Source organism: Piliocolobus tephrosceles, chromosome 2 (genome assembly GCF_002776525.5).
Source record: "Piliocolobus tephrosceles isolate RC106 chromosome 2, ASM277652v3, whole genome shotgun sequence".
Lineage (NCBI taxonomy): Eukaryota > Metazoa > Chordata > Mammalia > Primates > Cercopithecidae > Piliocolobus > Piliocolobus tephrosceles.
Window position 1 is genome coordinate 55,435,357 of NC_045435.1, and position 72,089 is coordinate 55,507,445.

Consider the following 72,089-nt stretch of genomic DNA (forward strand, 5'->3'; position numbering starts at 1 on the left):
GGCAGGTTCAACCCCCAATACAACAAGGACTAGTGGGGATTTATAGTCAGGCAGCAGAATGAGGGGGCGGTGAATAGAATATTACCACGAGAAGATATAAAGGGTAGAAAGACGCTTGTAAGACTGACTTACAGTATTCTTATTGGAGGCAGGCCAGGTTGATCAGATATCACTGGTGGGGGATTCACACTGAGCTGACTTAGTAACATTCTTACTACAACTGGAGTAGGCAGGCCTAAAACAGGGCCCAAGAATGAGGCTTAGTCAAAAAGAGGGCTCAGAAGATTCTGTTTACAGTTTGGTCAAGGACAGAGTTTTTGCTACAGCCAAGCAGTCATTTATCCCCCAGTTCTTATAAAGTCCCTCATGAAAACCAATCCTTTTGATTCTCCTTAAAATTCTGTCTACTGGGTTAAGCCCAGAACAAATGAGATGCTACACTTTTTATCCCCAAAACCCTCCCTCCAACCCAGGCCCTCAACAAACCTCTCTCTCCCTTTCAAACAAGACCAAAAACCTAAAGCAAAATGACTTCTCCAAGCCTGTCCATCAGTTCACCAACCAATCTAAATCTCATCTGGGACCCAAGAAAGGATATGAGAGAGAAAGAGAGAGAAAGAGGGAGAGAGAGAGAGAGAGAGAAATACACGCACACACAGAGCCTTTAGTTTCCAAAGCCAACTTCCCCTCAAATACCTTTCCCAGTGACAGTCCCACCACTTTCTACCTTATTCACAGTTTTACTTGGAATGTGACTGAGCATAAGGTACTTCAGACAATCAGTGATAGCATATTTTTTCTCTTTAGAGTTCTTCTTTTGTAGAATACAGTCTCACTGTTTTACAGCCTAGCTATGTAATTTCTGATTCTCATGTCCTACTATTTTATCGCATATTCACATGGATCTTCTGATAGAAGCCTCGCCACCACCCTATAAAATAAGGCACAAGAAGTACTATTTCAAACATACCTAGGGAAACTGAGGCTTAGAGAAGCTAAATAACTTGCCTGAGGCTACACAGCAAATCCATGTCTGAGTCTGAAGTAGACCTCATCTGTCTGCAGGGCACTTCCCTCCATCTACTACAACTCATGAAATCTCTCTTGATAGGATTGCTGGAAGTTACGGTCCAAAGGGCATTAAAATATCCTATTCTGCAATCGCTCTGAGTCTTATACTCTCATTTCTTTTCCCTTGCCTCTCTCTCTCTTTTTTTTTTTAATGGGATATTTAGATCTCCCACGCTAAGGAAAAGGAATCAGATGAACTTTCATTGAAAAAACTTAATTCTCAGTATTTCTAGCTAAAGCAGAAATGTGAAGGCAATCTTCCACATAGCTTTCGAGCAGTGTAAGTTCAAGAAGTTGCCACTATTTCCTTATAAATGTAACATGTTTACTATCAAGCATCATGACTTAAAAATAATCTATAACATTCAATCAAAAATAACTTCTCAAAAGTCTTATATCCTAAGTTGTATGTTGTCATATAATTTTTTCTTAATTCATTTTTAAGTTTTTATCTTAATCTACACCAGAAATTCTGGTAAAAATAAACAAACTCATTGCAAATGCAGTAAGTTGTGTATACTCTACACACATTTTCTGACATGTCTTAGCAATAACCTGTGACCCAGAGATATCATCATAAATTAAATACTAGACATAAGCATACTAAGAGTCATGATTTAAATATTTCTTTTTTGGTATCCAAGAAAATAACTTCCCTTTTCTAGCCTTCAGTCTTCTTTTTCTGTTCATAAAGGTGATTAGACTAAACCTTCTCAAGTGTTCAAAGCTGACAACCCAAGATTTACAATGTTGACATGGGCAGAGGATTGCATTTTCAATTTTAGCTCCGGATCAACTGCAAGAACAAACCAGCAATCCTGAGAGGACCCACAGACCCTACAAAGAAAGCAGACTGCTCCTGCAGGACCTAGGAGACACCCCAAATACGGTGAGTGCCCCAGCTGTGGAACTGGGAAAGGGAGACCCTCCTCTCCTGAACACATGCCCCCACTGGAGAAGCTGAAGTTCTGTTTACGGGAGCAGTTTCCGACTTTACCTGGAGCTGAGTCAAGTTAGAGAGCTGAAAAATACAGGGGTACAGGAAGCAGCAGCAAAGCCCCGGAAGCTTGCTGGGTCCCTGAGCAGCCCATTCCTGCCTGGCACCACAGGGATCCATCTGGAGGATGGCCAGAGGAGCGGGGGTAAAACTCCACAGAAAGAAGGAATTCTCTGACTGAACTTTGCAACAATATGAATGGGGCAAGAAGCCTCCTGGCCAGAACTTGGGGGAGGGTGTGAATCGGGTGTGCAGACCTCACAGGTGGAGGAAGAATTAAAGCCCTTTTCTCTCACAGCTAGGAGGTGGATAGCCTTGGGCAAATTTTCAAGCCCATCTCGCCCTCTGCCCTCTGCCTGGAAACAGACTCTGGGCTGTCAGAGGTTGGGGGCATGGTGGGAGTGAGATCGGCCCTTCAGTTTGTATGGGCGCTGGGTGAGGCCTGTGACCGCTGGCTTTCCCCCACTTCCCTGACAACCTGCATGTCTCAGCAGAGGCAGCCATAAACCTCCTAGGAACAAAACTCCGATGACCTGGGAATTTCACCCCTACTCCCCACAGCAGCTGCAGCAAGACCTGCCCAAGAAAAGTCTGAGCTCAGACACACCTAGCCCCATCCCCACCTGATGGTCCTTCCTTATCCACCCTGGTACCTGAAGATAAAGGCCATATAATCTTGGGAGTTCTAGGGCCCTCCCCACTGCAGGTCCCTCTCCACACTACTACAGCTGATGCTTTCTGGAAATCACCACCTCCTGGCAGGAGGCCAACCAGCACAAAAATGGAGCTTTAAACCACCAAAGCTAAGGATCCGAATGGAGTCCATTTCACCCCTCCCCCTCTCCCCCCACCAACCCCTCCAGAACAGGCACTAGTATCCACGGCTGAGAGATCTGTAGACGGTTCACATCACAGGACTCTGTGCAGACAATCCTCAGCACCAACCTGGAGCCGAGTAGCCTTGCTGGGTGGCTAGACCCAGAAGAGAAACAGCAATTGCTGCAGTTCCTCTCACAGGAAGCCACATCATAGGAAAAGGGGGAGAGTACTGTATCAAGTGAACACCCTGTGGGACAAAGGAATCTGAACAACAGTCTTTAGACCTAGACCTTCCTTCTAACAGAGCCTACCCAAATGAGAAGGAACCAGAAAACCAACCCCGGCAATATTGTGTCTGGAATTGGTGGGTTCTTGGTCTCACTGACATCAAGAATGAAGCTGCGGGCCCTCACGGTGGGTGTTACAGTTTTTAAAGATGGTGTGTCTGGAGTTTGTTCCTTCAGATGTTCAGATGTGTTTCGCGCTTCTTCCTTCTGATGGGTTCATGGTCTCGCTGACAGAAGAAAGCTGCTTTCCTTCGCGGTGAGCGTTACAACTCTTAAAGGTGGCGCATCTGGAGTTTTTTGTTTTTCTCGGTGGGTTCGTGATCTTGCTGGCTTCAGGAGTGAAGCTGCAGACCTTCGCGGTGAGTGTTACAGCTCATAAAGGCGGCGTGGACCCAAAGAGTGAGCGGCAGCAAGATTTATTGCAAAGAGCAAAAGAACAAAGCTTCCACAGTGTGGAAGGGGACCTGTGCCAGTTGCCCCTGGCTGGCTAGGGCAGCCTGCTTTTATTCCCTTATCTGGCCCCACCCACATCCTGCTGATTGGTCCATATTACAGAGAGCTGACTGGTCCATTTTACAGAGAGCTGACTGGACTGTTTTGACAGGGTGCTGATTGATGTTTACAATCCCTGAGCTAGACACAGAGTGCTAGACAGAAAAATTCTCCAAGTCCCCAATAGGTTAGCTAGATACAGAGTACCAATTGGTGTATTTACAAACCTTGAGCTAGACACAGAGTACTGATTGGTGTATTTACAAACCCTGAGCTAGACACAGAGTGCTGATTGGTGCGTTTACAATCCTTTAGCTAGACACAGAGTGCTAGACAGAAAAGTTCTCCAAGTCCCCACCAGGTTAGCTAGATACAAAGTACGGACTGGTGTATTTACAAACCTTGAGCTAGACACAGAGTACTGATTGGTGTATTTACAAACCCTGAGCTAGGCATAAAAGTTCTTCAAGTCCCCACTAGACTCAGGAGCCCAGCTGGCTTCACCTGGTGGATCCTGCACCCCAGCCACAGGTGGAGCTGCCTACCAGTCACAAGCCGCGCCTGCACTCCTCAGCCCTCGGGCAGTCGATGGGATTGGGTGCATGGAGCAGGGGACGGCACCAGGGAGGCTCGAGCCGCGTGGGAACCCACCAAGTGGGGGCTCAGACATAGCAAGCTGCAGGTCCTGACCCCTGCCCCATGGGGAGGCAGCTGAAGCTTGGTGAGAATTCGAGTGTGGTGCATGTGGGCCGGCAGTGTTGGGGGACCCAGCACAACCTCCGCAGCTGCTGGCCTGGGTGCTAAACCCCTCACTGCCCTGGGCCAGCAGCACCAGCCAGGCCATTACCAGTGCAGGGCCCACCGAGCCCATACCTGCACCCGTGGGAACTCATGCTGGCCTGTGAGCCCCGGTTCCCGCCTGCGCCTCTCCCTCCACACTTCCCCGCAAACAGAGGGAGCTGGCTCCTGCCTTGGCCAGCCCAGAGAGGGGCTCTCACAGTGCAGTGGCGGCTGAAGGGCTCCTCAAGCGCAGCCAGAGTGAGGTCAAGGAGGCACTGAGAGTGAGGGCTGCTAGCACATTGTCACCTCTCAATATGACAAAACAGGGTTCTTCAACACCCCCCACTCCTCCCCCCCCCCAAAAAAAATCACACCAGTTCACCAGCAACGGATCCAAACTAAGAAGAAATCCTGATTCTCCTGAAAAAGAATTCAGGAGGTTAGTTATTAAGCTAATCAGGGAGGGACCAGAGAAAGATGAAGCCCAATGCAAGGAAATACAAAAAAAATGATATAAGAAGCGAAGGGAGAAGCATTCATGGAAATAGATAGCTTAAAGAAAAAACAATAAAAAATTCGGGAGACTTTGGACACACTTTTAAAAATGCAAAATGCTCTGGAAAGTCTCAGCCATAGAATTGAACAAGTAAAGAAATTCAAAGCTCAAAGACTAGGTTTTCAAATTAACCCAATCCAACAAAGACAAAGAAAAACAGAATAAGAAAATATGAACAAAGCATCCAGGAAGTCTGGAATTATGTTAAACAACCAAACCTAAAAATAATTGGTGTACATGAGGAAGAACAGCATTCTAAAAGCCTGGAAAACATATTTAGGGGAATGATCAAGGAAAACTTCCCCAGCCTTGTGAGAGACCTAGACAGCCAAATACAAGAAGCACAAAGAACCCCTGGGAAATTCATCACAAAAAGATATTATCCTAGGCACATTGTCATCAGGAGAAACCCTACAAGCTAGAAGGGATTGGGGACCTATCTTCAGCCTCCTCAAACAAAACAATTATCAGCCAAAAATTTTGTATCCAACAAAACTAAGCATCATACATGAAGGAAAGATACATTCGTTTTCAGACAAACAAATGTTGAGATAATTTGTCATTACCAAATCGCCACTACAAGAACTGCTAAAAGGAGCTCTAAATCTTGAAACAAATCCTGGGAACACACCGAAACAGAACCTCTTTGAAGCATAAATCACACAGGAACTATACAACAAAAATACATGTTAAAAAGCAAAAACAAAAAACCAAAGTACATAGGCAACAAAAAGATGAATACAATGGTATATCACATTTCAATACTAATATTAAATATAAATGACCTAAATGCCCCACTTAAAAGATACAGAACCACAGAATGGATAAGAACTCACCAACAAACTATCTGCTGCCTTCAGGAGACTCACCTATTACATAAGGACTCACATAAACTGAAAGTAAAGGGGTCCATTCATGCAAATTGATGCCAAAAGTGAGCAGAGGTAGCTATTCTTATATCAGACAAAACAAACTTTAAAAAATCAGCAGTTAAAAGAGACAAAGAGGGACAGTATATATGGCAAAAGGCTTTGTCCCACAGGAAAATATCACAATCCTAAATATATATGTACCCGAACTCAAGCTCCCAAATTCATAAAACAATTACTAATAGATCTAAGAAATGAGATAGACAGCAACAAAATAATAGTGGGGGACTCAATACTCCCCTGAGAGGACTAGACAGGTCACCAAGACAGAAAGTCAACTAAGAAGAAATGGATTCAAACTATACCTTGAAACAAATGGACTTAACAGATATATATAGAACATTTCATCCAACAACTGCAGGGTACACATTCTATTCAACAGTGTATGGAACTTTCTCCAAGACAGACCATATGATAGGCCATAAAATGAGCCTCAGTAAATTTAAGAAAATTGAAATTTTACCAAGCACTGTCTCAGACCACAGTGGAGTAAAACTGGAAATCAACTCCAAAAGGAATCTTCAAAACCATGCAAATACATCGAAATTAAATAACCTGCTTCTGAATGAGCACTGGGTCAAAAATGAAATCAAGATGGAAATTTAAAAATTCTTCAAACTGAATGACAATAGTGACACAACCTATCAAAACCTCTGGGATACAGCAAAGGTGGTGCTAAGAGGAAAGTTCATCGCCCTAAACACTACATCAAAAAGTCTGAAAGAGCACAAACACACTCTAAGGTCACACCTTAAGGAACTAGTGAAACAAGAACAAACCAAACCCAAACCTAGAAGAAGAAAGGAAATAACCAAGATCAGAGCAGAACTGAATGAAATTGAAACAAACAATACAAAACATAAATAAAACAAAAAGCTGGTACTTTGAAAAGATAAATAAAACTGATAGACCATTAGCAAGAAAAACCAAGTAAAGAAGAGAGAAAATCCAAATAACTTCACTAAGAAACGAAACAGAAAATATTACAACAGCTGACACCATTGAAATACAAAAGACCATTCAAGGCTACTATGAATACTTTTATGCACATAAACTAGAAAACCTAGAAGACGTGGATAAATTTAACCCTCCTAGCTTTAACCAGGAAGGATTAGATACCCTGAACAGACCAATAACAAGCAGCGAGACTGAAATGGTAATTAAAAAATTACCAACAAAAAAAAGTCCAGGACCAGATGGATTCACAGCAGAATTCTACCAGACATTCAAAGAAGAATTGGTACCAATCTTTTGACACTATTCCACAAGACAGAGAAAGAAGGAACCCTGCCTAATTCATTCTATGAAGCCAGCATCACCCTAATACCAAAACCGGGGAAGGACATAACCAAAAAAGACAACTACAGACCAATATCCTTGATGAACAGAGATGCTAAAATCCTTGACAAAATACTAGCTAACCGAATCCAACAACATATCAAAAAGATAATCCACCATGATCAACTGAGTTTCATACCAGGGATACAGGGATGGTTTAACATATGTAAATCGATAAATGTAATACACCACATAAACAGAATTCAAAACAAAAATCACATAATTATCTCAATAGATACAGAAAAAGCCTTTGACAAAATCCAGCATCCCTTTATGATTAAAACTCTCAGCAAAGTCAGCATACAAGGACATAGCTTAATGTAATAAAACCCATCTATGACAAACCCATAGCCAACATAATACTGAATGGGAAAAAGTTGAAAGCATTCCCTCTGAGAACTGGAACAAGACAAAGATGCCTACTCTCACCACTTCTCTTCAACATAGTACTGGAAGTCCTAGCCAGAGCAATCAGAAAAGAGAAAGAAGAGTGCACCCAAATTGGTAAAGAGGGGGTCAAATTGTCACTGTTTGCTGAAGATATGATTGTTTATCTCGAAAACCCTGAGGACTCCTCCAGAAAGATCCTAGAACTGATAAAAGAATTCAGCAAAGTTTCTGGATACAAGATTAATGTACACAAATCAGTAGCTCTTCTATACACCAACAGTAACTGAGCAGAGAATCAAATCAAGAACTCAACTCCTTTTACAATAGTTGCAAACAATAAAATAAAATACTTTGGAATATACCTGACAAAGGAGTCAAAAGACCTCCACAAGGAAAACTACAAAACACTGCTGAAAGAAATCATAGATGACACTAACAAATGGAAACACATCCCATGCTCATGGATGAATAGAAGCAATATTGTGAAAATGACTATACTGCCAAAAGCAACCTAAAAATTCAACACAATCCCCATCAGAATACCACCATTATTCTTCACAGAATTAGAAAAAAACAATTCTAAAATCCATATAGAACCAAAAAACAGCCCACATAGCCAAAGCAAGAATAAGCAAAAAGAACAAATCTGGAGGCATCACACTACCTGATTTCAAACTATACTATAAGGCCATAGTCACCAAAACAACGTGGTACTGGTATAAAAATAAGCACACAGACCAATGGAACAGAATAGAGAACCCAGAAATAAACCCAAATAACTTACAGCCAACCAATCTTCAACAAAGGAAACAAAAACATAAAGTGGGGAAAGGACATCCTTTTCAACAAATGGTGCTGGGATAATTGCCTAGCCAAATGTAGGAGAGTGAAACTGGATCCTTGTCTCTCATCTTATACAAAAATCAACTCAAGATGGATTAAGGACTTAAACCTAAGACCTGAAACTATAAAAATTCTAGAAGATAACATTGGAAAAACCCTTCTAGACATTGGATTATGTAAGGATTTTATGACCAAGAACCCAAAAGTAAATGCAATAAAAACAAAGATAAATAGCTGCGACCTAATTAAACTAAAGAGCTTTTACATAGCAAAAGGAACAGTCAGCAGAATAGACAACCCACAGAGTGGGAGAAAATCTTCACAGTCTATACATCTGACAAAGGAGTAATATCCATAATCTACAACGAACTCAAATCAGTGAGAAAAACAAACAAACAATCCCATCAAAAAGTGGGCTAAGAACATGAGTAGACAATTTTCAAAAGAAGATATACAAATGGCCAATAAACATATGAAAAAGTGCTCAACATCACTAATGATCAGGAAAATGCAAATCAAAACCATAATGTGATACCACCTTACTCATGCAAGAATGACCATAATCAAAAATCAAAAAACAGTAGATGTTGGCATGGATGTGGTGAACAGCAAATGCTTCTACACTGCTGGTGGGAATGTAAACTAATACAGCCACTATGGAAAACAGCATGGAAGTTTCTTAAAGAATTAAAAGTAGAACTACCATTTGATCCAGCAATCCCACTGCTGGGTATCTACCCAGAGGAAAAGAAGTCATTATTTGAAAAAGACAGTTGCACACGCATGTTTATAGCAGCACAATTCACAATTGCAAAATTGTGGAACCAACCAAAATGCCCATCAATCAACTAGTGGATAAAGAAACTATAGATATAGATATAGATATAGATAGATCTATATCTATATCTAGACATAGATCGATATATATCTATATATCACCACATAAACAGAATTAAAAACAAAAATCTCATGATCATCTCAATAGATACTGAAAAAGCATTCAACAAAATCCAGCATCCCTTTATGATTAAAACTCTCAGCAAAATCAGTATACATGATATATATGCTGGAATACTATGCAGCCATAAAAAGGAATGAATGAACAGAATTTGCAGTAGCCTGGATGAGATTTGAGACCCTTATTCTAAGTATAACTCAGGAATGGAAAACCAAACATCCTATATTCTCACTGATATGTGGGAGCTAAGCTGTGAGGACACAAAGCCATAAGAATGATACAATGGACTTTGGGGAAAGAGTGCGGGGGGCGAGGGATAAAAGACTACAAACAGGGTGCAGTGTATACATGGGTGATGGGTGCACCAAAACCTTACAAATCACCACTAAAGAACTTACTCATGTAACCAAATACCACTTGTACCCCCGTAACTTAAGGGGGGGGGAAATGTTAATGTGGTCATTACTACAGCATCCACTAGGTGGCAGAAGAGGCAACTCGGCTGTAGTCATGGAAAAAGTGGCTAAAATCCTACTAGCACAAGGGTTCTAGAAAAGTAGTTAGAGGCTGGGCACAGCACTTTGGGAGGCCGAGGCAGGAGCATCACTGAGGTCAGGAGTTCGAGACCTGCCTGACCAACATGGAGAAACCCCGTCTCTACTAAAAATACAAAATTAGCCAGGTGTGGTGGTGTGCACCTGTAATCCCAGCTACTCCAGAGGCTGAGGCAGGAGAATCGCTTGAACCCAGGAGGCAGAGGTTGTGGTGAACCAAAATCGCACCATTGCACTCCAGCCTGGGCAACAGAGCGAAACTCCGTCTCAAAAAAAAAAAGAAAGAAAGAAAGAAAAGAAAAGTAATTAGAATATGATCCTATCATTTTGCAGATGAGAAAACTGAGGCCCAGAATAGTTATATTTCACTTTGTCCTTTCCTGAAACTGTGACACCAGGCAAGATACTTAAACTCCATAGTTTGTCAACTATAAAATAGGGCTGTCTGTCTAGTTGCAAGTTTATAATAAGGTGGTATACATAAAGCACTTAATGCCCAGCACACGGTAAATGCTTAATAAAATTTACCTATCACTATTTTACCTAAAAAACAGTTATTGGTAAAACTGAAAAGAAAAAGTGGACCTACTTTCTGAAATGTCAGAATTATAAGGGTGGTTAGATAACTGACAACCTGAAAAAGATTACCAGCTCACATTTTGTTACTTTGTATAGGTAGCTGTTCAATCTGAACTGCATGCTTTCTGACCTAAGTTGTTCCATTTCTTTCCTTCTTTATCTTCCTGTAAGGCACTAATACTTCTTGAGATAACTATTTTTGCAATTTATGTTTCAAATGTTTTTAACCAATATCTATGGATACCTACCTTAGATCTCAAGGGAGATGAGATAATGTGGCCCTAGGAATGAAACTAATGGCATTGCTCCCTAACATTAAATAGGAGTTTAGTGTCTACCAGGTATTGCACTAAGAGCTCTCTATTAACATATTTGATCCTTACAGCAAACCTTTGAAGTAGGCACTACTCCATTTAACAAATGGGGGACCTGGGGCCTAGAATCTCTATAGAAATTTAATATATTCCATCACATAATAGTGTGTCCAGTAACCTCAGAATAATTATCTCCTTAATAAAATATATGAAAGTTGATCACCTTCCCAAAAGATAAGACTTTCTAAAACAATTTCCCTTCCCCCAGTTAGGGAATTGGTATGATCTGAAATCACTTTGTAAGCCAACATCAAAAAGAATATGAACCAGCCTACCAATATCATACATAGTCCTGTCTCAAGCATTTTCACAGACTCTTTACTTATTCCTTTTCTTAATGGGATTGTTTATAATATTTATAAATATTGTAATTTTGTTATAATGCATTTGTCTTTTATATATAACTTATAAAAATTATAAATATTTATAGTATTTAATAAGGACCATCACTTTTCACCAGCTGATGTGTTTTCACATCACATTGTTGTTTTAGGAAATAAAAACATGAAAATAGACCACCTTCTCACAAATATTGAGATTTTCTTGCCCAATGCTCTTAATCCATGCTGTGTTTTCCCCCAAACCCCTCCACTAATTGCATCTTCATATAGCCCTTACATCAAACTAACAACTTCTTTTCTTAGCTCTCCAGCCTGGGACCAGCTTGCATTGATCTCTTTTTCTTGTCTTCCAAAAGAGCTTTACATGCCTTGAGAATAGGGATAACATATTATAATATTATGTTTTCCCCAGTCTTCCCAATACCCGAAAACTTCCTGATTGATTCTGATGAGACAGTAAAGGACCGAAATAGAAAATATTAGGAACCTAAATCATCTAGGGATCTTGTCTTGGCTCCGTAGCCAAAGACTATCACCTATCAACCCCTTCCTTGCTAAATGTTATTCAAAGAGACTTGGAACAAGTTGGTATAATTAATAAGCATAGCCAGTCTTCCTTCAATAGTAAAATACAAGTAAATATTTTGCTCAGGTCAACTGAACATTGAAGAAGCCTTACTATGTATCATAAAAAATGCTGCATGCTGGTCACACACAGGTAAGACAGGTTCTGCCTTCTGGATTTATATCCACACATTACGAGAATATAAAGGTTCACAAATCCCATCTGCTTTGTTCCTTGGCATCCTCATCCCTGTTGGTGACAAGGTCTTTTGGTATAATAACACATCAAAGTTATACTATGAAGGGACATAACCAATGGGTACCTACAGGTCAAACTGGGTCCCTTGTACATTTACAAGGAGCAAAACCATGAAAAGATTTTTGCAGACTTAAACACAAGGAAAGGGGTGTGACAAAGCTATGGGCCATAGCAAGGTAAAAATGAAGGAGCAATAGAGATCAAAGGAGAGGGACGTCCAGTTATCTATGGAAAACAGACTTGGTAGCAACTTAAAAAAATAGCTTATAAAAGGGTAAGGAAAACTGTATATCCTGAATCCCAGGTATATTGGTGATTGGCTGAAAATAAGAATGTGGGTTCTTCATGGTGACCAAGTGAGCCTGTCCACCATCCTGTCATTGTAAACTGTTAAGGTAGATAAATATCAATAATGGTAAATATGGACACAAAACATAGAAGTAATACTAAAGAGGGTGTTGGTAATGTGGCTCTAAGGACCAGATGATGGGGACTGACACAACCTAATACGAGATGGGAAGGAATTTATGTCCGGTTAATCCACATTGTCCTTTACTTGAGAGTTGTCACCGTAACATACAAAGGGCTTTGAAACTCACCACCAATACCTATAATTATCAATCACCGCAACCATCATCCTAAACACCTAAGGACAATGCAGCCTTTTCTGGAAAAGTTGCCTTTTCAAGCTCTCTTGCAAAGCCATGCACAAAAATAATAATAAATACAAGTGTGTAGCAGCCCCTCCATCTGATAATTTCTCAGCTGCCTCAGAACATTAAATTTCATCTTTCTTCTTGTCACTGTCACAAAACTGCATGTGAGGCTATGCTAATTCATCTTATAACATACTTTCTCAGGCATGTCATGGGGAATCTATTGTTTTTTCTCAAAAAGTAAACACTTGAGTATGCCTTTAATAGATTTTCCTCCAGAGGTTCAACTCCACAGAGTCAAATATAAAAACAGAAACAATTTAAAAATAAATCACTTGCCTTAGATTATGGGCTAAATACAATCAGCCCTAATGGTAAAATGCATATTTTTTCATTATAAAAGAAAATTATTCATTGATAAATCCAGCATTTTCTTCCTCAATATTCGGTTAGAATCACTGTTTAGCAGAACATAAACCAAAATACCACAAGTAACTATCTGCAGCAAGTGATTTCATGAGACAAGTAACTATCTGCAGCAAGTGATTTCATGAGACAAAAGCCACTGGCATATTAAAATTTCAGATCACTTCCTTTTCAGTCAACTTCTCTAGCACAATACTTCATGCTGTTGAAAAAAAGATGAGCAGTATCTTATACTTCCTATTAAATCCATGTTTCATCCTTTCTCATTGTCTTAGCTTGATGTCAAACCCACAGGGAAAGATCAATGAACATGGCCCAACCTGTGAGAAATAGGGGCAACTATGGCAAATCTTTCCATTGAACAGAAGATGGAGAATGTCTTAGCCATGATAATTATGGGACTTAAGTAAGAGCAAATATTTTTGCTAAGGCATTGTGGCATCCAGACATACACAAATTGTTCCTGCCAAGAAATATTCAGAACTAGACATTCAAATCGTATGTACATGACTATCCAAACTTTTCATAAAACATTTATTTTGAAAATACCCAGGTTAAAACATTATTGCATATTGCTAATATCATCATAAAGCTTATAAAATGAGGAGTGTTACAAAGTTATCTAAAAAGCATATTTAAGTGTTTCTGCTTTATTTTTTGGAATATGGAATAGATTCAATGCCCATGGCATCAACTTGGCAATTTATCCCACTGGCTACATTTCACCCAAGCCACAAAGTCCACATAGAGGACTTCTTCAGATGGTTTGCAAGGAGAGGAGGTTTATCTGACTCTCTCTCCTATTATATTGGTTACAGGGAACCAACTTTCTCACACTACTAGGCTGCTCTATCCATTCCCTCAGGGCCACTTAGGAAGTAAGTTCTGGGCCCCAAACTATGATGTTTCATTCATGTCCAAGAGTAGAGGGAAAACCAGCCAAGATGAGACAACAATCAAAGCAGAGAGTAAAGAAATTAAAGGCTGAGGAATCCCAGAAAGAATTGAAGGTTTGTATCTCAACATAAATGCATAAATGAGAAAAGTATCCTAAACAAATATTAAGCATATGGTGAATATTTTATATATATAGTATCATATTTTATATATGTACATAAAGCATAACTATATTATTTCATAATATACATGAAATTTGGGGGCATGTGCACAGAACAAAAGAACAAGATAGGATATTCAAAAGTAGAACCAAGTAAGTATGGGAATTTAATATATAGTAGGTATAGCATTTCAAATCAAGAAGAAAAATATTTATATTAAAAAATATTGTTCGAAAACCTTACTAGCAATCTAGAAAATAAAATAAGATTGAATTTCTACCTTAGAGCAAATAAAAACCTGAGAGATAAAAATAACTAAACAAAAAAGAAACCACAAATGTGTTAGAGGAAATTATGGTGAAATTTGTAAGACCAGAATGGAAAAGTTTCTTAAGTATGACACAGAGTCCAGAGGCATGCAAAGAAAGATCAAATACTTTATTTCAATTACGCAAAATTTTTAAATGTTTGCATATAAGCAAATCTAAACAAGATCGAAAGAAAAATGACAAAAACTATTTACAACTAATTACAGAAAGAGGACAAATTCATTTGCTATACAAGTCACAAAGTAAAACCAACAACAGATTGAAACGTGGGTAAATGGTATAAACAGCTGGTTTACAGAAAAATACAGCTGTTAAACACATAAAATTATTCTTTACCTTTTATTTAGACAAATAAACCTGTAACGAGATAACAAACCTGTTAGATGGAATACTAAGACAGAAAATGTGTTAAACACTAAGTTGATGGCAAGGCTGTAGAAAAGGACTTTTTGTTTTTTTTTTGAGACACGGTCTCACTCTAACATCCAGGCTGGAGTGCAGTGGCATGATGATGGCTCATTGTAGCCTCAACTTTCCAGGTTCAAGCAAACTCCCACCTCAGCCTCCTGAGCAGCTGGGACTACAGGTGCGTACCACCACACATGGTTAATTGTTATGTTGTTTGTGGAGACAAGGTCTCAATATGCTGCTCAGGATGGTCTAGCATATCTGAGCTCAAGCAATCTGCCTGCCTCGGCCTCCCAAAATGCTGGGATTATAGACATGAGCCAATGCCCTGGCCAGAAAAGCATATTTTTACGTGTGGCTCTTGGGAATGCAACTTGGTAGAACCTTCATGGATAGAAATTTGGAAACATCTCTCAAAATTGAAAACATATACTCACCCATCAAGGAATCTCATGTTTAGAAATGTGCCATAGACACACACACAAACATGTATTTATGAGGTCATATGTAAAAGATATTCATCACAGCAGTGTTTAATAACAGCAAAACCCTAAAAGCAATCTAAATGTTCATCAATGTAAACTAGCTAAATTATAATACATCTGTAAAGTTGAATAATTGGCAGCTGTTCAAAATAAGGAATAATCTTTATATCTACTAAAACTGGATATTCCCTGAGATACATAATTACATGTCAAGGACTAGGGCAAGACACTGTTTATAGTAGACAGAGTTGTGCTTTTCTAACCACATATTACTGAATATGCTCAGAATGTTTATAATTACAAATATGCAAGTGTTTAAAGTGTTATTTCTAGAGAAGAGAAAGAAGTTCAGAGTCAAGGTTTAGCTATAAATAATGCATATGTATTGCACATAATTTTGTGTTTTTCTGCAGTTTCTTAACATTCTATATTATATATATATATCATATAGGCAGTGGAAAAAGTTACAAGTATGTTAAAAGAGTTTATGAATTACAGGTAAAATACCAGCATGGATAAAAACATACTAAGCTAGCACTAATCGAAAGAAATTTGGACTAAGTTCATTGTAGACATAACAGAATTCTAACCAAGTAGACTTATCATAAAGTGGGCATTACATAAAGATAAAGGGCTCAATTCTCTAATAAGACATGATGATTTTTAATGTGTATGTCCCTAACAACAAAATATTAAAATACATGAGACAAAAACTGAGAGAACAAGTTGAAATAGATGAATCCACTAGTATAGCTGGAGATATCAACACCTCACTTTTAGTAATTGATAGATCCAGCAGATAAAGCCAGTAAGAATAAAAATGACCTGAACAATACTATTATTCAACCTGATCTAACTGACATTTGTAGAATACTACATTCAACAACAGCAGAATACACATTCTCCTCAGGTTCACATGAAATATTTACAAAAACAAATCATATTCTGGACCATAATACATATCTAAGCAAATTGAAAGGGACAGAAATTATACAAAGTGTGTTCTCAGTCCACAATGGCATTAAACTGGAAATCAATAACCGAGAGGTGGATAATCGCCAACTCTTTGGAGATTAAACACACTTCCAAATAACACATGGGTCAAAGAAGTCTCAAAAAATTAAAAATATTATTTAAAAATAAAAGTAAAACTCAAATTATTAAAATATGTGGGACACAGCAGATGTCCAGTAAATATCTTAACAATCAAAATTCCAAGATGAAAAAAAGAATGTGACACAAGAATCTAATATAATTACAAATGTATGAAATAACCCCACCAAATGGGGGGTGGAGGGATACGTTGATGACCTAAATCACTCTGGAAATAAGCAGCATCCGTAAAACTAGAGGCAAAAGAAACTATTCAAAAGCACTGTACTCTAGCTGATAAAGGCATTTCCTATATACATATGGGTTAAAAATTCTCACGTTACTAGAACTGTATAATGGAATTGAACAATTAAGCAATTGGATCTCCAATGTTGAGAGCCAGGTTTCTTGCTGAGGGAGTAAAAAATTATAGATATGCATGGAAAGAAGACAAGACTAATCCATATGGTAATGGACTACAGTTGCAGACATTAGCATGCACCCATATTTAGCTTAACATACATAAAGATACAGGAATATTTATAGATATGTGTGTATACATAAGTTAGTATACACATACTTATTTCTTTGCTCTATCAGCTAAGGAAGTCCAGAAGCATTGATACTTGAGTAGCAATGAGCATATATATGCCCAGTTCTGTGTTTCTAATATCATTCTGTGATAAAAGGAACCAAAGCTCCTTGGAGAAACGACGAATTCTACTACTGGGGCATAAAACATACAATAAGGAAGTACTGCAAAATAAAAGCACATTGATGTGGTTATGTCAAAGAGACACATGAGCCAGCTGAAAGAGCTCCTAGTGGCCAAAACTGGAGCAATTTCAGCAACAAAATAACGAAGCTAGTATTGGATGATAGCCCAAGGTGTAAAAAGCCCATGAGTCCTTATCAATATAAATGCTTGGTTGAATCAATAAATAAATTGGGGAGACAAGAAAAATCTCCCATGCAAAAGAATACCAAATTATTTATGTATATACTCTGCCCTCAAGGAAGTGGTACATAACTCCCCACTCATTATGGGCTGCATGTAGTAATTTCCTTCCACAGAGCACAATGCAGGAAGATGAAAAAAATGAGTAACTTTCCAATGGAGAAACCTGACAAACACTGCCTCACCCAGATGATTAAGGTCAACATCAACAGTGAAAATTCATGTTATCAGCATATACCTGCAATGGACTAAATGTTTATGGCTCCTCAAAATTCATATGTTGAATTTCTAACCCCCAAGATAATGGTACTAGGAAGTATAGTATTTGGAAAGAGATGAGGTCATGAAGGTAGCACTCTCATAAATGGGATTATTAGCCTTATAAAAGAGACCCCAGAGAGATCCCTTATCCCTTCCATCCTGTGAAGACACAGAACAAAGACATCTGTGAACCAGTAAGGAGGGCCTCGCCAGACACTGAATCTACTGGAAACTTGGTCTTGGACTTCCTACTCTCCAGTACTGTGAGAAATACATTTCTCTTGCTTATAAACAACACAGTCTGTGATAATTTGTTATAGTAGTCCAAATGAACTAAGGCAGAACCCTTGATCTTGTATAATAAACATGGTACAAGGTATATGGGAACTCTCATATTATCTTTGCATTTTTTTCCTATAAAGTCTAAAGCCATTCCAAAAAATAAAGGATATTTTTAAAAAGAAACTAAATAAAATACATACAACTTGAAAAATGACACCAAGGTAAAGACTTAAATGATAAAAAAAGTTCCATACACAATTACCATAGAGCTACAGAACTTCTGAGTAACGACAACAGAGTGACAACTAGTAACAGAATCTTCCTTCTCCAAAATGAGCAAAAAGTAGCACCCCCCCAAAAAAAACTTCCCCAGTAACAAATAACCAAGGAGAATGGAGTAATCTAAGGCCATGAAGTTAAATAAGTTGGAATCCAGGTAAATATAAAATTCCAGAGCAGAGCTAAGAAAGAAAGCAAAGCCAGTCCCTGTACTCATTGTCCTCTCAAATCCCATACAGAAGAGTTGAAAAAAAAAGTCCTAGAACTTTCACTAATATTCTCATATCAGGTGAAAAACAAACCACTACATAGGTACCTGTGTTGGGCCATCCTTGCATTGCTATAAATAAATAGCTGAGGCTGTGTAATTTATTTTGAAAAGAAGTTTAATTGTCTCATGGTTCTACAGGTTGTACAGGCAGCATGATGCTGGGATTTGCTCAGCTTCTGGCGAGGCCTCAGGAAGCTTACAATCATAGCAGAAGGCCAAGGGGAAGCAGGCATATCACAGGGTGAGAGCCGGAACAATAGGGAGGGGGAGGTGTTACACATTTTCAACAATCAGATCTTGCAAGAACTCACTATCATGAGGACAGTACCAAGCCATTCATGAGGGATCCAACCCCATCACCCAAACACCTCCCACCAGGCCCCACCTCCAACGTTGGGGATTACATTTCAACCTGAGATATGGAAGGAACAAACATCCAAACTATTATCAGTAACTTTATCTTTTTCCTATGCTAAGTAGAAGTAGAAATGGATGCTGGGGATGATACATCCTAAGAGAAGGAAAAGCTTCAATTCTTAATTGGAGGAATGCTCTGAAGGCTGAGAGCAATGCCTTCACCCTGCGGCATATTTTCTTAGTAAGTCTAGTAACCTCCAGTATAGGATATTTACCAGAATCTCAGAACCTAGAGTGGAAACTGAGCTAGAGCATCACCCTTGGCCCCCATACCATGCCCTCCAGTACCATTTCTCCAGAAACAGAACAAGAGTTAAAACATAACAAATGTAGTAGTCAAAACAATGGCCATGGAGCCACAGAACTGGGGAGGCAAACAAATCACCAATATCATGTTACAGAAAAGAGAAGGTTTGCAAGATCTAGAAACCCAGCAGGTCAACAGGGAAAGCCAGCACTCTAAAACTTAAAAAAAAAAAGAAGCTTTAAAAATTGTGTTTGTACATATGTATATATACGTATATACATATGCATCCACTTATCTACCTGAATGAATAAAATGGCACCTAACCCACAGGAGACCATATTCCAAAGTAGAAAACATTTTCCCAAGTGCTTTATACTGCAGGACAACATAATAAGGACTTGGACTCAATGAAAACAAGACTTCAAAGAGACATGTGATAGAATAAAAAGAAGAAGAAAATGCAAACTCAGAAAACAAATCGAAGACAAAAAGTCTTATCATTCCAGGACCAATAAATGAATTAGATAAACAAAAAGGATCTGAAATATATAACTGAAAAGTAAATGTTGATTAATAGGAAATGCTTAATAACAATAAATGCAGATCTGAAAGACTATAAAATTTAAAGAGTTAGAGAAAAGCAAGTACATAAGGAAAACTGACAGAATGCAACTTATTGGCTGGTTATAAGAATCCAAATTATTGATATTCCTAAAGGATCAATAAATATAACCCAAGAAGTAAAAAACAATAATGAAAATTTCCCTGAAAGACGGGGATGGAGACCTGACTCCAGAAAAAAAGAGTTCACACTTCATTATGCGGAAATTTGACACAAAATGTTCAACACAACTTTATCTTAGTTTAACATATTATACTCTAAGCATAAAGGAAAAATTCTTAAGTTATTCAAGAATAAATATATTTATATTTAAGTGAGGTTGGCATCACGATTTTTCAAAAGCAACATGGAAACAGGGGGAATTGTGGTTATATAACAGAATGTGAATATTCTACACCCAGAAAATGTAAAAATAGGCAACAAAAAGTCAAAGGCTAGAGAGAAGAGATCAAAGAATACCCTCACTTTTTTCATCACATAATATCTAAAAGGGAATTCTGTTATTAGTTCCAGCCACTTAGTGTTTTTCCAAAGTTCTTAGTCTTAGAAAGATTATTTTAGGAATAGATGAACCATCAGCTTACCAAGTACCAAGGTCTATCTATGAATTTGAGTGTGTACATGGTACAGATTAAGGGTTATCTCTAGCCTGTCCCATTGCTTTTAAGTAAAAGCATTTTCATCCAGAACACATACCTGAAACTGGACCATTTTTCAAAGAAAATTCGATATCATGTAAGTATATATTTATTTCCTTAAATTGTTTTCTTACTAGAATGAAGGATGGGAAATCTGGAAGGTCCAGTAGTAAATATTTTAGGCTTTACAATTATAACTACTCAACTCTGCTGCTGGAATGCAAAAGAAGTCATAGACAATAGGTAAATGAATGGGCGTAGTAGCTATGTTACAATAAAACTTTATTGTAACAAAAACAGGGAGCAGGCCGGATATGACCAAAGCGGGGTAATTTGTGCACTCGTGCTCTAGAGTCAAAATTTTATGCATGTCTTGCCAGACAAAAAAATTAAATTATGTATTTTCTAAAAACACTCTAACCTTTGCCTACATTTTGTGACAAATGTATATTGCTAAAATATGTGAATATTGTTGAAAACTCAGAAAAATAGAGAATCTTAAAAATTGAGAAAATCTTATTCCATCTCCCAGGCTAGAGTGCAGTGGCATGATCACAGCTTATTGCAGCCTTGACCTTCCCCATACACAGGTGATCCTCCCACCTCAGCCTCCTAAGTAGCTGGGGCTACAGTTATGTGTCACCAAGCCCAGCTAATTTTTGTAGTGACAGGGTTTCACAACATTGCCCAGGTTGGTCTCTAACTCCTGGGATCAATCAGTCTGCCCACCTCCACCTCCCAAAGTACTGGGATTAGAGGCGTGAGCCACTGCACCCAGCCAAGAATATTTTGAAAGGAGAATAAAAGTTATCTATAGTTCCACTATTAAAAAATAGAGGCTGGCCGGGCGCGGTGGCTCAAGCCTGTAATCCCAGCACTTTGGGAGGCCGAGACGGGCGGATCACGAGGTCAGGAGATCGAGACCATCCTGGCTAACACGGTGAAACCCCGTCTCTACTAAAAAAAATACAAAAAACTAGCCGGGCGAGGTGGTGGGCGCCTGTAGTCCCAGCTACTCGGGAGGCTGAGGCAGGAGAATGGCGTAAACCCGGGAGGCGGAGCTTGCAGTGAGCTGAGATCCGGCCACTGCACTCCAGCCCGGGAGAGAGAGCGAGACTGTCTCAAAAAAAAAAAAAAAAAAAAAAAAAAAAATAGAGGCTATTTAATATTAACACATTTCCTTCTTTTTACAAGTATTTTTTTCAGATGACACAGGATTAACAAGTTCATATCCTTATTTTTACACTTAACATTGTATCATAAAGAACTGTTACAAAATTAAAACTTGTGTAAACATGCTCTTTAAAAGGTGTGTAAAATTCCATCAGAGTTATTTCAAGATTGACTGATTTGTCTTTTTTACTTGGATCTTTGGATATTTCACTTTATCCCTAAAATGCAATCCTTAAATGATTATGTTTGTACTTAAATTATTTTTCGCATCTCTGGTAATTTGTTAGGATAGACCCACAGAAGTTAAACTACAGAGTGTGAACATTTACAAAATACTTTTTAAAATTCCTTTAAATTCGCATATACAGTATCTGAGATGTGCCCATGAAAAAAAAGGAGTTACATATTCTCAACTTAAAATTAGGAACCACTATCCCCCTCAAAAATAGAAATCTAGCTTATAAATTAGTCTTTAAAATACTCCATCCAGTACAAGCTATGTATCACTTGCTTAAAACAAAATAAGTTTAACTGTTGTTCTACACCAAAACATAAGACATTTATTTGCTTCAGAGTTGGAGCTACAGAGGTAAGCACCACAACAAAATATTAAAGCAGCGTAATTAATCATCATGGACATTTCGTTGTCAGTGAACATAAATCAAAAGGCAAGCACTTTTCCACCCTGAGTGATATGAAACCAACATAAACATGGCAAGAGGAATCAGATGCTTGTCAGTGGCTGATATTTTTCACTTCTCCCACAAGTAAGTAGTAGAATGTTGCACATGAATACTTTCTACCCTGTGATTTATTTTCTCAACCAGGTATTACTCAGAAATAGCAAAACTGCAGGAAAACCTTTCTTACAGCATCCTGGCATAAAAATGTCAAAAGATAAAAATAATCTAAATATCAATACGAATTGCCCAGGAACACATCAGGCTTACAATGATCATGGTATAGGTGGCCAATTCAATTGCTTAGCAACATTGTCTTTCTCAATTAGATGTGTAGAAGACCAAGTTTATCTTTGAAGTAGTTGAGTAAGGCTGAAACAGCAGAGAAACTGAATCTCATAGACCCAGATATGAATCCCATCTCTGCTCGTTATTGCTATGTGATTTGAGGCAATTTCCCTCTCCAACACTGTTTTCTTCATTGCAACATGGAGAAAATAATACCTGTCTCACAGGTTGTAGTTAAGAACAAGTAAAATAATGCACACAGAGTGACTACTGTGGGTCCTGCAAAATAAGTGAATCTCAATGTTGGCTGAATCAGAAGCTCTTCCTACATGCAAATGATGGAAAACTTTTATTATATCTCTCTCAATTATTTAGTATCTCTCTTAATGATAGCAAAAGTACACTTTACCTTTATATTTCACTGGCTTAAACAAGCTTAAACCTTATTCCAAATTATTAGCCTTCTAATTATGATGCTTCAGTAACCGTCTTTAATTCCACTGAACATAGAAGTTGATAAATAACTTTAAAGCCTCATAAGCAAATTCATGCTCCAGGACAGCCTTGATCAAGTGAATTGTCACATGGGCTGCCAAGCCTCACATTTTTCAACCTTGTGTTTTTATAAAACTCAGATATCATTTTCATGTACATATTTTATATGCACCGTTATTGTTTCTTTCACTTGTGTTACAGGAATGATTAAAATCCATATAAAATGAATATTAATAATCCCCTAGAATAAAGAACTCTTTAATATTTTAAATATTTTAAATAAATATCCACTTATTCAATAAGTGAATGAGACACATTGAATTCATCAGAATATGTTGTAAATATATTATGGAATTCTTAATAATGGACGTTGTTGACTGGAATTTAGTGCTTTTGTGGCAAAAAAAAAAAATCCACTCAGAACCTTTAAAGAAGATACTAAAATATATTCCTGACAGATAAGCAAGATGGTAGGGAATCTGTTAATGTCTCTCATGAGAATACACTTGTGGGTTTTATGAGCCAAAAATAGGGCAGGTGGTTGGCTAGGTGCGGTGGTGCACCTCTGTAATCCCAGCATTTTGGGAGGCCGAGGTGGGTGGATCACTTGAGGTCAGGAGTTTGAGACCACCCTAACTAACATTGTGAAACCCCATCTCTACTACATACAAAAAAATTAGCTAGGTGTGGTGGTGCATGCCTGTAGTCCCAGCTTTTCAGAAGTCTGAGTCAGAAGAATCGCTTGAACCCAGGAGGCAGAGGTTTCAGTGAGCCAAGATTGTGCCATCGCACTCCAGCCTGGGTGACAAGAGTGAAACTGTCTCAAAAAAAAAAAAAAAAAAAAAAATAGGGCAGGTGGTTACAGAATATTGAAGCAGAAGAGAGTTTCAACCTCTTTATAAATGCTAGTGTTTGGTATTGTAAAAGAATGCCTGTGTGAGTCCACTGTGACTTCCTTTCGTAATTGTAGGAGTGTCTACAAGCTCTTCTGGAAGCAGAACAAGCTCTACTGGAAGCAGAACCTGAGCCAGTGATTTGAGTGCAATGATCCTTTAAGAAAATGCTCTCAGAAGAAATCAGTATGGAAGTGTTGTCAGAAGGATAACAGAAAAGGGAGAAGCCAAGAAGGATCTGACTTCAGATCCTGCTGGGAGCTCTGCACTTTACAATTGAGCAGCAGCATATATTGTTTTCAGACAAAATGTCCCCAAAGAGCACAGATATTACTGGTGAGTGGAGGCTGTTTTATTATATCCAAAAATATCAAAAGTATGGGCCAAAATTGATTGTGCACATTTATTTATTCATTCAGCCAACATTTTTAGGACCTTCTTGAATTCCTACTTTAAGTAATACTTTTATTATTCTTATATTACAATCCCTCAGAGTCTGTCTCTATGGAGTCAACAAATCTGGGCTTTTGCACGAATATACCAGAAAGCCATTCTGCCATAGGTAGACTGCGGAGGAGGAAAGTCAGTGATAAAATATGCCTGACTCTAAAGGACAAGGAGGTTCCAATACACAAGGGCCATCCTCTGAAGGTCACAGGAACCTGCTTTTAGCAGAAAAATACGCAAAGGCTGGGAAAGGGGTGGGATAGGATCCAGATGGGCACCAACAGGGTCCTCTGCAATAGACATAGTTTCCATTCAAATCAGTGTGGAACAAATGCCCTAAAGTACTTGTATCTCAATCATCTCATTTGTAAATATACAAAAAACATAGAAACGGGAAATTATTTAGATCAGAAAAATGTGGTTGGCCCAATGATGGAGAAAGGTTTTCTTCATTATGTGAAGTTATTTTTTATCACGTTCTACAACCAAGTTCACCTATTCATTCAATATGTTCACTAAATACCTCTTATTATTAGGAATTTCAGTGATAATAAACTTATTTGAATGAAGCAACGGTATTAAATTGCTTTTCACTAATCAAACACTGTTCCATGGTTATAAGTGCATTCAAGTTTCACCAAATTTGCCACATCTTCGTTTGTTTGAGCTGATATAAGAGAATACCTGAGATGGGACTGATGCAGGCAAATGTCAAAACTGGGACATAGCTCAGAAGGGTTCCTGGCCTTAGACAGGAAAGAATTCAAGAGCAAGGCAACGGTGAAAGAAAGCAAGTTTATTAGAGCAATCATGTCTAGCAAAATGACTGTCCCACAGATAGAGCAGGATTATCCCAGAGGAGCAAAGAGTAGCAGTGGACAGCAAAGTAGTAGCTCCATAGGCAGAGCAGCCCAAAGCAGCAGCAGTCCCAAACAACAGTCAGAACAGGAGCAGGAGTCCCAACAGCCGCAGCAGGAATTTCTGGCTAGCTGTATTTACATCAGCTCTTAATTATAATCCAATTAAGGGGTGGGTGATTTGAAATTTTCTAGAAAAGAGGCAGGGAGTTCCTGGAACCATATAAGGTCATTTCCAGGTTGTTACCGTGGCATATTGACATTACATTTGTAAACTTTCATGGCACCTGTAGGAGTGTCTTTAATAATGAGCAGTGACGGCAACCAGAGGTCGCTGTCATTGCCATGTGCTGATTTCTGCCAGTTTCTTTACTCCATCCTGTTTTTGATTAACGGTGTTGTTTCTGGTGCTTGGAAAACAAGTCCTGCTTTTCTCCTACATCAAAACAATTTATAATAAAAGGAAATGTATTTCCTTACAGTTTTGGTAGCTGGGAAGTCTAAGGTTAGGGCACCAGAAGGTTCAGTGTCTGGAGAGACCATTCTCTTCTTCCTAGATGGGGCCTTTCCTGCTGCATTCTCCAGAGGGAAAAGTGGCTGGATCACCACATGGCAGAAGGACAACAAAAGGGCAAGAGAGGGCCAGACTCACTCATTTCTAAGGTATTAACCTCAACCAACAGGACAGAGACCATATGATCTGATCATCTCTTAAAGGTAACACCTCTTAATACTGTTACAATGGCAATTACATTTCAACATGAGTTTTAGAGGGGACAAACATCCAAACCATGCCACCACAAAGGGAATGGGGACTCATCTCAAAGCCATCCCCTCCATAGTCTCCATAGTGTACAACATAAAATGTATTTCCTACTGATAATGAATTAGTGGCTTTCAGTGACATCTTAACCTGTAGATGTGTCATTTCATTCATGAGAGAATAACTCATCAATAGGAATTTTGAAAGTGGAAAAATGGACTGTTCTAAAAACTCTCATAATATATTTGTGAAGATTATCTCTCTGGGCTCCTCCAAAGCCTTTACAGATCCCAAATATCTACAAGCCTCCTCTCTTCCTGCTGCAACACACCTCAACTCATGACCAGTTAGGGCTCAATTTACTATTTATCTAGTGGTTTCTGGTTAAATTAGAGAAACAACCTAGATACTCTGAAAAATGTTTTTATTTAGCAAGTGAAACAGAGCTCTCATCTATTGTCCACACCTTACAATTGAGCACTAGTATATATTGTTTCCATACATAATTTTGTCACATCCCTAAAGAGAGAGCACAGATATTCCTGGTGAGTGGAGGTTGATTTATTATATCCAAAATATCAAAAGTATGGACCAAAATTGATTGAGTACATTTACTTATTCATTCAGCCAATGTTTTTAGGACCTTCTTAAATTCCTACTTTAAGTAATGCTTTTATAACATTCGATATTACAATCCCTCATTTTATATATCCTCATTAGCAGACTTTTACCTGTCTTCCCTACCTCTAATCAATCATGTGTAATATTTCTAATATTCTGACAAACCCAAAGCTGTTTTTCAACACAAGTATAAGTTTATATTTTCTGTAGAGTTGGGTACAGGCAATGCTGCTTTGGATGTTTTGCAAATACTCTCAGTCCTTTAAAATATTAATAAAACTTTAAGTTCTCAAGTTTCTGTAAGAAGAAAATATGAAGTGAATTAGGGTGAACCTAAAATACTTCCTTTAGAAACTTAAACCCCACTTTGGGAGGCTGAGGTGGGCAAATCTCTTGACCCCAGAAGTTTGACACCAGCCAGGACTATATAGCAAAACCCTGTCTCTACAAAAAATACAAAAATTAGCTGGGTGTGATGGCACACACCTGTAGTCCCAGCTACTCGGGAGGCAGAAGTGGGAGAATCACCTGAGCCTGGAAAGTCAAGGCTGCAGTGAGTGTGATTGCACCACTGCACTCTAGCCTGGCTGACAAAGTGAGACCTTGCCTCAGAAAAAGAAAGAAAAAGAAAGAAAGGTTAAAAAAAAAAAAAAAAAAAGGAAAGGAAAGGAGAAAGGAGAAAGGAAAGGAGAGAAACTTCAACCAACAACTTTAGTATGGAGTGTAATGAGAACAGCAGGAAACTACAGGGATCAGGTTAAGCCATGGCATTGAGCCACACCTTGTCAATGTGTTTACAATACATTCCTATTATATAATATGTATGTTTCAGTGAAATGTAAACTTTTAATAAAATAGAGCAAAACATTTCTTAAAAAGTTAGGTAGCCAATATCTAGGGTATGCAATTTTCTAAATTATTGTAATTGAAGTTATTGTTAGGTTGTGACAGGGATGACTTCAAGAGTTCCCTAATTGCTCCTCAAGCATGCCAAGATTTCACCTGATAATGAAATGCTCCCATTAACCCATGTTCCTTTAAAATCCCAAGAGAAAACTGCTAGTTTCCAGGTTAGTGAAGATGCCAAAGGTTCTCCTTGCTCTGGGTTTCTGATTGGTGAACTGACACAGGCGAGAGAAGAGGTTTACATATAATTGTTAGTCCTAAATCAGGAGCTCTTCTGATAGGTGAGTCAGGGTACCAATACTTCATGACTCCCAAAGACATTCAGGAAGATTTCCAGGAGCAACAGAGACATTAACAGTGATATAATTATATTGTTTGCAAAGATGTATATTGGGTAATTCTATTTCTCTACTAATATAAGTTCAAAATATCTGGTTACTGAGGAAGCTAAGCACTGAGAAAAGTCATCTAGTTGCATATGATATCTAGCTCAGAGCAAATTACTGAGGAGTGATTGTGCTTGCCTCTGTGAACTTGCATGAACATGCATGACCAAAGATGTCCACATGTAAAGCCACCATATCACTAGCCTCCAACCCACACCCCATATGCCAGGTCCAAGATCCCATTACTGAGGCAGAGTTATCTAGGTATGATAAACTCAAAAATAAAATGAGAAAAAATGTAATTGAGAAGAAGCCCACTGATGATCCTCACTTTTCTATATTAAAATACTCTTTGCTGTGAAATAAAATGACCATATATTTAGAAAAAGATTTGAAAACAGAAATGATGGATGAGAAAGAGGAAGGGTAGGAAGGAACATAGCAGCCTCATAAAACAGGTAGAAATATTTCCTCATATATTTTAAAATTTTGTGTAGAATTGGTATTATTTACTCCTTAAATGTCTGATAGAATTAACCAGTGAGGCTAGCTGAACCTGGGGTTGTCTTTAAGTGAGGCATTTTTAATAAACTTTTATTTTAGCATAATTGTAGATTTACAGAACAGTTGCAAACATAGTCCACCATCCCCATTCACCTCTCACACAGTATCCTTGAATGTGAGTTTTTTCTACCTTGGCACAATTAATATTTCAGGCCAGATCATTCTTTGTTGTTGGGGACTGTCTTTTGCACTGCAGATCTTCGCTAGCATCCTAGGTTTCTACCTTAGATACTGGTAACACTGTTGCCTCAATGGTGACAGCCAAAAATGTCTTCAGATATTGGAGATGTTCCCCAGGGAAAAAAATTATTGCCTAGTGGAGAACTGTTGCACTAAAGTTAAGATCTTACATAACCATGTAAGAAATTAACACGGTGTGACCAGGTGTGGTGACCCACACCTGTAATCCCAGCACTTTGGGACGAGGCAGGCAGATCACGAAGTCAGAGGATCGAGACCATCCTGGCTAACATGGTGAAACCCCATCTCTACTAAAAACACAAAAATTAGCTGGGTATGGTGGCGGGCACCTGTAGTCCCAGCTACTCAGGAGGCTGAGGCAGGAGAATTGCTTGAACCCAGAAGGCAGAGGTTGCAGTGAGCTGAGATTGCATCACTGCACTCCAGCCTGGGCAACAAGTAAGACCCCGTCTCAAAAAAGAAAAGAAAAGAAAAGAAAAGAAAAGAAAACAGAAACTAACACTGGTACATTACTGATTACTGTTAACTAAAGTACAGTACAGACTATTCAGTCTTCACCAGTTTTTTATTACCATCCTTTTTCTGTCTGGGTATCCAATCCAGGATACCACATTGCATTTAATAATGGAATTAGTTTAATTACAAATCAAATTTATGTTATCAATATACGAATAATCAGCCTATTCTGAGGTCACTTTTGATGAACATGTCTCTCAAAGACTTGGTGCATTTCATCTAAGCTGTTACATTTATTGATATACAGTTTATTGGTCCTAATATTTATTATCCTCTATCTATAGAATGTGTGATGATATTCCTATGTTTATTCCTGATACTGATAATTTGCATTTTCTCTCATTTCTTGATCACTCTGGCGAGAGATTTGTCAATTTTATTGATCTTTTCAAGAATCAGCTTTAAATTTTATTAATATTTTCTCTATTGGTCTATTTTCTATGTTAATGATCTTTACTATTTTCTTTCTTCTACTTTGGGTTTAACTTGATCTTCTTCTCTTGAGATTCTTAAGGTGCAAACTTAAATTATTATTTGACATCTTTCTTCTTTTCTAATGTAATTTAACACCATAAACATATCTCTAAGCACTGATTTGGATCCATTCCATAAATTTTGGTATTCCTTGTTTTCATGTTCATTTAATCCAATTTTTGTTTTCTTTTATGATTCTTCTTTCACTCAGGGATTTCTTAGAAGTGACTGCCTAATTTTCAAATGTTTAGGGAAATTCCAAATATTTTTCTGTTAGTGATTTCTAATGTAATACTTTTTTAATAAGAGAAAATACTCCACAGTATTTTGCTCCTTAAATGTATTGTCTTATGGCCAAAGGTATGATTATCTTGGTGGCTGATATAATTTGTCCATGTCCTCATCCAAATCTCATCTTGAATTGTAGCTCCCATAACCCCCACATGTCATGGGAGGGACCCTGTGGGAGGTAACTGAATCATGGGGGCAAGCTTTTCCCATGCTGTTCTCATCATAATAGTGAATAAGTCTCTGAATAGTGAGTAAGTCATAATAATGAATAAACCAAGATCTAATGGTTTTATAAAGGGCAGTTCCCCTGCACATGCTCTCTTGTCTGCTGCCATGTAAGATGTGCCTTTGCTCCTCCCATGATTGTGAGTCATCCCCAGCCATGTAGAACTGTGAGTCCATTAAACCTCTTTTTCTTTATAAATTACCCAGCCTCAGGTATGTCTTTATTAGCAGCATGAGAATAGACTAATACAGTGGCTATTCTCTGTGCACTTTTAAAAATGTGCATTCCGCTCTTGTTGGATTGGATGTTCCATAAATGTCAATTTGGTCAAGTTGATCTATAATGTTGATCAAATTTTCAACATCCTTACAGATTTTTTCCTCTACATATTCTATCAGTTACAGAGAAAATAAGGTTAAAATTTTTATCTCTAACCATGGACTTGTCTATTTATTTTATTTTTTTTACTTCATGTATCTTGAGCTGTTATTTGGGGCATGTACATTCCAGATTATAGGTCTTTTTGAAGAAATGATCCTTTATCATTATGAAATGCCCACATCACCCCCTTAATATTTCTTGTTTTTAAGTCTATCTGCATAATATTTATATTGCTATTACAATTTCATTATTAGTTTTTCTATGGTATAGCATATTCCATTATTTTTATATATCTGTATGTCCAATTAAAGTGAGTTTTATGTATTCAGCATATAGTTGGGTCCTGCTTTTTTATCCTATGTGACAGGTTATTCATTTGCCTTCATGTTTCAAACATTGTTTTCTGGTTATAGAATTTTAGTTCTGTTTTCTTTTCAGTATCTTAAAAATATTGTTCCCTTGTCTTCTAATTTACACAATTTCTGGTGAGAAGTCTATAGTCATTCTTAATTTTGTTCCTCTGTATATATCTTTCCCTGATTGCTTTGAGGTTTTCTTTTTATCATTGATTTTTAAAAGATTGATTATTATGAGCCTCAGTGTGGATTTTGTATGTGTGTTCATGTTGCTAAAGTTTTGTTGAGCTTCTCGAATCTGTGGCTTTGCAGTGTTTAACACAGTATTGCTGAAAAGTTTTAAAATTTTTTGAAAATTCTTGAAGAATCTCAAAATTTTCTGCTCTAACTTCTTCAAATATTTTTTTTTCCATTTTCCCCTTTTGTGACTTTCATTGCACATTAGATTGTTCAGCTGCTTGATACTGTCCCACAGATCACTGAAGCTTTGGTCTTTTTTCAATCTTCTCTATGTGCTTCACTTTGTTAGTTTCTATTCCTGTGTTTTCAAGTTCATGCATTTTTTCTTCTGCAGTGTTTAACCCAGTGTTAATCCAGCAAAAGTTTTATTTCAGGTAGTGTATTTTTTTAATTCCTGAAGTTTCATTTGGTTTTTATATTTTCTCTCTCTCACCTCAACATGTCATGTTTTCCTTAGTCCTATTGATCATACTTATAATAGTTGTGATCTTTAGGGTGTGCTCTCTTCTTCCTTGTCTCTCTCTGTGCAACTATCTTCCATCCATTGCTCTGCATCTCAAATTCTAATTGCCTCAGCATCCCTAGACCCTGATCTCTGCCTCAGTGAGATCACCAGGCTTTGTTTCAGTTCTTCTTCCCCATGCCACAGTGGAGAAGGTACCTGTAGGAAGAAAGTTGAGGTAAACATAAGGTTCACCTGATTTGTTTGCATTCTCTCATGAATCACAGTCCTGTATTTCCTGCCATATTCAGAAACTATTGTTCTGTGTAAGTTATCTAGTTTTCTGCTTGTTTCTGACAGGAAGGCAAGTCCTGTAACAGAGACTCCTTTATGGACAGAACTGGAAGTCTGCACACAGCCTTTAGATGGAGTTATCTGCCTCCACTAATTTTGATGATGACCTAGCAAGTATGCTGGATACGGTACCAGGTATTTTCTCGCAATCACTTAGTTAGTTTTAATGGTTCTTTAAGTCTGTTTTTCTTCCCAAACGCAGAGGGGTCAAAGGTCATAAGGATCGTTTTGAACTATCCTTTTTAACAGTGGGTTAAACACTGCATGACAGATTTGAACCTAGGTTATCCTGACTCTTAACTGCTCCTCCACTTCAAAGAGTATCCTGTTTTTAGAGACTTTTGAATGAGTCCCCTGACATTCATTCTCTCATTCATTTCCCATTTTTGTGGGTTTTCAAGGTATCACTTAGCCTTTTTCTCTGCTTTGAGGAAACAGATATTAATATGCCCATCTAATAGATAGGTCAACTGAGGTCTACAGGGCTCTGTAATTGTTCTCAAGGTCTTACAATTAGTAAACAACAGGAGGAAGTAGAAAAACAAGATTAGCACTTAAATCTCTGAACACCTAGAATACCATTCCTTCCATTATAACTCACTGGAAAACAAAAGCTATTTAACTGCACACTTTTTAAAAAGAAACAACCATTAAAATAACAGATCCTTAATTTAAATTAACATCTTCAATCTACTCATCAGCTCAACCTCTCCAATATGATCTCCAGAAATGAGGTTTAAATGCACTGACAACCATATCCTTAAGGAACAGATTTCAGAGTCTGCTTTGTTTGAAATGACTGTCATGAGTTGAGTTGTAAAAACTAATTGGTTTATAATTTCATACATGTCAAAATCTGCTACACACTGTTTCCTAATTGCTGTTTTGTGTGTGCACACAGGTGTAAAATCAAATTGGTTGCTTGGGTAGCCCTCTGGCACTGCCTATAAGTCACAAGATAGTAAAATGCAATGACTGTTCCTAGCCTGCAGCTCAAGCTTTTCCAAGCCTCTCTGTCATCTAAAAGATTATGTCGAAGTCACAAAACCAACTGGGCCTCAGTTTCCTCAGCTGCAAAATGGCAGCTGGAGACAAATGACCTAAATAACTCTAAGCTTCCTTCCATTTCTGACATTTTAGAATATAATTTGTAAGTAAGTTTAGATGGAATTGTATCAACTAAGAACACCTATTAATTGGCATGTCCATGCCTATACAGTACAATGATAGCCACTGTCCCTTGTCCCCATTTTCCTGTAACATTTAGAATCATGTCCTAAAGGATATTGCTGTTGTGCTTTTCTGAATCACAATGCTATCTAGCGCCTTTTGTAAAAACTGTAGAATGCAGAGGCCATGAGAGAACTCTTATAAAACAGGAAATGGAAAAACTCAGGGAAATTACATGCTAACTGATCTTTCATTTGTTTAGTATAACTTTAATACTTTTTTTAAGTTCAGTCTATTATTTTGGTTTCTATAAGTCCTCTGATTTTTTTTTCTTCCAACTTTTATTGTAGTTGCAGGGGGTTCATGTGCAGGTTTGTTACATGGGTAAATTGCATATTGCTGGGGCTTAGTATGCAAATGACTTCATCGCCCAGGTAGTGACTATAGTACCTGATAGGTAGTTCTTCAATCCTTACCCTACCTCCAGCCTCCCTCCTCAAATAAGCCCCTGTTGTCTATTGCTTCCCCTTTGTGCCATGTGTAGTCAATGTTTAGGTCCCACTTACAAGCGAGAATGCGTGTTATTTGGTTTTCTGTTCCTGCATTAGTTCACTTAGGATAATGGCCTCCAGTTCCATCCATGTTGCTGCAAAGGACACGATTTCATTCTTTTTTATGATTGTGTAGTATTCCATGGTGTATATGTACCATATTTTCTTTATCCAGTCTACTGTTGAAGGGCATTTATGTTGATTCCATGTCTTTTGCTATTGTCACTAGTGCTGTGATGAACGTTCGGCATGCATGTGTCTTTATGGTAGAATGATTTATAATCCTTGGGTATTAATATATACCCAGTAATGGCATAGTTGCATTAAATGGTAGTTCTAAGGTTTTTGAGAAATTGTCACACTGCTTTCCACAATGATTGAACTAATTTACACTTCCACAAGCAGTGTATATGTGTTCGCTTTTCTCTGTAACCTCACCAGCATCTGTTATTTTTTAACTTTTTAAATAACAGTCATCCCAACTGGTGAGAGATGGTATCTCATTGTGATTTTCATTTGATTTCTCTAATGATTAGTGTTGAGCATTTTTTCCTGTGCTTGTTATCCATGTGTATGTCTTTTTTTTGAAAACTGTTCGTGTCCTTTGCCCACTTTTTAATGGAGTTGATTGCTTTTTGCATGTTAATTCGTTTCAGTTCCTTATAGATTCCAGATATTAGACTTTTGTCAGATGCATAGTTTGCAAATATCTTCTCCCATCCTAAAGGTTGTCTGTTTACTCTGTTGATAGTTTCTTTTGCTGTGTAGAGGTCCTTTAGTTTAATTAGGTCCCACTTGTCAATTTTTGTTTTTGTTACAAGTGCTTTTGGTATCTTCATCACGAAATGCTTGCTTGGGCCTATGTCCAGAATGGTATTTACTAGGTTATCTTCCAGGGTTTTATAGTTTTAGGTTTTACAATTGAGTATTTAATTTATATTGAGTTGATTTTTATACATGGTGTCAGGAATGAGTCCAGTTTCAATATTCCACATATGGCTCGTCAGTTATTCCCACACTATTTATTGAATAAAGAGTCATTTCTGCATTGCTTGTTTTCATCAGCTTTGTCAAACATCAGACAGCTGTAAATGTGTGGCTTCATTTCTGGGCTCCCTATTTGGCTCCATTGGTCTATGTGTCTGTTTTTGTACCAATACCATGCTGTTTTGGTTGCTGTAGCCTTGTAGTATAGTTTGAAGTCAGGTAGCATGATGCCTCCAGTTTTGTTCTTTTTGTTTAGAACTACTTTGACTACTCAGCCTTTTTGGGGTTTCATATGACTTTTAGGATAGTTTTTTTTTCTAATTTTGTGAAGAATGTCATTGGTAGTTTGATAAGAATAGCATTGAATCTATAAATTACTTTGGGCAGTATGGCCATTTTAACAATATTTATTTTTCCTATTCATGAGCATGGAATGTTTTTCCATTTGTTTGCATCATATCTGATTTCCTTCAGCAGTGTTTTGTAATTCTTGTTGTAGAGATGTTCTTAACCTACCCGGTTAGGTGTATTCCTGGGTATTTTATTCTTTTGGAGGCTATTGTGAAAGAGATTGTATTGATTTGGCTCTCAGCTTGGATGTTATTGGTGTATAGAAACGCTACCAATTTTCATATACTGATTTTGTACTCCAAAACTTTGCTGAAGTTGTTTATTAGACCCAGGAGTTCTCGGGCAAAAACTATGAGGTTTCTAGGTATTGAATCCTATTGTCTGCAAACACAGATAGTTTGACTTCCTCTCTTCCTCTTTGTACGCCTTTTATTTATTTCTCTTGCCTGATTACTCTGGCTAGGTCTTCCACCACTATGTTGAATAGGAACAGTGAGAATGGGCATTCTTGGCTTATTCTGATTTTCAAGGGGAATGCTTCCAGCTTTTTCCCATTCTGTATGATATTGGCTGCAGGTTTCTCGTAGATGGCTCTTACTATTTTGAAGTATGCTCCCCCACTTCCTACATTGTTGAGAGCTTTTAACAACGAGGTATATTAAATTTTATCAAAAGACTTTTCTACATCTATTGAGATGATCATGTGGTTTTTGGTTTTAGTTCTGCTTATGTGATAATTGCATGTGTTGGTTTGCATGTGTTGAATCAACCTGGTATCTCAGACAAAGCCTACTTGATCATGGTGAATTAGGTTTTTGATGTGCTGCTGGATTCATTTGGCTGGTATTTTGTTGAGATTTTTGCATCTATGGTCTTCAAGGGTATTGGCCTGACATTTACTTTTTCTGTTGTGCTTCTGCCCAGTTTTGATATTAGAATAATGCTGGCCTCATAAAGTGGGTCAAAGAGGAGTCACTCCTCCTCAATTTTTTGGAATAGTTTCAGTAGGAATGGTAGCAGCTCTTCTTTGTACATCTGGTAGAATTTGGCTGTGAATCCATCTGATCCTGAGCTTTTTCTGATTGGTAGGCATTTTATTACTGATTCAATTTTGGAACTCATTGTCGGTCTGTTCAGGGACTCAGTTTCTTCCTGGTTAAGCCTTGGGGGTGGTTATGGAACCAGGAATTTATCCATTCCTTATAGGTTTTCTAGCCTTTGTGCATATAGGTGCTCATATAGTCTCTGATGTTTTTTAGAATTCTGTGGAGTTAGTAGTAACATCTCCTTTTTCATTTATAATTGTGTTTATTTTGATCCTCTCTCTTTTTAAATTATGCCAGCTAGCTATATAACAATCGTATTTATTATTTCAAAGAAAAAACTCCTGAACACCTTGATCTTTTGTGTTTTTATTACATCTCAATTTCATTCAGTTCAGCTCTGATTTGGATTACTTCTTGTTTTCTGCTAGCTTTGAGGTTGCCTTGCTCTTGTTTTTCTAGTTTTCCTAGGTATGACATTAGGTAGTTAATTTGAGATCTTTCTAACTTTTTTATGTGGGCAATTATTGCTATAAAATTACCTCTTAATACTGCTTTAGCTGTGTCCCAGAAATTCTGGTATGTTGTATCTTTGTTCTCATTAGCTTAAAAGAATTTCTTGATTTCTGCCTTAATTTCATTTTTCACCCAAAATGCATGCAGTAGCAGATTGTTTAATTTCCATGTAATTGTATGGTTTTGAGCAATCCTCTCAGTGTTGATTTCTATTTTTATTTTGCTGTGGTCTGAAAGTGTGGTTGGTATAATTTCAGGTTTTTAAACATTTGCTGAGAATTGTTTTATGGCCATTTTTGTGGTCAGTTTTAGAGTATGTGCCATGTGCTTATGAGAAAAATGTATATTTTGTTGTTTTCAAGTGGAAAGTTCTGTAGATGTTCTTAGGTCCATTTGGTCAGGTGTCAAGTTCAGGTCCTGAAAATATTTTTTAGTTTTCTGTCTCAATGATCTGCCCAATACATTGGTGGTGTGTTGAAGTCTCCCACTATTAATGTGTTGTTAATCTAAGTCTCTTCGTAAGTCCCTTAGAACTAGTTTTATTAATCTGGGTGATCTTGTGTTGGGTGAATATATATTCAGGTTAGTTAGGTCTTCCTGTTGAATTGAACCCTTTATTATTGCAAAGTGCCCTTGTTTGTCTTTTTTGATCACTGTTGGTTTAAAGTCTGTTTTTTCTGAATTAGAATAGTAACTACTGGTTTTTTTTGTAATGTTTTCCATTAACTTGGTAGAATTTTATCCTTCCCTTTACTTTGAGCCTATGGCTGTCAGTGTATGTGAGATGGGTCTCTTGAATACAGCACACAGTTCAGTCTTGTTTTTTTATCCAACTTGCCACTCTGTGCCTTTTGAGGCATTTAGCCTGTTTACATTCAAGGCTAATACTGATATGAGCAGATTAGATTCTGTCATCATGTTGTTGGTTGGTTATTACACAGACTTGATGTATAGTTGTTTCATAGCGCCAATGGTCCATGTACTTAACGGTGTTTTTGTGGTGGCCAGTAATGGTCTTTCCTTTCCATATTTAGCTCTCCCTTAAGAACTTCTTGTACGGTCAGTCTGGTAGTAAAGAATTCCCTTAGCACTTGCTTGTCTGAAAAAGACCTTATTTCTCCTTTGCTTATGAAGCTGAGTTTGGCTGGGTATGAAATTCTTGCCTGAAATTTCTTTGAGAATGCTGAAAATAGGTCCCCAGTCTATTCTGGTTTGTAGGGCTTCTGCAGAAAAGTTCACTATTACCCTGATAGGGTTCCCTTTGTAGGTGACCTGGTCCTTCTCTCTTGCTATCTTTAACATTTTTTTCTTTCATTTCAACCTTGAATAATCTGATGACTACGTGTCTTGGGGATGGTCATCTTGTGTAGTATCTCACAGTGGTTCTCTGCATTCTCTGAGTTTGAATGTTGGCTTCTTTAGTGAGATTGAAGAAATTTTAATGGACAATATCCTCAAACATGTTTTCCAAATTGCTTGCTTTCTCTTCCTCTCTTTCGGGGATGCCAATATGTCATAAATTTGGAATCTTTACATAATCCTATAATTCTCAGAGTTTTTGTTCATCTTTATTCCTTTTTCTTTCTTTTTTTTTTTTTTTCTGAGTCGACTTGCAGAACTAGTCTTCAAGCTCTGAGCTTCATTCCTCAGTCTGGTCTATTCTTCTATTAATATTTCCAATTGTATTATGACTTTTTTTAGCACGTTTTTCAGCTTCATCAGGTCAGTTGGTTCTTTTTTAAAAAAAGGTTATTTTATCTTTTGACTCTTGTATAATTTTATTGTTTTCCTTGTATAGGGTTTCAACTTTCTCCTGAATCTCAATGATCTTCGTTTCCATGTAGATTCTGAATTCTATGTCTGTCATTTCCGCCATTTCAGTCTGGTTAAGAACCATTGTTCAGGAGCTAGTGTGGTCATCTGGAGGTAAGAACACATTCTGGCTTTTATTGTTGCCAGAGTTCTTGCCCTGGTTCTTTCTCATCTGTCTTGGCTGATGTTCCTTTAATATTTGAAGATCCTTGCCTTTGGATTGAGCTTTTTGCTTTTATATTCTCTGAGGTCCTCGAGGCTTTGACTGTGGTGTAAGTTGGATTTAGTCAGTTGGCTTCATTTTTGGATGATTTCAGAAGGCCAAGGCTCAGCCCAGCACTGCTGGGTTGCATGCTCTAATCCTTGGTAGCTGGGCCCAGACCTGCAGGTTTTTCCTCTGGTCCCTCAAAGTTAAGAACCTGCTGTGCTGGAGGGGCTGAGGTACTCCCAGTGAGCTGACAACAATACTCCTGCTGGGCGGGGCCGGGGGGAGGGTGCCATCATAAGCACTTCAACAGGGTGGTAGTGCCAGCAGCAAGTTGATGATGAGTACCTCTGATTATTCAGAAGTGCTAATATTCATTCAACTGACAGAGATATAAGTTAAAATAGTCATCTTTCATAATAATTCAATATTTTAAATTAAAGGGATGCTTTTAATAAAATAAAACTATTAATATCACCATCTAGCCTACAAATAAAAGAAATAAAGAGGTGTTAGAGTACCTATTATAGATGTTTCTCAAGATAGTAAATCTAAGAATTTCACCTCTGAAACCTGTAACTGTTACATGATTATGAATAAAAAGATCTGCATTCTTTTGACTACGTGGTTTTGTTGGAGCATACTGCAAAACAAAAATGTGCAGTGGAGCTGTAGTTTCTTTCACTCTATTTTATAAACCCATCCCCTTCAACTTAACTTCTTAGACAAAACATCTGGAAGGCAGAGGAAGAATAGGAGGGAGAAGAAGAGAAAGGGGAATAAATGTAGAAGAAAACCAGGCTGCTTCTGAGACCACTGGACCCTCATAAAACTTACAGAACATAATGAAGTCGAGCAAGTTCTAAGAACTGAAAAGACTCTGTCCAAGTAACAGTCTACTAGTAGGGATATCTCATGTCCACCTGTGGTACTGGTATAGCTAAGCAATAAATCACAAGTCATGAGAATGCTGGAACTTTTTAACTACATGTCAAAGGCACTAGACCAAATTAGCAGGGTTCTAGGAAATGAACTAGTCAATTCAATATCAACACCCTCTAACCAACTCTGAAGTTTGCTTCTGTTGTTTTTTAAATTTATTTTTGAGGGAGGAATGGGTAGTGAGTGCTGGCTGTGACCTGACTCACTGGTCCTGAAAAGAAAAGCAACCATTAGTCATAGTACATAATTTTTATCTTTCTTCTTGTATTGGACCATTTCTATTTTATAGCTAATTGCTTAGCTAGAGCAGTGAATTTCAACCCTAGCTGCCCATTAGAATCACCTAGAGAGCTTTAGAAAAATAGATGCCCAGGTCCTAGCTCAGTTCGATTAAATGAAAATCTCTAGAACTGGGACCTCCCCTAGTTATTTAATTTCCCTAGTTATTCACAAAAATTGAGGTAATAAGAGCCCCTATCTTATATGGTTGTAGAAAAGATTAAATGAAACATATGCAGGCGTAGCATACAGACTGCCTCAACAATAAGCTCTTGTAATAATTATTATAGCAAATATAAGAGGGAGGACTGTATTCATTACATCATTACATTCTTCAATAAGATCTCCATCTCAGGTGAGAGGGAACATTATGTTTATAGAGGTCATCAATTTTTTCTCTAAGAGTGAAATAAAAAAGGAAAACAATCCAAAAAGAAATTGGTTGAGCTTAAAACTGTGGACCTCAGTCATCCCTGGGAGAAAATGGATTACCATCATTAATGTCTGCTGTATCCAGCCCAGATGCAAGAGCCAGAAGCATCTTAATTACAATCAGCTTCACAAATTAATCTCCATAATTCTAATACTTCAGAAATTAACCTCTTGTCCTCAGAAGGTCAAGTTAAATGTCAGCCCCAGATGGAACCTAAAGGGGCTTTCAGATTTAAGATCAACAAAACATTTGGCCACACAGCTGTGCATTCTTCCCCCAAATTGCCATTGATCTTTCCAGAAGCATCACTCTAAAGACGTTCAAACAAATAACAGATCCGAGGTAGAATTCTTTTTTTCTCAGCTTTAGGTGTAATTCATCTGAAGATTCAAAATGAGTTGAATTTGTATTTCGCTAAGAGTCTCATTTTGGATAGGAAGATGATGAGAGGCAAAAGAACACATTACTTGGTTTCTGTAGCTCAGTGTGACAAGGGAGGATGTATCTGATCCTTGCTGATTATACTACACAGCTTTCTCACTGGCTTTGGGCCTAAAGATGAACACTACTTTCCTAATTTTGTAATTGGGGGCACAAATATATTTAGCCTCTCATTAGCAGTAAGAAAACATGGAGCCATAAAAAACAATATATAGCTCAAAAGGATGCAAATGTCCCTGTGTTTGTAAGTTAGTCAACACATCCCAAGCAGGTCCCCCAAAGTAGCTGTCAAGTAAGATTGTACCTAACAAGAGATGAACCAGTAAGAGTACTATGGTTTTAATAAGAAAGTTTGTTATTTGAGAGGAGCTTTAAAAAAAAAAAAAACACGGAATCTACTTTGTTACCTGGGTTAGAGTGCAGTATCGTGATACCGGCTCACTACAACATCTGCCTCTTGTGTTCAACTCATTCTTCTGCCTCAGCCTCCGTGTAGCTGGTATTACAGGCACCCACCACAATGCCTGGCTAGTTTTTGTATTTTTAGTAGAGATGGGGTTTCATCATGTTGGCCAGGCTGATCTTGAACTCCTGACCTCAGGCGATCCACTCACCTTGGCCTCCCAAAGTACTAGGATTACATGCATGAGCCACACCTGGCCTGAGATTAACTTTTTAATATACATAAATTTTATGTACAATCATTAAGGTGTTAATAATAAAAGGTAAATAGTGTTAATGAGCACAAGGAGGTAAATAGAGCCTCCTAGAAATAAAATTACTGTTAGAGTCAACAACAAAAAAAAAAAGCCTGTATCATGTTAAGCAACATTCAACCCAATGACAGGTCTGGGGCACTACCATGTAAGCATCTTATCAAACAGCTGAGCTTTTGAAAACAAATCCTAAAATAATCTCTTTTATTATCATCCTATTTTCAGTATTGAGAATTTTGCTGTATTGACTGGCAAAATAAAAATACATGGATTATTTCTCTCAAGATTATCAACCAAAAAACTATTGCAGTGTATAAGCTTGGATCTTTTTTTCTGGAAAAGTCATTTATAAATCTCTCATTTTTTTAATTTCTCCTTTCTGTAAAGTGGCAGGAGGAACTCTTCATTTCTGTAGTTCACCCTGCCCTGCCCCACAGGAAAAAAAAAAAAAAAAAAAGTAACTAAGGTAACTACTGAGTATAGGAGAAAGGGGAGATTTGTGTTCCATGATTGCCTGTGAAGTACCTACACCTTTATGTGGGGTATTTCGATCAATCTGCACAAAAATTTTCTTAGTAGGTTTTAATACCCACTTTCTAAAAATCACAATCTGAGGCCCAACAAAGTCAAGCCATTTGTTCATACAGAGAACACGGGTGAATCCAGGTCTTCTAAATTACTTCTCCCAAGCATGGAAGGAAATAACACAGAATTTAAGCTTTGACTTACCTTCAGCATGCCAAACCTCAGGTAGATGTAATTCCAAGAAAGGAATCCTCTGTCTGATCAGAAATGGCATGGATAACAACTGCAAGCAAATGGTTCTGAGACCGTATGTAGATCTGATAGGAAGACAGTTACATAATGGACCAACAATGCCTGCAAGTCACAGAGGTGTTACAGGCTGAATTGTTCCCACCTACTCCCACAGAAGAAAAGATATGTTGGAGTCCTAACCCTCATTACCTCAGAATGTGGCCTTATTTGGAGATAAGGTCTTTATAGAGGTAATGAAATTAAAATGAGTTCATCAAGGTGGGCCCTAATTCAGTATGACTGGTGTCCTTATCAAGAATGGCCATAATCAAAAAAATCATAGATATTGGCATGGATGTGGTGAACAGGGAACACTTCTGCACTGCTGGTGGGAATGTAAACTAGTACAACCACAATGGAAAACGGTGTGGAGATTCCTTAAGGAACTAAAAGTAGAACTATCATTTGACCCAGCAATCCCACTAACTGAGTATCCACCAAGAGGAAAAGTCATTATACAAAAAAGATACTTGCGCACTCATGTTTATAGCAGCACAATTTGTAATTGCAAAAATGTGGAACCAACCCAAATGCCTATCAATCAATGAGTGGATAAAGAAACTGTGAGATAGATAGATAGATAGATAAATGATGGAATACTACTAAGCCATTAAAATGAATGAATTAGTGGCATTTGTAGCAACCTGGATGGGATTGGGGACTATTATTCTAAGTGAAGTAACTCAAGAATGGAAAACCAAACATTGTTATGTTCTCATAAGTGGGAGCTAAGCTATGAGTATGCAAAGACATAAGAATGACGCAATGGACTTTGGGGACTCAGGGGGAAAGAGGGTGAGGGATAAAAGACTACAAATTGGGATCAGTGTATACTGCTCAGGTGATGGGTGCTCCAAAATCTCACAAATCGCCACTGAAGAACTTACTCATGTAGTCAAATACCACTTGTTTCCCAAAAAACTACGGAAATAAAAAAATTAAAAGAAAAAAAAGAGGAAAATTTGGACACAGAACCAGAAATGCATAGAGAGAGAACACCATGAAAAGGTTGTAGTTAAGCTGCTGCAAGTCAAGGAAATACCACAAGGTAGGACAAAGGCCTGGAACAGATCCTCCCTTAGTGCCTTCAGAGGGCAGGGCTCAGACTACACCTTGATCTCAGACGTCTGGCCTCAAGATTTGTCAGAGAGTAAAAGTGGATTATTCAAGCCTCCCAGTTTATGGTATTGGGTACTGTGTTACCACAGCTCTAGGAAACAAACACAAGGGGTAAGAATATGGCACCTTGAGAGCGATCTATTTACAATCCTCTATTAAGTGTGAGTTACCTCGTTCACTTCCGAATCTTTAGCCTGGTGCCTGATGTAAAAGGTACTCAATTTTTTAAACAATTTTTAAAAAATATTTAATTGAATAATCTGAGGAGAGTATAATGGGAGTTTTCCCACTGTTCATGTTATGTCAGATGATCCAGTCACACATTGCTCTTACAGGTATTCTTTGGGAAAAAGAAGAATTAATGCTCATGCAAAGAGGAAAAGCAAAAGATGGAGGATCCCAGCAAATGGAAAACAAATTGATACACTGAATGAGGAAACTCTTTTACAGTGTCTGGGGATAGTGTCATATCTCTAAGGAGTCCAGAGAAAAATTAAAGTGGAGAAGATTATCATTAGGCTTGACAGGATTTTTTTTTTTTTTTTTTTGGTTGAGACTCGACAAATAATATGTATAGGGTACTAATGGCACAACTGTAATTGATTCTGTTTGAATGTCATTGGATGAAGTTACCCCACTTGCAATAAAAGTCTGTCTCACTGCATTAGTGTATTTCTTAGTACCACACTATTTGCATGAAACATTTTCAGATAAATATTATATTTTAGCATTATTTTCATGGACCATAACTAATAAAAATTGTAAAATTAGCACACTGGTAGAGCTTAACCATCATGGAGGCAGGTTTATTAGTTCAGAAAGCTAAGGAATGTAAGTAATGTGGGGTGACCTCACAGCTTTTCAAAATCAAATGGGCATGTCTCACAGGCAGCTTGCAGATCTTCTCCCAGGAGATACTCATTCATGTCTACCCCAAGGTCTCAAAAGAAACTCATGTTGGTGGCTTGCATGGAAATGGAGAATCTTAAGGTGTAAGTACCCAGCGCAGCTTGTTTTGCTTACATTGCGTCATTAAATCACCATGAACACCCTACATAACACTTGCAACACTCTTTTTTTTTTTTTTTTTTTTTTTTTTTTGAGACAGAGTCTCGCTCTGTCACCCAGGCTGGAGTGCAGTGGCGCGATCTCGGCTCACTGCAAGCTCTGCCTCCCGGGTTCACGCCATTCTCCTGCCTCAGCCTCCCGAGTAGCTGGGACTGCAGGCTCCTGCCACCATGGCCAGTTAATCTTTTTATTTTTTTATTTTTTGTATTTTTAGTAGAGACGGGGTTTCACTGTGTTAGCCAGGATGATCTCAATCTCCTGACCCTGTGATCCACCCACCTCGGCCTCCCAAAGCAACACTTCTAAAGAAAGGAATTATTATTATTGCTATTTTATAATATAATATAATTGCTATTTTATAAGCTGGCACTCAAGTTGGTCAAGTAAGTTGCCCAGGTAAATTCAGCTATGAAGTAACAGGACCTGTATTTATATCTACATTCTCTGCCTCCTAGTATTCTACCTGTGACGATTCCTTCTAATATATACTGTCTCATTTCCTGCTCCCCAGTCTCCAATCTTCTTTACCATGACATGATTATTTTATTTAGGATATAAAGGGGAAACTGGAAGCCAGCATCTGTAGTTTTGGGAGTCATTTCTTCTCTCATTTACTCAGCATATTTGTACACAGAGAGTACTATCAACTGGCATTATTGTGATTAAAATGACAAATAAAAAAATAGATATAATCTTCGCTACATAAATTTATCTACAGCTACCATAACTCCCAGATTTTTGAAGGACAGTCTTGGTTTAAAGGACTGAGGCCACTAATTTTGTTTGGACCACTTATTTTTACTTGGGGTATAGAAAATGTACTTACTTTAATAGATAGTTGAAATTGAGGAATATATTAGGCATATTAGGACAACACAAAATTCCATTTTTTGTTTATTTGTTTTGTTTTTTTGTAGACAGAGTCTCACTCTGTCGCCCAGGCTGGAGCACAGCGATGCGATCTCAGCTCACTGCAACCTCTGCCTCCTGGGTTCAAGCAATTCTACCACTTCAGCTTCCCGAGTAGCTGTGACTACAAGCATCCACCACCACGCCTGGCTAATTTTTTGTGAAATCAAGACGGGATTTCACCATGTTAGCCAGGATGGTCTCAATCTCCTGACCCTGTGATCCGCCCACCTCGGCCTCCCCAAGTGCTGGAATTACATGCGTCAGCCATCATGCCTGGCCCCCAAATTCCTGTTTCTAAATAAAATTTAAGACTTGAGAAAAATAAAAAATACTCTTTAGGAATGACCAAAAAGCCTGTTTTAAGTTACCACAAATGTTAATGACAATTACGACAACTTAATTTTTAAATACGCACACACACACCAAACATAACAACAAAAAGGACAAAGGAGATTCAGCTCTACAAGGTACATCTCAAGATCTAATACGACAATTATCATAAGAAGAAGAACAGTTTACTGAGAATCTACAATGTACCAGGTACATTACATAAAATCAAATTTCATCATTGTTTCCATTTTGCAGATGAAGAACATGGACGTTCTAAGGGGCAAAGTAAATTCCCCAACATGGTTAGCAAGTGGTAGAGCCTGTATTTGGATGTAATTTGAATGCTTACAGCTGTCATCATTTTACTGAATAGTAAATCAGCACACATCTTAATTTGAATCTGACTTTCATACCCAGACTCCATGTGTGTTACAAATGAATCAAGCTTTATTGGCAGGCACTGGTCTCAAAGAGAAAAAAAAGGACAGAGGAAAGGCTTCGTCTTTGAAGAAGAAAAGTTTATTCATTTTAGCTAATGTCTACAAAGTACTTTACAAAAACATTTTCTAAATTACTACAATAATCTTGCAAGATGTGTAGATTGGCATGGCACTGTTGGTATCCCCAGATTTTAATTTCTCAGAAAGTACAGAAAAATTCAGAGAGACCAAGATCCCTTCCTAAAAATTAATTAGTTTGGAGAAACACAGAATTTGCCAATAATCCTATTTTTTTTCTCATGTTAAGATTGTCTTTGAAGTACTGAGACAGTTGTGTTTTGAAACTATCAGGTGGGTATGGGCATAAAGATGGGCATAAAGATAAAGGAAGGTAAATGTGACAGAATACATTGTCTATTAGGTACTTATTGTTAGTTTTCATCCTATTCAAAATATCAAAAGAGTCAAATTGCAGCAAGAAAGATAGAAATATTCCTAAATTTGGTTTCATTTTATGTCTTTTCACTAGCCTTAAAAAATCCAAATTCATGAATGTAAGACCCAGCGTGTTAAAGGATGAAGATACTATCTATATTTCCTTCCTCAGCAGGAAGTGTATTTTTTGGTGATTACATTAAATTTATAACATAACAGAGGCATTGTGATGTGTGTGATTTTTTTTTGGTGATTATATTAAATTTATAACATAACAGAGACAGCATGCAAACAGACTTGCAACTTATTTTTAATAAGTGCTAATACATTTATGGTATTTTTGCCAGACTCTCTTGCTACAAGCATTTGGCTTCCCAGATTATATCCATGAAAATTAATGATCTGTCACTGGTTTGCCTCCATCCTAATGAAGTAGTTACTCAGAGTGATTGAAGTCAGGTGTGGGAAACTTGCTTCTCCTGCAGATGATAAAGCAATTTCCTTATTCTTTACACAAATTTAATTAGGTGAAAGCAAAAAAAAAAAAAATTAATTACTGCCACAGAATGATTTTGCGTTTTTCAACAAGTGAAAAGGGTTTTGTTGGTGTTTGAAAGCTTTCTTCCCAGAAATGGCAATAAACAGAAGACATATCAAAAACTCAAATGCATTTGTTATTTCTTTGTTCTGTGAAAAGCAAAATACATGATTCATAAAGTGAACATCTTTATTGAGCAACTCATAATTCACAGGGCTAAGTGCTATGAAACAAATAAAATGGAGGGCTTGATAAAGAGTAACTGAGAATAGGAAGAAGAGGCTTGGGTTAAGTGGAGCCATCAGGAAAGTCCCTCTAAGGAGATGGCATTCAAATGGAGACCTGCATGCCATAAAGCACTGGCCAGGAGAGGGTATGGAGGAAGGCACGAGGAAGACCCAGTACAAAGACCCTGAGGCAGGAATAAATTTGTCACATTCAGCAAGGTTTCTCAAGTGTGACACTAGAAAGACTTGGGGCTGGGTAATTCATTGTTACTCCGCATTATGCTGTGCATCATGGCATGTTTAGCAGCATCCCTGGCCTCTACCCACTAAGTGCTGATGCCATCCCACTGCCTGTGCTTGTGCCAAGCGAAATATCTCCAGGTTTTGTCAAATGTCCCCTGCCCTTGTGGGGACAGCACCACCCCTGACTGAGAATTATTGCATTAGAGGAAAAGACATAGGCTGTGCAGCTGAAGAGCAATGAGCAATGGCAAGAATTAAAACTATGGCAAAAAATTAAAATTAAGCTAGAGTCCATCTCTCCCTACTAGCACCACTACAGGCCTCACAACCTCTGAGAGCCTTGTTCTCTGGCATACTGCCAAATGCACATTTTTAGTGCATTTTAGTTTGATAAAACACATTTTAGTTTGATAAAACAAGAACTAATTTGTCTCAGAGAATTAGGGAACACAGGTCTCTAGTGCCCGATGCCCACGTTCCCACCTGCACCACCCTGATGGGCCTATGATGCCCCTTTCTTCACTGCAAGTCATGTGACTGGACTCACCTCAGCCTGGCTTCACAGGCTCTGCCTCCCGTGCTATCCAGTCAACTAATGCCTTTGTCATACTCTGCAGAAGAGCAAAGACTGATTTTCTCAGAAACCCAGAGAGATGAGTGTTCTAAGATTTTAGAGAAATCTCATGAAAATGGAGATTATAAAACGTATCTCCTTGGTGTTAAGAAAGAAATGTCATGAGCAAATAAGGATTTCAGATTTTAATTCCCATTTTATGCATTTTTTCTCATTTATTTTGTTTCTTTACATTTAAAATGGGATTATTTTTACTAAATACCTGTTGAGTCATCAGATAAATGTAGGGGAAAATGAATGACAACATCATGCTCTTAAGTAAGCCTTTAAAAACCCTACACAAATTAGTGAAAGGGAGGCAGAGAAGCACGTAGTATTGAAATAGCAATGGATTACCCACAGAAAGTTAACTTTGCACCAGGATAAATTAAAAATGTGTAATTACAGAATATGCTGACTGGAAGCAGAGCTAAGCCTCACCTTTCCTTTGAGCCCCAAACCTAGGTGATGCTCTGTGAAGTCTGTGCTAGCAAAAAGATCATTCCAATCCTTTCCAGGGGGTTTGAATTAAATAGACACAACTTGTATTTAAAGAGTTCATAAATAGTGCTGTTTGGACATATTTACTTACTTTCTTCTATATCATATCTACTGAATCAAAGTTTTACAAGAAATTTTATAAGGGAAGGTAAGTGCAATTGCAGTCATTTAATCCTAAGTAGGAGAAAGCTGGTGGTCTTATTTTTATGTTTAACTTAATTAGCATTGATTATATGCCATGAAGCATTTTTCTAAGCTGCTTGTATGCCATGAAGCATATTCTAAGCATTTTTCTCATGTTGATACATTAAATCTGACAATAATCCCATGAGGCAGGAACTACTGTTTTCCCTGTTTTAAAGATAATAAACATGGGCACAGAGAGATTAAGTAACAAAGTTGTGCAGCTACTAAGTGAAGGATCCCATGTTAGGACTCAGGCAGAATCTATGAACCTACCACCCCAATAAGCTTCTCAGCAAAAATTCAGAAGGTGGAAACACAGGCTCATCTGCTTTTGTGTATTCATTTGGATCGAAGTAAGAAACCCGATTCTCCTAAGAATGAAAGAGCTTCAGGCATAGAAAATAGGAACTTAGGATACATGCAAGAAAAAAAATGCCAGCCCATTTGGGTTCAAAGATATCACATCAGACTACTTCCACATCTGTAGACTTCATTCCCTAAACATTTGAGAAAAAATAATAGGTTGCTAATCATCAACTGCCAATTTCTGATGAGAAATGGGGATGGGGTGGGTAGTGATCTGAGTGGTGCTGGAAAGGGAAGGGTTGACCTCATAGGAGACTTTCCATTCATTGGTTCACTTTCTGTCAGGCTCATGATTCCATCTTATGCAATCTGATATCAAATAGACAGACCTTGAAATCTTCCCTCTGTGCCCTGTTTCCCTGCTCACTTCACTCTCAAGATTGCTAGACCCATTTATATCTTTCATTTCCCTCACTTCTCTGAAACACAATAAAGGGATGTGATACACTCTGCAGATTAGTGCCTTGATAATGCTATTTCAGGTTTGGGAGGCATCAAATAGCAAAATACATGGTTCCATCACTGGTAACATATTTTCTAATCAAGCATTATAGGTGTCCTGTGGGCAGTACTGATGTCACAGTAGACATGAAAAGAAATAATGTTATTTGGATAGAATTTGAGTCAAAATAGCATACAAAATTTAAAAATGACAGAGCTATGCCTACATTTCCTTTTTCGAGTGTTTATGTAAAAAAATTAGCAGCTTTCATGAGTTCTGTAACCATCAATCCATTTTAAAACTCATAGATTATAATAGTTTTAAAAAACTTCACATTTTTTCTCTAGCACCTACCTGGACCAATCATTATACAACTTTTAGAAATATATAAATAAATGATTCTTTAATAATGCATTTATGCTTTGGCCAGAGAAGAAATGACTGAAGGTTATTAGGTGACATATTTGTCTCTGGATATAATGAGACCAGAACTTGTAGGTAGAGAGTTTTTTAAAACCTTATGATCTATGCATAAACTAAAAATAGGCTGGACTCCAAAGTTCAGGACTGGTTCAAGACAAATGCCATTATTCAATCAACAGACTTCATCAAATGTCTGCTTTGTTCCCGGAACTGTGCTGCACATTCCAGTATGTCACTTAATATTCATGATAATCAGATTAAACAAACATCACCAGCCCGTTTATTTTTAAACAGATTAGGAACTAAATCTCAGAGAGAGGAAGTTTCTGACCCAGGCCACAGCCCTCAACCGGAAATCACACACAGGTCTGCCTAGATCCCAAGTAGGAGCCCAATAAATGGTAGCTCTGGGGATGTTGGCCATGATGATGTGTTTCCATTTCAGTATTCCTATACAGCACATAGCTGTCATTAAAGGCTGTTGACTGAATGAGCCAAATTAAGTCAAATAAAACACAAATGAATTCATGTGAAGCACATGACAAAGTTCAATTGGACTCGTAGAAGAGGGGAAGCAACCTTGGCTTTTTAAAATTAGCCATATATGAGCCACTGAGCCAGGCAAAGCTGCTTAGTAGAGGGAAAGCCAACGTGGTTTATTCTGCCCAGAACTCTGTTGTTCCCCTTTGCCACCTAGGTAACTCATGTTAATCTTCAATCTTAGTTCCTCCCTTCCTCAAATTCTATCCTTGCTGACTAGATCAAATTCTCCTGTTACCTGCCCCCTTAGCACACTCTTCTATGTAGCGCTGGCCACAGTCAAGGTTCAGATTGGACTGCATGAGTATGTGGCTGACATCTCTGCCCCCTTGACACCATACACTGCTTCCTGGTGGCAGGGGCCATGCTGGATTTGGAATGCCATGGTGTCGCTATTGCCTGGACAGGTAAAGCAGGCACCCAAGAAATATTGACCGAATCGGAGAACAAAAGGTTCAATTCTCATGATGGCAACCAACAAGCAGAAAGCCATTTCCAGGGCTCTGATGCTCGTTTTAAGCAAACTTGGCTGCGCAGAATACAACACTAATGAGATCTCCCTGTGTGACGGACACAACAAGTTCTTGAGTCAGCATTGCATGGCAGCTGCGTCTCATTTCTCCTTTCACTTTGTGCCTAATTTCTTGGATGGGCAAATATTACCCTGGCATAAAAAGCAAGGTGAGCCGTCTAAGAGTTGCTGGGACACATTGTAATGAATATAACGAAAGCATTGTTTTTCACATGTTTGTTATCTGCCACTGAGAGGAAGCAGTTTCTAGGAGTACCAGGGACAATGCAGAAAGAGCCTGTGGAGAAGACTGACAACATATGCTCTCCCCAGAACACAGTGGGCAGGTGCACTTAAACGTCAGCCTCTTCCCAGCTGGAAGTAAAATGGATCTGATCAAGGTATTGGGATCAAAAGGGTTTCTGTAGTAAAGCTGCTCACAACAGCCCTGAATGGAAGAAATTGTGTTAGTGTCAATTCTATCACCAGCTTGCTCCTATTAAACAAAGCTGGTAAAGCTCCTAGAGACCACTTTCAATTTCTATTTTAACACTAGAAGCCTCTGTTTTCCCCAAGAACATGATATTAAACCTCCAAGCGCCATCTAGTCTGTTTCTTCACACCAGGTGTTCCTGCTGAATGCTGGGCTCCTTCTTTAGCCAAGAAGCAAGGAACCTGTGGAAGCAGGAACTGACCACAGGGAAAGCTTTTCGCTACGGTATCATTTGGCACAGCACTTTATCTTTTTATGATCTTCATGTCGTATTTCCATACTTGACTAAACTTCCTTGACACATCCTGCCCCCAGCCCCACTGAGGTGGTGTTTCTCAGATCCTAAGATACTGCTCCATCTTTCCCACCATTGTAACAACTGCCACACGGGATCAACTGCTTAGTTAACCCGTCTCTTGACAATCTGAGCTCCCCGAAGGCACACCAGGCTTTATGCATGCATTTCCAGGCTCTACATGGTTTTTGACTTCACAAAACCTGACCTTTGAGTCTCAGATTTGAATCCTGGCTATGCCGCTTATTCAGGCATCTTCAAACTTTTTCTGTAAAGGACCTCATACTCAATATTTTCAGCTTGGCAGTCTGTAAGGTCTCCGTCACAACTAAAGAACTCTACTGTTGCAGCACAAAAGCAATCAGTGAATATACACAAATTTATTGTGTTCCAATAAAACCTTATCCATGGAAATTTAAATTTCATATAATTTTCACATCATGAAATGTTACCTTCTTTATACTTTTTCCTCAACCATTTAAAAGTGTTAAAGAACCACTCCTAGTTCTCAAACATATGAAACAAAATGACTGACCAAACTGGGTCCATGGACAATAGTTTTTCAGTGCCTATAGTTATTAACTATGTGATTTTGGGCGTAGCTTAAACCTCTATGTAACTGTTTTATCATCTGTAAAGTGATAGCACCTCCCTGATAGAGTTTTTGCAAAGATTATATTAGGATATAATACAAACATTTAGAACATCGCCTTGCACATAATATGCACTTAATCAGCACTGTTGTTATACAGTATGCTTAATAACTTTTAAAATATGTTTCAGTTCATAGCCTGCTATCTCTTCATAATCCATCAGTCAAGTACTGAATGGTTAATTCTCTCTTAAACGTCTGGTTCCCTTTCATCATTCCCCTTGCTATTGCCTCAACATTACCATCAAAACCTTTCCATTGGTCCCCCTATGCCTTCATTTCCCCCTCTCTAATCCATCCTGTCAACATTGACCATTAGAATGAATACGCTAAAACCCGATTATAAGCACAGGATTCCTTTATCATAATCTCTCTTCATTATCTCCCCAAAATGAGCTCTGGGGATCATTAATTCCAAGAGTTGTTAAGAAAAAAAAAAAAAAGAGTTTGTCTTCTTTATGAAAGAGCTGTTTGTTTAAATAAGAATAGACAAAATGGGATAAAACAAAATTAAGCAGGCTACTCTCTTCACCTTAGTACTTATAAAATCCTTTAATATGCTAATGCAGATTGTAAATCTTCAAGAAATTCACAAAGGGAGGTAATTTCCCAAATACAAATGATCATAGTACTCTGTTCTCAAAGGGCGACTTCCAGGGTCCCTGTTTTTGGGGACAGGCTTTTTAAAATGCTGGTCCATCCAAATTCCTTAGCTTGGCATGATGATTACCCACGGTCTAACTCCTGTTTAGGGAGCAAGGACAAGGGGTTTTCCTTTAAGTTCTACTAGAGATGTGTTCATGCGTATATTGTGTACTCAGCACATTGCTGTGATATGTATGTACATATACAGTTCACCCTTGAACAACATGGGTTTGAACTGCCCGAGTCCACTTATATGGGGAATTTTCTTTTTAACCAAATGTGGATCATAAATATCAATAATCACAGGGTATAAAACCTGCATATACAGAGAGCAAATTGTTATATCCAAGGGTTCTGAAGGACTGACTGTAAGACTTCAGTATGGGCGAATATTGGTAGATGCAGGTGTCCTGGAGCCAATTCCTGTGTATACCGAGGAAGAATTGTATCTATTTCCCTCAAAACAATGACTGTGAGAGAATAGAAACTATGTTGTGTTAATGTTTTTAAAAGCTTTCAAATAAAGTCCTTCGTGTTCAAATCTGATTGTATGCCTCACAATCACCCTATGATGAAAACAGTAGGGACGGCATTACCTCCCTTTAATGGTCCAGGGCAGTGAGATTCAGCAAGTTAAATAACTTATTCTCAAGTCAAAAACTGAGTGTTAGAAACCAGATGCAACAGCTTCAAACTCCTAGCCCAGGTTCCTTTCCTTACCTACACAGCCTCACCTAACAAAGCATGCCCAACTACAGCCGCAGTCATGACTCACCTCTGATGAGTGTCCTTGATGTGGCACAGGAAAAACAGCAGAATCCAGAGGAACCCCAGTGTGTTGAGTGAGCTGATCCAGGTGGGTTCAAATACTCTCCCAGATGGTCCATCTACAAAACCTGGGATCAGAAGTCTGCTGTGGAAGCCAAATCGCAATTTTTACAGGAACCCACAGGGGAATCCTACCAATTCCTAACTTAGGCTTAACTTGTTCTCTCCTTGGCTAGCTTTCTCTGCACACTCTTTTCCTCCCCACAGCCTCCTAGTATTGAGTCTTTCTTTCTGCCTTTACCTTCTTAAACTGTCACCTCCTCCTCCTTCCTCATGTTAGGGTCTTTACAGCCTCTCCTCCAAACCACCAAGGCTAATCATATGGGGCTGGTAAACAGTAGGTAACAAAAGTGAACCACAGGCCCGTCACTAAGAGGATCATTTCCAATGGAATTGGGAAAACATTCTCAGCTCCTCACACGCCATCCAGCAGCTGGGATCGTGTGTGTGTGTGTGTGTGTGTGTGTGTGTGTTTTTACAGCCCTCTCTCCTATATCCTTATTTATGAACTGGTCCATCTTATAACCTTATAAGGTTCCCTTCACACCTTTCAAAAGGCTTTTCTCCCCATTCCTCTACTAGGTAAAAGCACATATTGGTTTGGATATTTATGTCTACTGACACTGAAAGTGAGGGAAACAAATTTCAAGATCTCTCAAAATCTCTGCCATGTTTATGGATGAAGATCAAGACATAGAAGAAAAAGGCACACTCAGTGGGATTCCATAGAGAATGTAAGGAAGGGACTATTTACAGGGGCAGGGGCAGGGGCAGGGGCAGGGTTGGGGAACTGAAAAGGAAAGATGAGTAATCTCAGTACCAGCAACAGCAGGCAGCCAGACATCATAACCACCTCTCTGGGCTGCAGGGGCAAGGAGACAAAACAGAGTTGTTGGAACTAAAGAAGAGGGATGCCCAGGTAGGACTCAATTTGATGAACTGCAGTCACTGCTGACCTGCAGCCCAGCCAGCACAGGAAAGGATCAGGGTAAGAAACACTCCAACTACTCCTCTTCTGCCTCCAGCTTCCTGTGGGTGCCTCTCATTCTCCAAACCCTCTTGGAAGTCACAGCTCTAGGAAGTCCAGGTGACACAGTCCATAGAAGCCAAAGTCCTGAACAGGACAGAGGTAGCAGAGAATGGATGGAGGACAGCAGAAGACAAACATAGAACAGCCAACATAAGCGTACGTTACAATGAGTCACACAAGAAAATACAAGCATCTCCCTGGTTTTATCCTAAGCAATTTTTATGCAGTGTTTGCAAAGATGGCTTGATTTATCATTTCTCTCTGGATAAAATGCCCTGCACTGCCTCCCCTCTCTGCACCTCCCATCCTCTGATGAGAGCAGTGAGGCTATCAGAAAGGATATCTATTGTTTTTCCCTTCCCAGTGTAGCTCCCTTTTCCCTTTAAGGAAAGACCTCTCCCATTCAGTCCATTGCATACCACTTATGCTTCATCCCCCAAATCAGAAGTGGGAATGTGACCCTGGCCTAGCCAAACAGTATGTTCCAGCACCCTGGCCACAGCAAGAGAGTCAGGAATAAGCTTACACTCAAATCGGCCCAGGAAATGGAATTCAAAGATTTTTGCTAGAGACCCTGAGAAAGGGAAAGTATGTTTCAATTGTTGCTGGCTTATGAAATTGTGAATCTGGAGTTTCCAGAAGACATTTTTCTGTCTTATGGAGAGAGCTTGCTGGTGACAAAAGTCAGCTTAAAGGAAGGCGGAGCTGAATCATAGAGACAGGGAAGGGAAGTGAGAGAGACAAACTCACAGACATGGACTGACTCCAAAACTTGAAGAAATTGCTTGAGCCCCTGAATCCAGCTGTGTCTGAAACAGTATTCCTGAACTTTCCTGTAGGTAATCCACTAAATTATTCTTTGGGGCTTAAGGCAATTAAAGTCATACCTTGATTACTTGAAATGAAAACCTCTAAATTAATACAGGTGGCATGCAACTAGGGGCCTCACAGCCGGACAAGGTTGCACAGTGAAATTTTGTAATAAAGACTCTCTTGAGAACTATGTAAGACTTGGCAAAGAACATGCACTAAACTTTGAGATAAGCTTAAGACATCATACTGCAGATGCTGCCACAATCTCCTGTTCTACAAGAGGACAATAAAGTGTCCTGTGCTAGCCAGCCTGGAAGGTCTCTGTATTCTCTTAAGATGCTGTAGAGCTTCAAGGAGATTTGACCAACTGTTTTAGTCAGAGTTCTCCAGAGAGACAGACCAGTAGTACATTTGGAGAGATATACGAAGAGGGATTTATTAGGGGAATTGGCTGAACAGATTATGGGGAAGTGGAGAAGTTCCCCATAGACAGGCTAGGTTTGCAAACTGTAGAACCAGGAAAGCCTACAGTATGGCTCAGTCCAAGTCCAAAGACCTCAGAACTAGGTGAGCTGATGGTGTAATTTTCTATCTGAGACTGTTAGTTTGAGTCCCAGAGTCCCAGAGTTCTCCAAAGGGTGGAGAACCAGGAGTTCTGACATTCAAGGGCAGGAAAACATTGGTGTCCAGTTCCAAGAAAGAGAGAGGAAGAATTCCCCTTCCTCCACCTTTTTGTTTCACTCAGGCTCCATGGTGATTAGATCATGTCTTCCCACATTGAGGGTGGATCTTCCCCGGTTCAGTCCCAACCTCCTCCAGAAATACCCTCACAGACACACCCGGAGCAGCCCATTCATCCCAGTTTAATGCCAAACTGTCTGGGTTTCCCTTTCAGCAGAATAGGGACAAGCTAAGTACCTACTGAAACATGGGAAATAAATACTGCTTTCCCAGCTCCCTGAGTATCTTTAATCCCGTCGAGTTGAAACCCAAAACCAACCATCACACCAAGGAAAACCACAGCAAAGATGCCAGAGTCCTAGTAAATTCTCCTAAACCTTGCCCCTTACTTATCCCTCTGGCTCCCCTTATCTTTACCTAAAGATGGACCGCACACTGAGTCCCATTTTCACCCCACAGTCTCCCTTGGCTACGCATCTCTCCTTTCCTAAATGTAAGATTAAGACTTTAAAAAATGGAGACCAGGCACAGTAGGTCATGCTTGTGATCCCAGCATTATGGGAGGCAGAGGCAGGTGGATCACGTGAGGCCAGGAGTTCACCAGCCTGACCAACATAGCAAAACCCTGTCTGTACTGAAAATGCCAAAAATTAGCCGGGTGTAGTGACACATACCTGTAATCCAGCTACTTAGGAGGCTGAGGTATGAGAATCGCTTGAGCCCAGGAGGTGGAGGTTGCAGTGAACCAAGATCACACCACTGCACTCCAACCTGGGGGACAGAGCAAGACTCTGTCTCAAAAAAAAAAAGGAAATCAGCAAGAGCTAGAACTAGAGGTCCCTTGCTTTGGGAATACTCTTTCTAGCTCAGCTTAATTAGCCTCTAATATCTCAAAATAGGCAATATTTTCCCCCATACTAGTGGCCACAGTTGAACGTTGGGTAACATCCTCCAAACCCTGAAAATGAGTCAGATTTCAAAACTTGGGGAATGTCTAACCCTGTTCATATCCTGCATGTACCAAAAAATCACCTTCTCTCTAGCACTGTCGGCTAATGAGGCAGTTTCCTAAATGTAATTAGAAAAAAATGAAAACGTACATCTGAAAACGTATATCTAAAACACTAGCTCCACAGGACAGTAATAGGAAAAATTCTCCATGGTCAAGTAAGTGTTTAAATTTTCTGGTTAAACAGAGATAGTTATATACATCTTATTTTATACGTAGCATACAATACAATTCTTGAGGCCTCTAATAAATTTATGTGCAAGGCAAACTTTAAAAAGCAAAGAGATCTTAGTCCATTTGGGCTGCTATAACAAAATATAATAAACTAGGTGGCTTATAAACAACAGAAATTTATTTCTCACAATTCTGGAGGCTGGGAAGTCCAAGATTACAGAATTGGCAGATTACATGTCTGATGAAGCTCACTTTCTGGTTCATAGAGGGTGCCTTTTTGCTGTGTTCTAATGCAGTAGAATGGGCAAGGGATCTCTCTTGGGCGTCTTTTAGAAGACCACTAACCCCATTCATGAAAGCTCTGCCCTCATGACCTAATATACTCCCAGAGGCTCCACCTCCCAGTACTCTATCATTTTAGGGGTCAGAATTTCAATGAATGAATTTTGGAGAGGCATTAACATTCAGACCACCGAAGCATCACAAACAACTTGAGTGTCCCTTATCCAAAGTGCTTGGGACTAGAAGTGTTTCAGATTCAAATTATCTTTATATTTTAAAATATTTGTATTATACTTTGAGCATCCCAAATACAAAATCCAAATATCATTTTGGCATTTAAAAAGTTTCAGATTTTGGAGCATTTCAGATTTTTGTATTTGGGAAGCTCAACCTGTACAGTATTTTTCAATCTTATTTAGCCATGGGTTTGTTTCTGGTTATTTGCTTGTTTTTTGGGTAAGCAAAGCATCTCTTGGGACAATACTGTACAAAAAGACCCTGTAAAAAATATAAGAGATCATTCTCTAAATGTCCAAATAAATAAAGCTCTGAGTGGACAAAAATATAGAGCTGTCATAGCCTGGTTTTACAATAGCTATCCTAGTTTTCCAATTTTGTTCTCTCTTTTCTCTTTTCTCTCTAGCTACTCTATTTTAATATCAGCAGGTTCATTCCAGCCTGCTCAAGCCTTTTCTCCCCTCCCTCTTGTTGAACTCTCATCTCAAGAAGACAACCCTCAATGTGAACTGTGCAAGGGATAGTTGATGTCTGGCTAGGAAATGGCTACCACTGTCCAAGTTCCCATGTGACCACATCAATCCAGGATGCCCTATTTTTCACTTAGGAGGAATCACAAAATCTGATCTCTCACAGTCAGACTGCCAGCCTCAAATGCCCAAAATCAAGCTCCCTGAGCAACAGCAAAACAGACAGAAGCCCCACTCCTTCTGGATTGATTTTTATTGCCATTATAGCACAATTCAGTCTCATTTCACATCATTATATTTGATAACTGCCATAAACCTGAAATCACTGCTATTTGATGTCAGCACAGAAGTCATTCCCTGAGCTGAACCCTACCTGGGCCAATCAACAAACCTTTATCAGCTTCCCTTTTCACATGGATGTAAAATAACCTACCAGCTCATTCTTGTCTAAAATGCCAGGCAAAGGAATCAAACAAGTGCTTGCCCGGTTTCACAGCCCAGGAGAAACAACCTATCTCCATCTCACTTTCTAAGGGAAGACAACAGAACAAGATTTTCTTTATCCTATACTCAAACCTGATGTTCTGAAGTTCAAACAAAATTAAAATATTTATAGGGTGTCTGACCAGGATCTTGAGAGAAACTTGCTTTGATCTTTAGATGTTTTTTTCCCTCAAAACCAGTGAATAGCTCAGTTGGTTCAAGTCCAGTGTTATAAAGATTGCAGTGTTAGAATTCAATGTTCAATCCCCCCATGGCCCTGTTAGCAAAATCACAGAAAAAAAGCTCCAGTCCTCAGTGCAGAATATGGGGCACCCCCCCCCCCCCTTCCCTTCTCTGTCCATGATATCCAATGAATAATCCACTGGGGAAATGTTCAGTAAATTTTTTCATATGGTAATAATTAATGTCTGTTATTTATCACTGCAGATAAAATAATGAACTCAAAGTTATCAAGCACATATTAAATGCTTAATAAACATCCATTTCCTCGTGATTTTATTTTTCTTCTCACAGAAAGCCACTTGGGTTGAGATCTACGAAAACAAAAACACCCTTTCAGAGTCCCAGCCTGCTACGTAAACAACCAAAATCCTACCTCATTTTGCCTTACGGAAACTGTAAGTGTTACTATGAGGATTTTCTACTCCTCTTATCATAAGATAGAAACTAGAACACTGAATATACTAGCAAAAGAAAAAAAAAAGACTGTGAAGTAAGATCTGTAAGTTCTAAATTCAAATCCTAGTTCTACGACTTTCTAGCTATGTGAACTGGGGCAAGTTATAAATCTTATAGGCATCAATTTTCTCACCTCTAAAATTGAAGTAATATTTGAAACTACCTCAAAACATTGTAATGAAGGGAAGATAAGGTCAGCAAAAATCTAAGAACAGTGCCTTGCACAAAGTAAGTACATAATAAATCTAAGAAAGATTTTTTTCCACAAAAGATTGGGAGCATAAACACTTGAGCCAGACTCTCGGAGTCTAAATTCTGATCCTGTCACTTACTTGCTCTCTCATCTTGAGAAAATTATTTAAATATTTGTACCTTAGTTTCTTCATCTGTAAAAATGAGATAATAGCTAACATGTTGTGTTGTTGGGGGAATAAACGAGTTTATGCATGCCTGGCACTTAGCAAATGCTGTGTATTATCTGTTACTATCTAAGTCCATGTCTACAACCTATTCATCCTTAGCTGCCACCTCTGACAGGGAGGCAAGAGAGAAGTGTCATGAACATCCATTTTCTTGATGATTTAAGGACACATTAGGCACCCATAGTTACAGATGCTTACAGGATCAAGCATGACTTTGAGCCACTTGGTGGAAAAATCAAGAGTCTGAAAATCTTGGTTTCTGTCTACTCGACAGTTATTAGCTGAATGGCAGTCTGATTTATTTGGAAAGTGACAATTACATGTAGGGGACACTGTGAGTCTCACCAACATCCCCTCCTCAAGTTCTTGCCCCCATCCCCCAGCTGCTGGGGACACTGGTTGTTATCAGCTCCCTGCTGCCACTCTCACTGCAAACTTCCTCACCCAGGCTAATGCCCCCTCCTGATGGCTGGCTTTCCTGAGCACACAAAAGCTATTGGCTTACTTCACTTTGTGATAACTCCAGATGAACATCCCAACCCCAGGGCTTCCCTGAAGATATGTGAATGGGCCTCAGTTGCAGTTGCATTTCAGAATAGCTAACTCTTCTGTCTAATCCTCTCGGGAATCCTGGAGAGCACTACTCAATAAACTTTCTTCATGCAACTCTCCATCTCAGAGTCTGTTTTCCGGGACCCCAATCTAGGACACTATGCTAAGTGCTATTCTAACAACCAGAAATAAGACCAAACAAACACTTTTGTTGAGGACTGACACATACAAGTCATGCTACTGGTGAGAAACATCAAACAGGATAAATATCGAATATTGAGACAGCCGTCAAAGAATTGTCTAGTAGGGAACACAGGGATGAAATAATTCATTATGTAATAAATGCGTATAACAAGTGTTGCAAGGGGAAAATAAGGCTGTGATAAAAGTATATAGTGGAGACATGAAGTAGCGAGGAACGGAAAGGAAAGAGGAAAGGTACTCAAGGAAGTAGACTTGAAGAAATTATTTTTTGTTTGTTTACTGCCCTCCAAAAGATGAGTATCTACATGGACCAGGAATCTCTTTTCCTCTTCCTCAAAAAAGAAAGTTCACTGGTTCCATAAAATCATAGGCCTAAAATGCAACACACAATAAGAGCTCTCACTCTTATTTGCCTAAAAGTCTCCATTATTTAAACTATTTAATCTGCTCTGAGCTCCGAACATGTTCTCCTTTCAGAAAGCATTTATGCCTACAGAATCTGGGCTAGGTTTTCCTGCTGGAATCCACATTGACTTATGATATTATGTTTCAATCTAGGTGCTGATGTAAGAATACACAAATTACGTAAGACAGAATTTTGACCAGTTTAAAGATTCGTGGGGCAATTCTCCCACCTAATGTTTCTCTCTAGATAAAGGGAGCTTACTTGACTGAAACCCTCTCAGCTCTTCCCCATCTCTCACTCACTCCTCTCTTAGACAAAGAAATTCATGATGCCGTACTAGGGAGGTAAGGCTGCCTAATTTGGGTTTGAATATTAGAAAGTCCACCTGCATACAGATACTGGGCATATTCTCCACTGCCTGACCTTAGCAGTAATAAGGTAGCATTTTGGATTCAGTCTGCCTTATTTTTTGGTCTTATATCTTAAATTGGGTGGCTTCAAGCCCTACAGTTATAACATTAAAATCCTGGTTAGATTCTGAAATGAGATTTCTGACAAGGTTATGACACTAGAATTCAATCCAGTCTGTCACACTAGATTTGGGACAAAGTTAAACATGATAATATAAGGCTTGACAAATCTCTTAAGGTTCAGTTTTCATAAATATGGAGGTAGGACCTAGTGTAGTCTTAAATACTCTACTGTGTTCCCTTTGAAGAATCCACACCCCATGGGGCCTTTGGAGTAAAGGATAAGGTAGAGAAAGCAGTTGAGAAAAAAATCCATTAAAGCTCCCCTTCAATTAAGCAGGATATTTTAAATCTCAAAGGGCCCATCCAAAGAGACAAGCAGGCTTGCTGGTTACATGGGCACATTTGTATAGGATGATTTCCCTTTCCACATAACATACAAGTCACACTATTCATAGCTTATATGGTCTACTACACTCATCATCAAAAGCATTTTTCTCTGTTCCTGGTCAGATCATATGTAAGGTAAATTCCCAAACAAAAATTTAACTGCCTCTTACCCTCTGAGAGTATTTTGTCAATAATTTAAAAAAGAGACAGGATGGGTTTTCAATTGGTAAAAAGTATTTTTCCAGATCTCAAGATGCTTGGAAAGATAATTCACGTAACTGGAGAGTGTCAGGGGAAGAAGTCTTTGTATATTTCAGCCTCTCTGGAAATCAGAGATTCAGTGGCTGAGAATGTATTTGGGGAAGATGAAGATGAGTTCATAGTGGGTGATATTTTCTCTTCCTTCCTTGTTATCCCATCATGACAAAGGGCAGTTGACTACATTTTGTTTTCTCTGATTGTTTTGTGCCTCAATTACAGGATATCACATTTCAGTTCTTAGAGAATACATGATCCCTGCTAACATTCTATTCTACCTCCTAAATAGCTCTTAAGCCCATCTGCCCTTCTCCATTCATTTCACCAACTCATGTGGCTCTCTCTCCTGGCCTTGAGCAATGACCTGCTAACTAGTCTCCTGCCATCCACTCCTGCTCTCTTCCACCTGAGTCTCTACACAGATCAAAGAGGTCACATAGAATGAAAGGTCATACATTGTGAAAGAGAGAAAAGCAGACCCTAACAGCTGGGAGCTGGCCCGACACCATCAGCTAGGTCCTGGGTTGCTAGGAGCTGGCCTGGCCCTAACAAGTAGGCTTGAGTATTCTCCTGTGGACTATAAACAATCTCACAGAACATCAGCATTAGACAAGGCCACTCTGTGACAATGATGAATCAAGACAAACAAGACAACTCCGTTGGTACATCTGGCACAGATGAAATGTGAGCATTGTCCAAACTACACAAATGGCCACATATTCTTCATGTCCCAGAGAATGATGACTGCATGTTTTTGTTTTTGTTTTTTTCTTGAGATGGAGTCTTGCTCTGTCACCCAGGCTGGAGTGCAGTGGTGCTATCTTGGCTCACTGCAAGCTCCTCCTCCCGGGTTCATACCATTCTCCTGCCTCAGCCTCCCAGGTAGCTGGGATTACAGGTGCCCGCCACCATGCCCGGCTATTTTTTTGTATTTTTAGTAGAGATGGGGTTTCACCACGTTAGCCAGGATGCTCTTGATCTCCTGACCTCATGATCCACCCGCCTCAGCCTCCCAAAGTGCTGGCACTACAGGCGTGAGCCACCGCACCCAGCTGACTGCACGTTCTTTATCAATTTCAACTCAAGCCTCATCATATTCCTCTCTTATTTATAAAGATAAAATTAGGAAACCCAACCAGAATTACCCCATTTTATGACAGCATGCAATCCAGAATAAAGCTTTCACTCACTGAAGCCTCCTCAAATCACCCAGCACAAACCCCTATCCTGTAAGTCCTTTCTAACAGCCTCTTACAGAGAGAACCCATGGTTCTCCCTGAGGCTTCTCCCTTGTAATGACCACTAAATCCAACTTGTTGAACCACAGGAATGTTCCTGATGGTCTTTGGTGCAGAGTACTGACCACTCTTAGCTAACAAAGAACACACTTCTTCAGGTAGACCACCTGGGTTCAAATCCCAGCTCTGCCACTTCCTCCCCACCATGTACTTCCTAGGCCAAGTTGTGAAACTTCACTGGGCCTCAATTTGCTCATTTGCTCATTTGTGATATGGTAACAAGGGAATTTTATCCACTTCTTTCAGTTTTTTTTTGAAAGTTATAACGTAATACTTATAAAGTTTATATAACATAACATTTAAAACACACACCAATCAAATCAATCCTACTTAAATTGATAACCCAAGTCATAACTGTGGATAATAAAGCCTTTGTTAAATGGCTGCTGCCTACCTTGTTAGCCTCAAAGCACCTCAGTTTTCTCCTCCATAATAGGACGTTGATGGAATAATAGAAAGATAATGACATTAAATCAATAGTATTAAAAAGGTTACGTAAATTTCACAACCACACTTGGCTGGGTCTTTGGAATACCTCTTACCATCAGCACTTACTAGGCACACAACAGATGTTACTTTACCTCCCTGACCTGGGCAAACAATTAACTCTTTCAGTCCCTCTTTCATCTCATCTATAAAATCATGGGATTAGATTAACTGTATACTGTGGAGTATCCCATGTAGGTGCTTTGAGGGTTCTGCAAAATTTTAATTTGTATTGTAAAAATGTATTTGAGGAGAAAAAGATTTTTAATTTTGTAGATGCTGTGACTGATACATGGCTGTGATTGTCATTCACAACCCCTGGAATCTGTATAGAAAACACGGTCCCTTAGCAGTATCTCACACCAAATAGAAAATCAGTAGATACTTGTTGAAGAAATGAAGTACTGATTTCAAATTTTTGAGTTTTAAATGTGTTTCATCAAAATGACCTCACATATTAATATCATACTAAACAAATGTTATTATACTTGGATTTGTAAGTTTATCCCATTCAAATGTTAACTTTTGTGAAGTATATATTTATTGTCAAAAAAGGTATGTAAAATATTAATACATTTTATATATTGGGATTCTAAGTATTTTTTCTGGAAAAAAATTAAAGCACCTACAGCTGTAAAAGTTAACATGCAACTTGACTAGATCATCTCTAAGCATCTTCTGATTCAGGATACAGAATCACATAATTTCAACATGGATGTTGTATACTGTATAAGTGGGCAATTACTGCTTTTTAAGTAAGTGGGTTGTTCTCTTAGGTAGAAAACAAAAATCTCCTTTTGGAAAAAAAATGGCACCATCCTGTATTACTCACAGATAGCAAGAAACACATAAACACACACACATATCAGAGCCAGTGAATACACCCATGACTGCTGTTGGCCTCCTGAATCTGTGTGCAGTGAATTATACTTGCAGCGTTGGGCTATTACGTTTAGATACACTAGTAACAAGCCCTTAAGATGATTACACTCTCTCCTCCCTGAATAATGTTATCAAGTTATACTGAATCATTTTACTCTTAACAATCAAAAGTCTGCCTGGAAAATATTCAACAGGGCACTGTTCAGCATCCCTCTGATTACATTAGCTGAGATGCTGAAACAAGTTGAACATAGACTGTACAAAAAGTGGCCATGATAACAGAAATTGGCTTAGAAGAAACTTGGATAATCACCTCCAAAACATGGAAATCATCAAAGCATTTTAAAGACGCAGAAGTGATCCAAGGCATCCCTATTGCATAAATAAGGAAACTGAGGTCCAAAGAGAGTACATACTTTCTTCATCCTCAATTACCAAAGCAATAAATATACCAGGCCAGAATCTTGGTCTCAACCTTTCCTATTACATCATATGTATTCAATATAGTTTATTTTAATTGAGACCTAGTTGAATTGAAATCTAGTGCAGAATACGTTTTATTTCTAGGAATGTGGTAGACAAATAATCTCAATGTCTGTCCTAACCAAAATACCTATGAATACTTTAAAATCTTCTTAAATGCAAAGATAATCTAGCAAGAAAATAAGGACTACTAAGGGTAAGACCTAAATGAACACAGGCAGAACACTGAAGCCAGCACTCAACTTAAGGGCAATTACTTGTGGAAATTGACCATTGGTTTTCACATTCCTGCTGAACTCAAAAGACCATATTCAGGGACACCAAAGGTTTTATGCTGGACCCACCCCATAAAGCTGTAACACAAAGAACTATACCTTCAGTAAATAGGTAAATGGGGGGTAAGTGTGCTATTAGGGAGCTTTAAGGAAGGTTATCTTGCTGAAATATTGTCGCCAAGTAAAGAAAATGACCAGAATTTATAGCTCACAAGCTTGCCTTGTCTGAAGCAAATAAAATTCATTCTAGGGATAATTTGCTCTTATCTGAAGCTTTAAAAAAATTCCACTGGTAATATATCACACAAAAAAAATTATTGTAACAAGAGTTCTGAACATACAAAATTTAAAAAAAAAGAAACTAGAAAAAACTCAAATGTCACTTTACAGGTGAGTGGAAAAACAAATTGTGGTATAACCAAACAATAGACTACTATGCAGCAATAAAAAAGAACAAACAAGTAATAGACTTGACAACTTGAATGAATCTCAAATGCATTATACTAGTGAAAGAAGACAGTCTCATAAGGTTTACATTCTATTTGATTTCATTTATACAGCTGGGAAAAAGTATAATGACAAAACACATAAGTGACTGCCAGGGATTAGAGGTAAATAACTTACTGAGTGATTTGGCTGAGAAAGAACTTTCTATTCATCAAAGCTACTGACTGTACTCTACTACTCCACGAAGTAATGAGAGTCCTGTCATTAGGGGTATCTAAAGTCCTAGATAATAATATATCAAAGATATTATAGAAGGAATTCACATTTTACAGCTTGGACAGATACCCTCTATATAATTTATTCCACCCCTGAGGGACTCTTATGTATCAGATAAAGGCTAGTTTGCACGGGTGTACACCTGGCCATGGCTAACATTAAATAAATACAGTGCCTGCATGTTTGTCATTGACAGCTCATGGAAAAACTCTCAATGAATAAGTACTTCACAAAATTGTGTGCCATCAACAAATTTGGAGTGATAACTGATACGATTTGGCTTTGTGTCCCTACCCAAATCTCATCTCGAATTGTAACCCCCACATGTCAAGGGAAGTGATGGGATTATGCAGGCAGTTTCCCCTAGGCCATTCTCGTGCTAGTGAGTTCTCACAAGATCTGGCTGTCTTATGTGTTTGACAGTTCCTCCTTCACAGACTCACTCTATGCTGCCACCTTGTGAGAAAGGTGTCTGCTTTCCCTTCCACCTTGATTGTAAGTTTCCTGAGATCTCCCCCATCTTGTGGAATTGTGAGTCAATTAAACTTCTTTTCTTTATAAATTACATAGTCTAGGTCAATTCTTCTTCTTCTTTTTTTTTGAGACTGAATCTTACTCTGTCACCAGGCTGGAGTGCAGTGGCACTCTGGCAACTCTTTATAGTAGTTTGAGAACAGACTAATACAATAACTTTATGGTAACTACTATACTAAGCTTAGTTAAGGAGATGGAAACCTATGACATATTCATCACACTCTAGAAGTTGAAAATATTGCTGGGAAGAGCAGTCATTAATACCTGAAAAGTTAAATAACATACAAGAGTTAAATAGTAGGGTAGCAACACAAGAAAGACAATGTGTAAAACATGTCTAAATGCCAAATCAGGTGCAGGGGTAGTAAAGTCTATGGAGGAGGGGAGCTACTGGATGTCTTCTATATGTCCCCCAGGTTCCCTCTGTATCCTGTCTCCCCATGCTGTGTGCCCACAAAGCTAGTGCATTTGGATACCCTACTGACAGACTCTCTTCTTTATAGATTGTAATTGGATTCAGTCAATAGGCGGCCCAGTAAGAGATCAAGAGGGTGGGATAAGTCAGATGAGGGTATTTATTTCCCCTATTCCTTCCTTCCTATTCATTGAAGGCTTCCATTAGGAATCCATCTCTACAGGTCCCTCTCAAAGTTCTGGTCATCACTTGCTCCACTTTCCCCTTTGGTCTAGGGATGGTAATGGTTCCCAGTTATTGTTAGTTTCAGAGTGCTTCACCATCCTCTTTTGGTATTTCTTAGCTCTAGTCCCACCTTTCAAATAGCCTATTTAATTATCTTCAAATTACTCCATTTGATTTTGCCACGTGCTGGAACTTGGATTGATGCTGTGGAGAACGGAGGGCTTACTCTGTGTACTGTAATCATCAGGAGAAGCCTTACGGGTTGGAGCAAGGGTTTGAAGGATGGGTAGAAAATAATTATTACTATATCTATAAGGTTTGTCCAATGGCTACTGATTACATTATGCATGGAAAGGGATTCAAGATCTACACAGTGATGGAGAAGAATGTGCCTACTGAGGGTAGAGTGTAGAGTGGACCCAGCTGATTTCAATGGGAATAGTGGATGTACGTGTTTGTGCATGTAGTTGGGGGAGGAAGACCACATTCATACATTCAAACAGTATTTATTAAGCTCATAATATAAGACATGCATTGTGCTAAGTTATTGGAAAACAATGGAGAGCAAAACACACTTTTCCAGAGTGTATTAGTTATTCATTGCTGCATAACAAAAAATCCTAAAACTTAGCAGCTTAAAACAACAATATGCTAGCTGTTATCACACACTCTTTGAGTCAAGAATTCAAGAGTGGTTTAGCTGGACAGTTCTAATTCCAGTTTCTCATGAGGTTTCAGTCCAAACATCAGCTAGACTGGTCAACCAACTGGAAAATCTAGTTCTAGGATGGCTCACACACATGCAGACAAGTTTATTCTGGATGTTGTCAGGAAGCCTTGTATCACGGACTCCCTACGAGACTGCCCGCCTAACATGGCAGCTGGTTTACCACAGTGAGTGATCCAAGAAAGAGCAAGGTGGAAGCTGTAATGTCTTTTATAACTTAGCCTCAGAGGTTACAATCTGCCATTTCCCCCAATGTTCTATTAGTCAAACAGGCTGACCCTACTCAGTGCAGGAAGGGAATAAACATGGGTATGACTTTCAAAAGCGAAGAATCAATGGGGGTCATCAAGGAGACTGGTTACAACATGGGGTTAACAGTTTCTATAAATCATAAACACACACACACCAAAGGCATAATGTAACCTATAGTCAACACAGGGAAGAAAACTCAGAGAACCACTAGGTCATCTAATAGAAGAATCTGAAACTGGAGGTAGAAATGGGGAGAGACTCATCAGTCACAAGGCAAGTCAAGGGCACCTGACCCAGAACCAATGGCTACAGACAAGTTTAATTCTTGTACAATCACCACATTTCCACATGGAATATCCTATCAGCTAAAGTTTCCATGGCAAGGAGCAGGATAATCGTCAGAATTCTCAGTGCATCTTTTTCTCTCACTTTCACCTTCCTACCTTTCCCTGCATGTTTCCTTTGTCTCACCCCAATGCAGACCTATTTATATCCTCCCTCTAGTTAACAGGCACAATCTCCTCATTTTCTAATTTCCTCATGATGATTCTAGTTAAACTGAGGAAAAAAAATCAACAAAAATAATCAATGCACGTAGAATACAATTTCAGTCTCCCTACTTGGAAAATAAAAACAACTAGGTGTCACTCTAGACGATAATGAGAATGCCAAGAACCAGCCATCTGGGCCTCTGAAGTCAAGTCAGATAATGGAATTGAACTCCAGCTACAGAGACACCTGGAAGGGGTCTCCAGCAGGCCCGTAGCTGCCAAAGTCCCAGTCTCACACTGAAGTAGCCCCTAAATTAGAGGAAAAACGCAGGAGTTCAAGTCTTGTTGATGCTCACAAATGATCTTCTGTGCTTACTTCCCCTATAGAACTGAGGGACAGGGCACAGCCTAATGGTGACTACTGGGGTCAATAATTCTCACTGGGGAGAGAAAGCTTCTTGAAGATGTATTGAAATTCCAGTAGGGTGAAGTCTAGACCAGCCCCCCAAGTGATTGATACCCAACATTTACAGGGATACTTACCCACCATTAGAATTTCTGCTGATATAAGCTCATTTAAAATTACTATAATTCCAGAACCTATAAAAGAATAGACATGTTGATTCTTCTACTCGGCTCAGGAAAAAAAAAAAAAAAAAATGCAACGCAGAAGAAAGTACACAGGAGTTAGGACCTGAGAGACTGCATTGTAGTCCCAACTCTGCTACTTGTTAGATACCTTTACTGAATAAATCCCTTCCCCTCCCTCAGGCTCAATTCTCTCATCTCTACAATGAGGTGGCAAACTGGGGTAATTTCTAATTATCTCCCCAGTGGCCTTAAGACTGCATGCATCTCTAAGCACGTAACTAACAAATTAGGGATCTCTCACCCTTAGAAAGACACATACTGCCAGAAAATTGTTTTGCTTTTTAATGAAGTAGGGGTATAATGAGGCTGTCCAACTCTCTCTTGTGATCAGGGTATACAGGCACATATTTGGAGAACGAAGAGGAATCAGGGAGAGGGTGGAAGTTCAAAACAAAGAATGAAAGGTCAATTTATCAATCCCAGACCTAGTGTGGTATATTAATTTATTATTCAAGATTATTTACTTCCCCCCATTTCCACTCCATGAAAGGAATGACCCTCCTTTTGCTTTGCCTTTGCACTGGACCTGGTGACTTGCTTTAACCAACAGGTTGTTTGCAGACATAACTGCAAAGGAGTGGCTGGAAAACTTCTTGTGCAATTGGATGTGCCCTCTTGTACTTCTACCATTGTGTGAGAAGAATTTCCTCTAGGAGCTGCTGCTCCTTCAGCCTGGGCCTCAGAATGTTTCATTCTGAGACCCAAGTCACCAGACACACAGCATGAAGCAGGGTTGCTCCAATCAACCTGTAGATAGGTGAGAATAAATGATCACTGCTTTAAGTTCTCATGGGGTTGTCACCCAGAAAAAAGCTAGCTAATATACCTGGTTATGTGTAAGAATCACATGATAACGTTTTAAAACAATGAGATTCCCCAACTTACAAGGGATGTGAAGGACCTCTTCAAGGAGAACTACAAACCACTGCTCAATGAAATAAAAGAGGACACAAACAAATGGAAGAACATCCCACGCTCAGGGATAGGAAGAATCAATATCATGAAAATGGCCATACTGCCCAAGGTAATTTACAGATTCAATGCCATCCCCATCAAGCTACCAATGACTTTCTTCACAGAATGGGAAAAAATTACTTTAAAGTTCATATGGAACCAAAAAAGAGCCCGCATTGCCAAGACAATCCTAAGCCAAAAGAACAAAGCTGGAGGAATCATGCTACCTGACTTCAAACTAGGCTACAAGGCTACAGTAACCAAAACAGCATGGTACTGGTACCAAAACAGAGATATAGACCAGTGGAACAGAACAGACCCCTGAGAAATAATACAAGGCTACAGTAACCAAAACAACATGGTACTGGTACCAAAACAGAGATATAGACCAATGGAACAGAACAGAGCCCTGAGAAAGAATACCACACATCTACAATCATCTGATCTTTGACAAACCTGAGAAAAACAAGAAATGGGGAAAGGACTCTCTATTTAATAAAAGGTGCTGGGAAAACTGGCTAGCCATCTGTAGAAAGCTGAAACTGGATCCCTTCCTTACACCTTATACAAAAATTAATTCAAGATGCATTAAAGACTTAAATGTTAGACCTAAAACCATAAAAACCCTGGAAGAAAACCTAGGTAATACCATTCAGGACATAGGCATGGGCAAGGACTTCATGTCTAAAACACCAAAAGCAATGACAACAAAAGCCAAAATTGACAAATGGGATCTAATTAAACTGAAGAGCTTCTGTACAGCAAAAGAAACTACCATTAGAGTGAACAGGCAACCTACAGGATGGGAGAAAATTTTTGCAATCTACTCATCTGACAAAGGGCTAATATCTAGAACCTATAAAGAACTCAAACAAATTTACAAGAAAGAAAACAAACAACACCATCAAAAAGTGGGCAAAGGATATGAAC